Source organism: Pan troglodytes, chromosome 7 (genome assembly GCF_028858775.2).
Source record: "Pan troglodytes isolate AG18354 chromosome 7, NHGRI_mPanTro3-v2.0_pri, whole genome shotgun sequence".
Classification (NCBI taxonomy): domain Eukaryota; kingdom Metazoa; phylum Chordata; class Mammalia; order Primates; family Hominidae; genus Pan; species Pan troglodytes.
In genome coordinates, this window is record NC_072405.2 from 75,209,115 (window position 1) to 75,281,203 (window position 72,089).

At 37.7% G+C, this 72,089-nt stretch overlaps 1 protein-coding gene across 4 annotated transcripts; it reads right to left on the bottom strand.

Annotated features, from left to right (window-relative positions):
• Positions 1-6,567: 6,567 nt before the first annotated feature.
• On the bottom strand, positions 6,568-57,622 carry MYBL1 (MYB proto-oncogene like 1). Of its 4 annotated transcripts, none has more exons than XM_001158417.6 (16): positions 57,223-57,622; positions 46,834-46,939; positions 46,113-46,184; positions 43,481-43,573; positions 41,781-42,001; positions 40,034-40,208; positions 37,569-37,643; positions 36,889-36,993; positions 24,586-24,819; positions 20,460-20,828; positions 17,779-17,921; positions 16,897-17,011; positions 11,267-11,383; positions 11,075-11,179; positions 10,458-10,637; positions 6,568-9,217 (listed from the first exon to the last, which is right to left on the bottom strand). In XM_001158417.6, the coding sequence occupies exons 1-16, from the start codon at positions 57,240-57,242 to the stop codon at positions 9,089-9,091; spliced, it is 2,259 nt and encodes a 752-aa protein (XP_001158417.2). In that variant the 5' UTR covers positions 57,243-57,622; the 3' UTR covers positions 6,568-9,088. The 4 variants fall into 4 exon arrangements, with proteins under 4 accessions (XP_001158417.2, XP_016815029.1, XP_003311789.1 ...); XM_016959539.4 differs by having other exon boundaries at positions 8,625-9,217; positions 24,586-24,816; positions 57,223-57,386; XM_016959540.4 differs by lacking the exon at positions 10,458-10,637 and having other exon boundaries at positions 24,586-24,816.
• Positions 57,623-72,089: the final 14,467 nt, after the last annotated feature.

The window sequence follows — 72,089 nt, forward strand, 5'->3', positions numbered from 1 at the left end:
TAGCAATTTATGGCTAAAATGGCAATTAAGTAAAGCAACTCTTTATCTGAGTGCTATCCCTTGGTTATTTCTTCAGAAAACAATGCCTAATAACATCTGATTTTGGAGGAAATGGATTAAAGCAACTAGGAAAGAGGTTAGAGGACTCAAGAGATCCAACGGCTCTGGCCTGTGAGCAGACGGGCCATTCATAACTTTCTAGTTTCTCATTCAGAGCAGCCTCCGATGAATCTCCTGCCCAAGCTGGTCTGCTTATGGAACAAAAGGCTGGCAACGTGTGTGTTTCACGCCTCACTGCTCAGGGCTGGCCTCTCTGGTGGCCTGCAGTCATCAGAGGGACTTGCCGCCCTCAATTATTTGGCTTTTACAAATCACTACAGGGAAATCCAGCCTAGGCAACACATAAACGCTTTCCTTCATACCACCGGGAAGCTGCCACAATCCTTTTATTGTTTAAGTAACTGACAAAGGTTTCTATTGACTATTTCCTGTTACGGCTTCCTCACCAAGGAAAGGCACCCTTTCCTGCAGTGACTTTTCAAAATGCTGTGGAAACCCTGAGAGTGATCATTGAAAGTTGTCCCTAAGTCATTATTCCATGGTTTACAACACAATTCCCTCAAAGGACGATTTGCAGGTGGCTGCATTTTACCTGATATTCTCCCAGCTCTGAAAAATAATACACAACCTTGGAAAAGGTGATAATACCCCAACAGGCGAGAGATGCCAACTTGTCTCCTTCCATTTTAAACAATTGTGAAAGAAATGCTTCTGCAATTACAACTACTCCCACCTCAGCTGAGAGCTACCTCACTTTATATAATACTGGAAGAAGGAAAGGGTGGAGAGAACTGCAATGTGGGCAGAAATGGAGGCTTGACACCATCTCATAAGCAGATCTGGGCCTAGGGGACAGGAAAATGGGCCATATATTAACCTGGGAGTACTGGAAAGAGGAAATAAGTTACCAATTAGCTAATTTTATTTATTTATTCATATTTTTACTTTTATTTTTATTATTTTTTTGAGACAGGGTCTCACTCTGTTGCCCAGGCTGGAGTGCAGTGGTGCTCACTGCAACTTCTGCCTCCCAGGTTCAAGTGATTCTCGTGGCCCAGCCTCCCCAGTAGCTGGGACTACAGGCACGCACCACCATGCCCAGCTACCAATTAGCTAATTTTAAAGAGTAAGAAGAAGCTGTTGTTGTTTTTGTTAAGAAGCAGCTGTTACTTCCCAAGATTTCTCTAAATTTTAATTTTCTTTCACATATAAAAGAGTGTATGTTTAAAATACATGGAGATACTTCAATACGTATAAGCAAATTTCCTTAAATATTATATGTCTAGCAATTACGCATTCTGTAAGAGATAGAATTGACCTCAAATTTTCAATTAAATTTATTAAAATAGAAAAAAAATTAGCCAGGCATGGTGGCGAGCACCTGTAGTCTCAGCTACTTGTAGTGGCTGAGGTGGAAGGATTGCTTGAGCCCAGGAGGTTGAGGCTGCAATGAGTCGAGATTATGCCACTGCACTCCAATCTGGGTGACAAAGTGAGACCCTGTCTCAAAAAAAAAATTATAAAAATAGAAAAAAAAATACTTGCTTTACCAACTTTTGGTTCTATGGCAAACCTCTCAATATAATATGGTCCACCTATTTATTCCACAGTCCAAAGGCATGAGAAATTTACACTAATACCTATAATTGTTCTTCCTAAAGATTCAACCCAGGTTTCTTCTTTATATCTTTAATTTTGGCTTCCATATTCTTCAAACATTAAGCTAAATTGATTTTTTTTTTTGGTAGTATCAGTATAGCTTTATGCATGGTGATTTCTAATAAGAAGAGTGTGCCCAGCCCAACCAAATTCAAAGTTAAAAGTGTCTAAGGGAAATCAATAAACACAATCCAATGTATTTTATTACATTGTTTTTAAAGAAAGAATTTACCCGTTTACTTATTGAGTTCACTGTTATCATTAAGTCCTAAAATAGTATTTAAAAAAAAACAAAACTTGAAATGATTTGAAAAGCACATAATGAGAGTTATTGGGTAAATGTTAGTTAATATGAACTCTAAATAAACAATTAAACAAAATTTATTAAAATAGAAAAAAATTAGCCAGGCATGGTGGCGAGCACCTGTAGTCTCAGCTACTTGTAGGGGCTGAGGTGGAAGGATTGCTTGAGCCCAGGAGGTCAATATGTTGACAATTATAATAATGGCCCTGACTGTATACTGGGTTTGATTTTAACATTTACTTAAAGGACTCTAGAGTTTATTGAAGTAGTATTTGATTTTTCTAGATTCAATATAGTTATAGAAACAGATTATAGATGTGTATAGAGGAAGTGAATTAATTCACAATTATTTTGGTTCTATGGCAAACCTCATGATCCCACCTCTCAATATAATATGGCCCACCTATTTATTCCACAGTCCAAAGGCATGAGAAATTTACACTAATACCTATAATTATTCTTCCCAAAGATTCAACCCAGGTTTCTTCTTTATATCTCTTATAAAGAAGTGCAGTTGATAAGGTACAAAGTAACTAGTGGACCACATTAGACAGATGACTATCTCGTGACAAGTGATTTGGTGAATATGGATATTTTGGTGGGGGCGGGAGTGAAAGTATGAACTTTGAGGCGGAGATTCAGAGATGGGTAATTGTGAATATTTATGGAGAACTGCGAGTATGTAGCTTGGCTTGAGTAAAGGATTCATGTAATGAGGTAGAGTTAGCACTTACAGGCCAGGCGCGTGGCTCATGTCTGTAATCCCAGCACTTTGGGAGGCTGAGGTGGGTGGATCACTTGAGCTTAGGAGTTCAAGACCAGCCTGGGCAACATGCTGAAACTCTGCCTCTACCAAAAATACAAAAATTAGCCAGGCATGATGACTCGGGCCTGTAGTCCCAGCTACCCAGGAGGCTGAGGTAGGAGGATCACTTGAGCCCAGGAAGCAGAGGTTGCAGTGAGTTGAAATCTCACCACTGCACTTCAGCCTGGGCAACAGAGCGAGAGCCCATCTCCAAAAAACAAACAAACAAAAAACCAAGGAAATAAAAAGAGTTTGGTCATACACATAAAAATTTAGTACACGTAGCTCAAGGAAATAATTATTTCATGTAAAAATTTAGTATAAATTTATTTTACCAGGAGAAATGGGCCTAACACTTGCTGGAGAATAATGAAAAGTTCTGAGTGCTAGCTTTGTAGACTCTTACAAGTAAGCATATAAATGGAAGAATATAGAAAATGATTCATTGGCCAGGCGTGGTGGCTTATGCCTGTAATCCCAACACTTTGGGAGGCCAAGGCGGGTGGATCACAAGGTGGCGCACACCTGTAGTCCCAGCTGCTTGGGAGGCTGAGGCAGGAGAATCGCTTGAACCCAGGAGGCGGAGGTTGCAGTGAGCCAAGATCGCGCCACTGCACTCCAGCCTGGGTGACAGAGCGAGACTCTGTATCAAAAAAAAGAAAAGAAAAGAAAATGATTCATTATATTTTGTTCTGGCTGAGCACTTTTATTTTCCTGTTATAACCTAGCTTTCATTTTTTAAACTTGTTATTAAGGCATAATGTAGATAAAGTACACATACCATTAATAGTAGAGCTTGATTTTTACAAACTGTGAACACATCCATGAAATCAGTACCTGGTGCAAGAAGTGGAGTATTGCACACTCAGAACTGCCCCGTGCTCCTTCCAACCTTCCCGCCCAGGACCACCAGGACCATCACTATCCTGACTTCTAACAACATGCATTAGCTCTGCCTGTTTTTGTACTTTTATATAAAGGGAATCATACACTATGTAATCTTTCATGCCCTATGCTTAAAGAATCAAACTAAACCTTGGATGATTGAATCCCAGCTCAGTATTTCATTGTGAGCTTGGAAAGCCTCTTAACCCTGTTTCCACATCCAGAGAAGTGGATTATAACAGTGTTTGCCTCATAGGGGTATTATGAGGATTAAGTGAGATAATGTATGTAAAGGTTTTAGCACAGTGGGTGGAGTGTGGCTGCAGCTGCCACACTGTACTCAAACTTATAGTCTGTGAACTTCCCGGGTAATGCAAGACTCCAGTCAATTCTGAATATGAGAGAGGGAAAAAATCCATGTCATCTGGGCAGAGTCCAACTATTCCTTTATTCACAAATGAGCATCTACACATACAATAGGGAACTTGGCTATTTGATCCATCTCACTTTTGGCCAAAGGAGAAAAGACATTTCTGTTACATACTTATTCATCTCCCCTTCTAGAATATCAGCTTCCTTAAGGGAAAGGTCATGCACTGTTTACCATAGTATATGCAGTGCCTAGCACAGGGCATCGTAAGCACTTAGCTAAACTGAATAAATAGTTAAGTACTAACAATATTAGGGCTTAGGACATTATGTTCAAATCTGCTCAAAACTTCTGAGCTTTGTTTGTCAAAATCACAGTAGTTAAATCAGAGTAAAGTGAATCTCCTGCCTTCTTTCCCTGTGCTGGCCAGGAAAATCCAATCAAACCTAGCACATTCTGTACTTGGAACTTGAGTTAAGCATACTAGGTCTGAAAACTTCAGAAATAAGGGCAGTACACACTACTACTTTTAATACTATTTGCTCCAAACTCAACAGCTTTTGACGTACTTAGACCAACACACTAAAATATTTTCAAAAACACTCTCTTCCTAGCACATCAGTCACAAGTATTTTCCAAGTGCACTTTATCTTGATTTTCTACTGATATATTTCACATTATTGACAATATCCATACTCTCTAAAAAAAAAAAAAAAAGGCCAGGGGAAAGTGCAATGTTCCAACAGAATTCTACTTGGTTCAATTTATCTCCTACTACTTAATTAAAAATAAATTTTCACTTCTCACCAAGTAGGAGGCACGTCTTCAAATAATATCATCAGTTTTACATTACAAATTAAAGGTCTGATTGGCTGGCAAGCCTACCACTATAGAACTGGATAAGTCAAGGAGGAAATTATCTCGCTATAAAATGAACTGAAAGATTTTAAGAAAGTAATACAATTTATTGGCTATGAAGCAAAACTAGCTTCATGCAGATAACTATCAAAGCTATTTATAATACATAGTATAAAAAAGTATGGTTAACATTCCGAGTCATGACTAATTTTTTAAATTACTTAAATTTAACACTTGGCGAGATTTTTCTAAGCACCATGCTAGACACAGAAATGAAGGAGTTATAAATAGCAATCCCTACTCTTCAGAAATGCAGTCTGGTGGGAAAGTTTTATGGAAGCACTAGGATCATCAGGAAATGACTCACAGACCCATGCCTTGAAGGCTAAGATTTTAACAGGCTAGGGAGACAAAGAAAAGAAGTCATACAAAGAGGGCCTGGCGCGGTGGCTCACGCCTGTAATCCCAGCACTTTGGGAGGCTGAGGCGGACAGATCAGTTGAGGTCAGGAGTTGGAGACCAGCCTGGCCAACATGGTGAAACCCCATCTACTAAAAATACAAAAATTAGCCGGCATGGAGGTGCACACCTGTAATCCCAGCTACTCCGGAGGCTGAGGTAGAACTGCTTGAACCTGGGAGGTGGAGGTTTCAGTGAGCCAAGACGGTGCCACTGCACTCCAGCCTGGGCAACAGAGTGGGACTCCATCTCAAAAAACAAACAAAAAAAAGTCATGCAAAGAGGGTATTACAAACACGGGCCTGGAGATAGGAGTGTGCACATATGTTCCTGGGAGATCTAAGTCGCCAGTATGACTGAAAAATGAAGTGTGGAAAAGTTGGTCATGTCCAGGTTAGGGAGTGAAGGAGGAGGAGAATTATTATTATTTAGGCAACAGAGAACTATGGAACGTCGTTTTTTATATTTGTTGCTGTTTACATATAAGGAGAAAATGTGCCTAGTCCTCTCAGCAGTTTTATTTCACGCTATAAATTAAGAGACTGGCATTATAATTTCATATATCAGTCATAAACTTGAGGTAAGCCTTCTACTGAGAGGTAAACTCATTTTTAATGAGTTAATTCCCTCAGACTTCGGAGCCTACAAGGCTAAAGATAGAATCTAGATGGTGATGAATTTACCGAGGTAATATAATACCAAACAGCCCTGCCTAGATGACCAGTGTGCCTTTCCCAGATGACACCCTTATGCCACTGCTCAATTTCTTGACATTTCTATAGAATGGAGACAGAGGCCATATGCAGGCTGAGAATTCACAGCTGACTTCAATGTGGAGGTGGGTGATTACTCAGTGGGTAAATGAAGGGAAGGCAATACCACTAAGTGACAGAACAAAGGGCAGGTCAAAGTTGGGAAAAAGAGGAAATCTGCTTTGAACATATGTTTAAGGCGCCAACAGGAAGTGTCATGTGAAAGTATCTGAAAGACAGCTGAAAATCTGGTTTTAAATGAGGCTCTATAAAGGCGCAATGTTGTATTTATTGGTAAAAATCACCGTAAAGAGAGTTCTAAATGAGAAAAAAGGCCTAAGAACAGAATGTTAAGTCTCTAAGGATTCATTCAGTCCTTATAAAGCACAAAACCAAGTGAATGAGCAATGCCAAGTCAGCTTGTACACAGATGCTTTATTTTGGATGTTAATATGTCAACATTGTATGCAAGATTCTCTTACAATGAAGTTTTCCATGTATCACAAAACTCAATTTAGTCAGGGTAATTGCTGTATTAATGTGAAAACCTTACAATAAAATGCAGTATTATGTATGTGTAGTCAGTTTCCATGCAAGTATGGCTGCTACATGTTATGTCTGGCATTTGTATAACATACTGAAAGAAACTCAGAGGAACAAAACAGTATAAAGGTGACTTAAGATGCCTGACATGTTTAAGATAAAAAATCTTGCAAAAAGCAACAAAGCAGTTAACTGAAGGATTCAACCAGTACCAACCCAAATATGTATTATGTCCAATAAGCCCAGACTTATCCACAATATATTACCATTTAGGATAATTTAATGCTCAAGAAAAAATATGCTTTAAAAAATATAGCTCTTACAAGATATTATACTTTGGTGATTGCAGACTATGTATATCCAGGTAAGGGCTACATTAAAAACAACAACAACAAAAAACCATTATGTGCTATTAGTTCAAGGTAACTGAAATGATCCAGTATGAGTTTGCTACAATCATTGGTTTCACTAAGTGAAATTTCTGTGAGAAGTTCATTAATTAGAAAGCAATCAACATACTTAAACATGCTAAGAGGATTCAAATTGGTTTATCTATTTATCAATAAGGCATAATCTTAGTACCATACATTTTCTTCACTTCTCACTATATATATATATAAATATATATATATAAAATATGCAAAAACTAGCAAGTAGATTTAAATAGCTTAAAACCCTTTTAGGTCTACTGTTCAAGAGCTAAGCATTAAAATACTTAGTATTTCCATTTCTATTAACATACAAACAGAGCAGAAAATCTTAACCTGCTTTCATTTTGTTTTATAAGGCATAGTAGTATTTTGGTATTTGTAAGAATTTGCCTGGTAATGGTTGATTCCATTTAGTTAACTTGAGAACTTGCCATCATTTGTTTTTTATCTTTTCACACAGTGCAAGTGGTGGTCGCTCTTTCCTTCTCTCGTAGCAGCAAGCCGATTCTGCTATTTTCTATAGCAGCATACTTCAGGAGTGGAGAGGGAGAGAGTGTGTCAATTATAAATAATTCAAACTACAGTGTACAATTCTATTTACCTGTCAGTGTTTAAGTTGACAGCACACCATTATATGACTGAAAAAAAATTACATATAATCTCTACCACAAAAGCAAATAAAAATTCTTTCAAGAAGAAATAAAATAAGTGCAAACACCTAAAACAGGCAACTGAAGCAACTGTTGTAACCTGTAGAGAAACACAAAACATTTAAAAAAGGACAAAATATTTTTATAAATAAAAGATAATGTTCTCCACTTCTGAAACACTGAGTAAATATAAACTTCTAAGTGCAGACTGTTTTTAGGGACCAAGGTACCATATTATTTTTTAAACAAAATGCAAAAATTTCAAACACATATACAAATCACCAGATTAATGTATATGACCACCCCCGATATAATTTAAAAAGAAAATATTAAATTATTATTTAGTACATTTTTAGAACTACTTTATAACCAGCATGATTTAAAGGGCATAGTGCAACATTTAGGTAGATGTGACATACAGTATAGATATTGTATTCTTTGCAGCTATAACTTACTACTGTTTCATACTTAAAGTCAAAATTATTCTTTACTGTGTTAGCTGTAATAACAGGAAACAACATTGGCTTCTAGGCACCCTGTATACGTATAAATATCTACATTTAAGCTTTAAAAATAAAAATAAATTATAAAAACAGACTTCTTTCCAATTTACAAAGTTCTCCTGCTCCTACATACTGTACAATACATTCAACAAAACTCTCAGTTCCTCTGAGATTAAGAAAATACTATTTACTAATAAAGAAAAAACTCTTTTTTGAATGCTTTTTGTTTTCAGTACTATGCTCAAATAAATACATTTAACACTGTAGTTAATTTTACTGCTTCTGAAAAAAAAAACAAAAAATTAGTAGTGCAACTTTCTATCCTTCCTTTAAATTCCTTTTCAATGTGTTTCTTTGTAAATGGTAGCCTAAGTAAATCAGCACGTGGGCAAAAGTACTTCATAAAATCATGTGTGCTTTCCATACATAGACTAATTTCAGAAATCATATATACTCATACACCTATCTATAACAAAACTGCAGCATCAAGAGAGTAGCAACATATATCTTGTGAAGAAAATATATGAGAATTTACTTTTAGAAATCCATGAACATTCTGTTATTTTCCCATCTTGTTCTTTAAAAACAATTTTTAAAAATCTCATCTCTTAAAAAATAAACTATGAAACTATCTACCCCTTAAGTGACTTACTAGCTTTCTGCCTACTATATAGAATAGAAAAAAGATGCTGTATTAAAAGGGCTATCTTACAACTTTAAAAACAACTAATTGAGAAAAATTTCACTGCAACCTAATTTAGCAGAGATTGCAGTAAGGGAGTGGGGCATTTCATCAATTTTAATAACAATTACAGTATGAGAGCTCTTGAAGTACTACTGGTAGCTGTGTAAGTACTCAGATATCTTCTTGCTTGTTCAGTCATAATAAGTTGGTCTTCTGTCTTCCCATAAACCACTGTTTCCCATTCACAATTTGACTAGAAAGGAAATATTAATAGTGACGTGAAAATTATTAAAATAGCTATCTATATCACAATTAGACTCTTAAAGTCAGTTATTTTAACTGATTAGATATTTTATAAACAATAATTATAAAAATGTTTTAACAATGGCACTGTATTTTTTTAATAATAATGTTTTAAAATATATACTGAAATATTTTTGATCAAATTTTTAAAAAGTCAATTATTTTAGCTATCTATATTGCTTACAGGCCTATGGAGGCAGTTTAAAAGTCTTGTCCCCAATAATTCCCCCCCAAATCAAATGAGTCTTAACATGGAAATAAATGTTAGTCTTTATTGCTTCAAAATTTTGCAAAAGGTTTAAAGAGAGGATGTAATGTCAAAAAATGAGCCAAGAATGCTTTATTTACAAATTAGGAAATATATTCATAACAAAAAATCAAGCTTATGTTTTTTTCCTTCCCTTATTTTAAAGATTACTATGTTATAGACATGATCTTCTATATAATAACTTTACCCAAAAGTTCTATGTTAATTAAACGCCAGGAACTCAAATCACTTTACATGGATTAAGAGAATGTGCTACATGGCTCTTAGAAAGCAGTGGCTGAAAACAGATGTAAGGTGGTCATATGTAATTGCCAAAGATGTTTTCAAGGTATGCTTCAATATCAGGAATACTAGTGCTGCAGTCACTGTGGCATAAAGAAGAAAATTTCCTACTCAATGAACTCTCAAATTCTCTGGGGTAAACTCTTAATGCAGTAAAAATTTTTCCAACCTTCATTTGCAGTTACACACTGGTCGTATCCCAACAGAAAAAAAAAAAGGACTTTGTTTTACAACTTCTGAGCCAAAAAGTTCACTGGAAATCATGGTACCAACAAAATCATGCTGAAACTGCTTCCAACCACTTACCCTTTTTCAGAATAGCAATTAGGGCTATACATATTTGTTACAGGAGAAGAGGTGCCAGAAGTAGATTTATATATCTTTAGTTTAAAAAAGATACAGTGCTTAGGAAATCACCAGACCAGTCTTTGGTTACAGCTTCAATTGTTTAGTTTATATGTGCCCTGATGAATGAGTCGCTCAAACCCAAATGTGAGTGACAAAATAATGGTAAATGTTTAGTTACTGTTACAATCAATTTTGAATTTAAAAGAAAAAGTATAATTTGTGATTGGTAAATCCAAAGTGATCATTGACTAAACAAAAACAAAAATCACTAAAGAAATTTATAAATCCATACCTGAAGATTCTTTTCCAATTTGACAACTTTGGAAGTGTTAGGGTTTGGTTTCTTTTTAGTAAGTGTATATGTTTTGTTGGTTGAATTTATATCTTGTTTTTCAGGAATCAAGTTGCACCTATTGTCATGTATTTCCAATAATGGTATCATTAATAAGGATGTAGTAAATCTATTTTCTGACTAAGAGAGAAAAAAGAAAGAGGAAAATAACTAATTCAAAAATGGAGACAAATGGAGGGACTACTGAGTAAGTGGTAATGGAAGCCCTGTTTATTTCCCTCCAAGAAAGCATTTGGCTCTGATGAAATTTCTAGTAATGTAATATTATTTTGGAAATGAACCAAAGATAAACTTTGATATTTAAAATCTCGAGAACTACGATTTTTTGACATCAGATATAAGGCAGCTAACTCCTCTCATAACAAAAGAAATATAAAAAAAAGTAAATAAAATATTCTCTACAGTGAATAGTTTCTCTGTGAATTAGGCAAAATGATACTAAGATAAAAATTCTCCATGAATTTCTAATGAACTGGCTACACAATGAGTAAGAAATAAGAACCTCTAGGACTTAAAGCAACCATTTAAAATAACAATAATAATAATCCTTTACAAACCTGCATGTCTGAAATGTCTTCAGTCAACAGTTGAATGCCTGATTCTTCTTTTTCCCAATTATCTAAGACTAGTGATTTTCTGACTTTCTTCCCAGAAGCGGTATTCTAGAATGAGTAATTTATGTAGAAGCTTTATGGCAAAGTCTCTTGGATACAATAAGACTTTTATTAACAATAATACTAGAAGATTACCTCTTGTTTGCAGCTTTTGTAAGCAGGTTCATCTTCCTCTTTGAGGAATAGGTCTGTTCCAGTTTCTTCTTTTAAAACTTCCCGAATATCTTCTTCCAAGAAGGCAAGTGGCTGGGACTAAATTGTTTTTTAAAATGTTGTAAAAAGTCATTTATAGCAATTCCTTTTTCTCCCTATATATAGGAAACCCATCTTTTATACTTGTCCATTATTGTCATAATTTTCTCCTAGCCCCTATAGATACATTAATTAAATTAATCCATGTTGTAGCAAAACAATATTATACATTTGCAAGTACTGAGTAAAGAATAGCAATTTCTTCTTTCTAGGCTACTAAACAAAAATCTTCCTTTTGGGGAAACCACTGTAGCTCCTGCTTCAGGTCAGGATCTTCAGAATTAAACAGAAAAGAAAGATGTTATTTCTCAAGTTTTTTTTACATAAAAACAGGAAATATAGAACATATTGGGAATACACTAGCTCTTATTCTACTTTTATTGTACCTATTACATAGTATGTAATTACTAGTTCACATGTTTGTTACCACCAAGATTGTGAGATACTTGAGAGCAATGGTCAGGTCATTTTCATCTTTGTATACCTAGCCTAAGCAAAGAGCTGACACAGTATCCAAGAAGACAGAGAGAGTGAGTGTGTGTGTGTGTGTGTGTGTGTGTGTGTGTGTGTAGTGTGGGAGGGTAGGTTACAGAGAGATAGACACTTGAGTGTCAGCTGAGTGATGAAATAGTCTCAAAATATTATTCATCTAGCTTTCTGTCAAATAGGTAAGCACAACTTATAACCCAGAAAAAATTTAAAAATTATATCTAACTTATACCTTTCATAACCAAGATATACTTGAAAAGGTAATAAAACCTCTACTAAATAAAAGAACTGGCAGCACTTAATAACCAGCAGCTGCTGGGCATGGTGGCTCATGCCTGTAATCCCAGCACTTTGGGAGGCCGAGGCGGGTGGATCATGAAGTCAAGAGATCATGACCATCCTGGCCAACATGGTGAAACCCCATCTCTACTAAAAACACAAAAATTAGCCGGGGGTGGTGGTGTGCACCCCGGGAGGCTGAGGCATGAGAATTGCTTGAACCCAGGAGGCAGAAGTTGCAGTGAGCCAAGATCACGCCACTGGACTCCGGCCTGGGCAACAGAGCCAGACTCCGTCTCAAAAAAAAAAAACCAACAACAACAAAACAAAAAACAAAAAAACACCAGCAGCTTATGTCCCCAGCCAGCAAAGTTAGAGAGAATGGTATTCATATATAAATGAGATTTCACAGCACTTACAAAAACTTTTAAGACGAAAACAAATGTTAAAAGTATTCTCATCTAGACTGAGACATACAGGAATTATGTTAGTGTTTCCGTATACTTCTCAAAGAGCTTATTATTATTATTATTATTATTATTTACTTATTTATTTATTGAGATGGAATCTTGCTCTGTCACCCAGGCTGGAGTGTAGTAGCATAATCTCAGTTCACTGCAACCTCCACAACCCCCACCCTCTGGTTCAACCGATTCTCCTGCCTCAGCCTCCCGAGTAGCTGGGATCAACCGAGTAGCTAGCACAAACTGCCACAACACCTGGCTAATTTTTTGTATTTTTACTAGAGACGGGGTTTCACCATGTTGGCCAAGCTGGTCTCAAACTCCTGACCTCAGGAGGTGATTTGCCCACCTCAGCCTCCCAAAGTGCTGGGATCACAGGTGTGAGCCACTGCTCCCGGTCTCAAAGAGCTTTTTAATGATGGTATTTCACCAAGAACATAAAGTATTCTTTTTTCAAATTAACTTTTAAGTTCAGGGGTCCAAGTGCATGTTTGTTATATAAGTAAACATGGGGGGTTGTTGTATAGGTTATTTCATCACCCAGCCGGGCGCAGTGGCTCACGCCTGTAATCCCAGCACTTTGGGAGACCGAGGCGGGCAGATCACGAGGTCAGGAGTTCAAGACCATCCTGGCTAACATGGTGAAACCCCATCTCTACTAAAAGTACAAAAATTAGCCAGGGTGGTGGTGGGCACCTGTAATCCCAGCTACTTGGGAAGCTGAGGCAGGAGAATCGCTTGAAACTAGAAGGCAGAGGTTGCAGTGAGCCGAGATCGCGCCACTACACTCTAGCCTGGGCAACAAGGGTGAAACTCCGTCTCAAAAAAAGAAAAAAGATTATTTCATCACCCAAGTATTAAGCCTAGTACCCATTAGTTATTTTTCCTGATCCTCTCTCTTCCCACCTTCCACTCTCTGAAAGGCCCCAGTGTGTGCTGTTCCTCTCTATACGTCCACATGTTCCCATCATTTAGCTCCCATTTATAAATGAGAACATGCAGTATTTGGTTTTCTGTTTCTGTGTTGGTTTGCTGAGGATAATGGCTTCCAGCTCTATCCATGTCCTTGCAAAGGACATGACCTCATTCTTTTTTATGGCTGCATAGTATTCTATGGTGTATATGTACCGCATTTTCTTTTTTTTCTTTTCCTTAATTTTTTTTGAGGTGGGGTCTCACTCTGTCACCCAGGCTAGAGTGCAGTGGTATAATATCAGCTCACTGCAACCTCTACCTCCCAGGGTCAAGCGATCCTCCCACTTCAGTCTCCCAAGTAGCTAGAGCCACAGGTGCACACCACCATGCCCAGTTCATTTTTTGTATTTTCAGTAGGGATGGGGTTTCACCATGTTGCCCAGGCTGGTCTTGAATTCCTGAGCTCAAATGATCTGCCTGTCTTGATCTCCCAAAGTGCTGAGATTACAGGCATGAGCCACTGCATCCAGCCCACATTTTCTTGATCTAGTCTAGTATTCTTAAAAAGATCTGGAGGTTTTTCTCCCTTTAAGAATACAAATGTCCTAGAATAGGGCTAAGACAGATTAATTCATTCACTAGCAAGAATTATTCTCTTAATTGTTCTAATGTGTCAAAAGCAAAGAACTCCTGCATTTAATACTTTTCAGGTTTGATACTACCAAACTTAATATTTCTACAGTTTTTAGCCTTTTGAGTAATTTATAGTAAATATTAAAAGAATCGGTTTATTAAAAGGGCAAAAGATATTTAAGATATACCTGATTAAAATTCCAAAGCCAATCTCCAAGAAGTGCATTTGACTCATAGTAAGATACAAAAGAAAGCTAAGTGGTTAGCATATAGTAGATGCTCAGTAAATAACTGGAGGAGGAGCAGGAGAAATGAAAAGTCAGCTTACCGCAAAGAGATGTATGAGCCTATAGATATTCTAGGAATTTTAATTTATAAATCATTGCCTTCCTTTTATCTTAAATTGCTGATGCAAGTAATCTATTTTGGCAATGGTCAAATTCTATCCAAAGAGCTGTGAGTGCTGCTGGTATTAAATTTAAAATGTCAGAAGGCTAGTAAACAAACGGACAAGGACTTTAGGTATTTGAAACCTATTACAAATGATACTTTTGTTTTTGTCTTTTTTTTTTTTTTTCAAACAGAGCTGCACTCTGTCCTTTAGGCTGGAGTGCAGTGGCTTCATCACCACTCACTGTAGCCTCCACTTCCCAGGCTCAAACAAACCTCCAGGGACTACTACAAGAGCATACTACCATACCCAGCTATCAAATTATAATTTTTATTCCACTTATATGTTGACCAAATGACCCTGACTCACTGCAGAATTTTTAAATGCTTTCAAATCATTGTTTACTTGTCTAATCCCCAATTAGTCCACATGCCCCTATGAAGGCAGGAACCATACTTGACTTTTTCAACATTCTTTCCATCCCTAAAGCCTAGTACAGTGCCTGGAACCTATTAGGCACTCAATCAATATTTGCTGAATTAATGATGAATTTTTAAAATAAACAGCAAAACACTGAAACAGCCTAAATCAATCAGGTAATTCCATACAATGGAATATTATGCAAACATTAAAAATTATGGGATAAATATATACGTTTACTTGGTTAAATTAAAAAAGAGTGTTATAAAATAATAAAGTGTGGTCATACTCTTGTTTTATTTATGTATATGCATAAATAAAAACTCTAGGAAGCTCTAAAGGAAATATGATTGTTCACAGCAGTACATGGAGCTAAATGACAAAAAGACTTGATCAACCCTACTACATACCCTTTAACACAGTATTTTGAAAAAGAAAAGACTAGAAGATGTGCGTGTGTAACATGCTTTTGGGCAGAACATTAATTAAATCAAGTAAACTAGAATTTGTTAATGAATCTAACCAAAAAGTGACTAAAAATAGAAGAACATAACTAAAAAACCCTGGAAGTGACCAATATTTTAAAAATCGTATTTCTAAAGAACTTGTCAGAAATCTGTATCTGCCTAAAATGCCCATCACTGTTCCAAGGTATTTCAAAGGCGGTAAGATATATGAAAGCACAGTAACTAGAACACTTCCCAGTCCTTTTCATTCGTGAACTACTACCACAAATACTATTATTAGAATAATAGCAGCAACCAAGCACACACTACTTGAAACTCAGACAAGCCCCTTTAATTACATCATCTCTTTCAGCTTCACAATAACAATTTGGGGTGTGTTTTATGATCTCCTTTGCATAGAAAAGGAAACTGAGCCTTTTCCTAATTAGTTTCCTAAAGAGGCACCCTGATTAGTTTCCTAAATATTATCATGAAAGTGCTTCAGTATATCAAAATATTAAAATTATTTTATTCTAATACATGTAACCATGACTGAAACTACTAAAATGTATATTTCAGTATTAAGAAAAGTGTTCCGACAGGGCGCAGTGGCTCACTCCTGTAAACCCAGCACTTTGGGAGGCCGAAGGTGGGTGGATCACGAGGTCAGGAGATCGAGACCATCCTGGCCAACATGGTGAAACCCCATTTCTACTAAAAATACAAAAATTAGCTGGGCGTGGTGGCGCAAACCTGTAGTCCAAGCTACTCGGGAGGCTGGGGGAGAATCACCTGAACCCAGGAGGCGGAGGTTGCAGTGAGCCAAGAATGAGCCACTGCACTCCATCCTGGTGACAGAGCAAGACTGCATCTCAAAAAAAAAAAAAAGGAAAAAGGAAAAGAGTTCCACTGACACCTGATGTTTTCTCTAGATGCTATAAAGTTAAGAATTCAAAACAAGCCAAGCAAGGGTTTATTTACAAGTTAAAGAAAAAGGTGAACACAAATTCAAACTTGAAAATTAGGCCAGGTGTGGTGGCTCACGCTTGTAATCCTAGCACTTTGGGAGGCCGAGGTGGGGGGGGGGGGGGTGGATCACCTGAGGTCAGGAGTTCAAGACCAGGCTGGCCAATGTGGTGAAACCCCATCTCTACTAAAAATACAAAAATTAGCTGGGTGTGGTGGCGGGCACCTGTAATACCAGCTACTCAGGAGGCTGAGGCATGAGGATCACTTGAACCCAGGGGTGGAGGTTACAGTGAGCTGAGATCACGCCACTTCACTCTAGCCTGGGTGACAAAGTAAGACTCCGTCTCAAAAAAAAAAAAAAAAAAACCTTGAAAATCAAAAGATAAAGCTTTGTATCTGTTTCAGTAAATATCTTTTTTTAAATGTTAAAAATCAAAGTGATAAAAATCATAATTTGTGTTTTATTAAAATTAGGAAAATTATTAAAAATAAAATGAATATACATACCACAATTTTAAGAGGTCCATATTTTTTCTCCTGAGCAGCAAGCGCATTCTTAAAAGGAGTAGGAGTTCTTGGTGTGGTACCCAGTATAGATCTTCTAATAGTAGGTGTTCTAAACCTATCCAGTCATTTAGATATTTATGTTATAGTCACGATCTGATTTCATACAAGTTAATGAAAGCAAAGCAATTTAAGCACACGCTAAATTTTCTTACACATATATATATGCTTCATTTAAACATTCTAAGACTATTTTAAAGTATGCCCACCTATGGTAATTCTGATTTCAATCAATCATCTTAAAATAGAAAAAAAGAATTAATATAGAAAAAAGTACTAGAAATGTTTGAAAAAGTACTAGAAATGATTGAAATCAAAGTTTGACACTATATTTCAGTTGGTTTTCACTGTCCTAAGGAGAAAACATAAGGTTATGATTAAAAAAAAAAATTCTGGCCAGCCACAGTGGCTCACACCTATAATCCCAGCACTTTGGGAGGCTGAGATGGGCAGATCACCTGAGGTCAGAAGTCCAAGACCAGCCTGGCCAACATAGTGAAACCCCATCTCTACTACATACACAATATTAACCAGGCATGGTGGCACATGCCTGTAATCCCAGCTACTCGGGTGGCTGAGGCAGGAGAATCACTTGAACCCGGGAGGCGGAGGTTGCAGTGAGCCGAGATCTCACCATTGCACTCCAGCCTGGGCAACGAGAGCGAAATTCCATCTCAAACAAACAAAACAAAACAAAACAAAACAAATTCTAAGTCCTGTAGGAATAGGAATTATGATACATGCTATTTATATGCACAAAAAGCTAATCTACTTTGACACTGTGCTCCCCATTTTCTCTAACACAATTATTTAATACCTACTTACCCTACATTTTCCTTTTGATCTTTGGGAGTTGTTTCCTTATGAAGAGGAGTTGTAATGAGAGCTTTCTGCCCACAAATAGGGGTTGATGTAAATGAAGGATTTTCTATATTAAGTTGTTCATTACCAGGACATGTGTTGAAAAACTAGAAAGGTAAGAGAGTTTAAAGACGACTTCTAGAACATCAAAATCCCTACACAAATATTAAACTGATAAGATTTTCAAATTATTTCTTCATACCTCTTAAAAAAAGCTTATGAATAATATTACACTTATACTCCATGGAAATTATGCTCCATGAGGGTAGGAATTTTTGTCTGGTTTGTTCATTTTTGTCTCCCCAGCTCTTAGAACAGTGTTTAGCACATATAGGAATTCAAGAAACATTTAACAAATATTCAAAAGTTACAAAAAAAATACTAAAAATTTAAAAAACAGTATATTATCAAATAGAGATCTATAGAAACCATAAACAGCTGCTGTGTTAAATTTAACAGTTTTGTACAACAGTGTGTAACTGAAAAAACAAGTTTTTTAGCTCTTATTAATAAATGACCTTAAGTGGCTTTTTCTATGAGAGCATTTTAATTTAGAATATAATAATAATGCTTTGCTGATAAGAAATACAGCTGTCTGGCAAATTTGCCTATCTAGAACACAGAACAGAACCTCTAAGCAGTCAAAACTGGCATAACAGAGTCCATTTTCTAAATTATATAATTTACAATTGTGAAATACTAATTGTATTCACAATACAATTGTGAAATACTAATTTATTTTTGTAGTCAAAAGATTAGAAACAGTGATATGAAGCCACAGAAATGGCTTCAAAGCTACTTATAACTAGAATGAAGTCTAGCTCTGTCACTTCTGGCTCTGAATACTTGAATTTATTTTACCCTAAGATTAGTAATCAAACCCTCTTTTACATGATAAAATCCAAGCAGTTTTCCATGGGAAATAAGCATCTTTCAGCCACTTCTACCTTAGAATTCACACTTCAACAAAAATTGCTAGCATGCAAAACTCCAGAATAGAAAACTGCTAGTATGCCCAAGCCTACTTCACTTTCTCCAGTGCTTTTTAACTCTGAGAGCAGGGCTGGGAGTGAACAGACTATTCACATTGTAGTCTACAGAAATGGCATCCCCTGAAGCATGGGTGCACAATTTTTAGAGATCTGTGTTCTGCCAGATCCTACTTATCTCCCCAGCCTCAAAATATACCTCCAATAATATCCCAGCATTCTCCATGTTTGTTTGACCATTAAACTCCCTTCTTCCTCCTTAAACTTTGTAGCCTCTGCCAAACACTTTCAGAAAACATCAGCTCCATCTCTTACTAACTGTTGCCTTTGACAAGTGGCTCAACTTCAGAATTTTATTCCACCTAACTCCTTTTGAAAGAGCATTAACTGAGATGCTATAAGAAAAGTGTTTGGAGGTTGGGAGCAGTGGCTCACGCCTGTAATCCCAGCACTTTGGGAGGCTGAGGCGGGCAGATCACCTAAGGTTGGGAGTTCAAGACCAGCCTGACCAACATGGAGAAACTCTGTCTTTACTAAAAATACAAAATTAGCCGGGCGTGGTGGCGCATGCCTGTAATCCCAGCTACTCGGGAGGCTGAGCCAGGAGAATCACTTGAACCCAGGAGGCGGAGGTTGCGGTGAGCCGAGATGGTGCCATTGCACCCCAGCCTGGGCAACAAGAGCAAAACTCCATCTCAAAAAAAAAAAAAAAGTGTTTGGCAAACAGCCTGGAGCATAGCAAGTATTCAATAGGAAACTGTCCTAACATAAACATCTACTGTCCAGGGATATTACGAGAGGAGAAAGTAAGTAGGTAGTTCTAGACATCCTTAGGAAAATCTCTTGACACATTAAATTCTTACAGTAAGCAATTATCTAAGTTTCTTCCAAAGAACATTAAAAGGAAAAACTCAGTGGGCAAACTAAATAAATTACTCTAAATAGGTAAGGCCACTTTAAACTTTATCAGGTATATCTATCGAACAGTAGTCAGTCAGGAAACCGGATCTTAGTCTCAGCCTTGCATTAGATAACTTTCGGCAAATCAATGTTACCTTTCTGGGCTTGTTTTCTGATGAGTTCTATAAAGATATGGGACTACAAGATAAAGAAAATGTCCCTCTAAAAACTGTAGTATAATATCATGCAGAACCGGGAGCAGTGGCTCACGCCTGTAATCCCAACACTTTGGGAGCCAAGACAGGTGGATTACTTGAGCTCAGGAGTTCAAGACCAGCTTGGGCAACATGGTAAAACCCCATCTCTACAAAAAATACAAAAATTAGCTAGGTGTGGTGGCACGCATCTATAGTCCAGGCTACTTGGGGGGCTGAGGCGGGAAGATCACTTGAGCCTGGGTGGTTGAGGTTGCGGTGAGCCATGTTTGTGCCACTGCACTCCAACCTGGGCAACAAAGTGAGACCCTGTCTCCAAAATATAAATAAATAAATAAATAAATAAATAAATAAATATTTGCAGCTACTACATTTTGTGAGATAATTTCTATTCTCTCAGAGTTCAGTATTCTCAAGGATACATTTAAACACATTATTTTTATATGTTATCAAAGCTACCAACGGCTAGTAAGGATGTTAAAGATCTAATTTAATGTAACTCATTGACATTTAGAAACATAAACAAAATGAACACCACTACCTGTGAAGGAGAAAATGGTAGTGTTTTCAGTGGTGTATGTTTTAGCGCCATATTACCACCATCGTTCAATGAGCCATCCCTAAGTTCGCTGCCTGGGGAATGACCCACTCGCATTTTTCTCTTCTTTCTGAGGATGGCTGGTGGAGTGCTAAACTTGGCTATATTTGGGGATGTTAAAGGAACAGCTTCACTGTTGCCACCATTACAAGTGTTTTTTTTCCCTTCAAGTACAAGACTGACGTTAAATTGGCATTCCATGGCTCCTTCATTGTGCTGAATTCTCATTAATTTAACTGGGGTGGATTTGATAGGAGAAGCAGCAGCATCAGAAATATCAAAACTGGTAACGTCACTCCATGCTACAGGATCCTGCAATAAATTAAACTGTTAATAAAGTTAATGCTGTAACCTAGTTAAATCTGCTCTTGAACACAGGATGATGATTTCCACAGAGTTAATTAACAACTCATTTTATCAGTAAAAATGCTTTCCTTGGACATTTTTTTTAAGCAAGACCATTTAAGAGGAACAGATTATGGCTTTCCTATGATTCCAAAATACATAATAGTTCATCTAATTCAGTAGTTGAAGCTTACTGTCAAAGTACTTTAAGAACAAATGATAAGTTATTATCAAAAATTAAGTTATTATCAAAAAGTATATTTTGTCATAAAACTTCACACTCTACTGCACATCAGGAAGACACCATCAAATTCTGCATAATCATTTGGTAATGAGTATGGAACGTGTTAAAAATGGTGATACACTTTGATCCAGAAATTCAATTTAACCTAAAGACATAATCATGATTTTGCACAAAGCTTTATATGTTATTTGTAGTACTGAAAAAGTAGACACTAAGCTTATCCACCATGATCAAGCGGGCTTCATCCCTGGGATGCAAGGCTGGTTCAATATACGCAAATCAATAAATGTAATCCAGCATATAAACAAAACCAAAGACAAAAACCACATGATTATCTCAATAGATGCAGAAAAGGCCTTTGACAAAATTCAACAACCCTTCATGCTAAAAACTCTCAATAAATTAGGTATTGATGGGACGTATCTCAAAATAATAAGAGCTAACTATGACAAACCACAGCCAATATCATACTGAATGGGCAAAAACTGGAAGCATTCCCTTTGAAAACTGGCACAACACAGAGATGCCCTCTCTCACCACTCCTATTCAACATAGTGTTGGAAGTTCTGGCCAGGGCAATCAGGCAGGAGAAGGAAATAAAGGGTATTCAATTAGGAAAAGAGGAAGTCAAATTGTCCCTGTTTGCAGATGACATGATTGTATATCTAGAAAACCCCATTGTCTCAGCCCAAAATCTCCTTAAGCTGATAAGCAACTTCAGCAAAGTCTCAGGATACAAAATCAATGTACAAAAACCACAAGCATTCTTATACACCAATAACAGACAAACAGAGAGCCAAATCATGAGTGAACTCCCATTCAAAATTGCTTCAAAGAGAATAAAATACTTAGGAATCCAGCTTACAAGAGACGTGAAGGACCTCTTCAAGGAGAACTACAAACCACTGCTCAATGAAATAAAAGAGGATACAAACAAATGGAAGAACATTCCATGCTCATGGGTAGGAAGAATCAATATCGTGAAAATGGCCATACTGCCCAAGGTAATTTATAGATTCAGTGCCATCCCCATCAAGCTACCAATGACTTTCTTCACAGAATTGGAAAAAACTATTTTAAAGTTCATATGGAACCAAAAAAGAGCCCACATCACCAAGTCAATCCTAAGCCAAAAGAACAAAGCTGGAGGCATCACGCTACCTGACTTCAAACTATACTACAAGGCTACAGTAACCAAAACAGCATGGTACTGGTACCAAAACAGAGATATAGATCAATGGAACAGAACAGAGCCCTCAGAAATAATGCTGCGTTATCTACAACTATCTGATCTTTGACAAACCTGAGAAAAACAAGCAATGGGGAAAGGATTCCCTATTTAATAAATGGTGCTGGGAAAACTGGCTAGCCATATGTAGAAAGCTGAAACTGGATCCCTTCCTTACACCTTATACAAAAATTAATTCAAGATGGATTAAAGACTTAAACATTAGACCTAAAACCATAAAAACCCTAGAAGAAAACCTAGGCATTACCATTCAGGACATAGGCATGGACAAGGACTTCATGTTTAAAACACCAAAAGCAATGGCAACAAAAGCCAAAATTGACAAATGGGATCTAATTAAACTAAAGAGCTTCTGCACAGCAAAAGAAACCACCATCAGAGTGAACAGGCAACCTACAAAATGGGAGAAAATTTTCGCAACCCACTCATCTGACAAAGGGCTAATATCCAGAATCTACAATGAACTCAAACAAATTTACAAGAAAAAAACAAACAACCCTATCAAAAAGTGGGCAAAGGATATGAACAGACACTTCTCAAAAGAAGACATTTATGCAGCCAAAAGACACTTGAAAAAATGCTCATCATCACTGGCCATCAGAGAAATGCAAATCAAAACCACAATGAAATACCATCTCACACCAGTTAAAATGGCAATCATTAAAAAGTCAGGAAACAACAGGTGCTGGAGAGGATGTGGAGAAATAGGAACACTTTTACACTGTTGGTGGGACTGTAAACTAGTTCAACTATTGCGGAAGTCAGTGTGGCGATTCCTCAGGGATCTAGAACCAGAAATACCATTTGACCCAGCCATCCCATTACTGGCTATATACCCAAAGGACTATAAATCATGCTGCTATAAAGACACATGCACACGTATGTTTATTGAGGCACTATTCACAATAGCAAAGACTTGGAACCAACCCAAATGTCCAACAATGATAGACTGGATTAAGAAAATGTGGCACATATATACCATGGAATACTATGCAGCCATAAAAAAGGATGAGTTCATGTCCTTTGTAGGGACATGGATGAAATTGGAAATCATCATTCTCAGTAAACTATCGCAAGGACAGAAAACCAAACACCACATGTTCTCACTCATAGATGGGAATTGAACAATGAGAACATATGGACACAGGAAGGGGAACATCACACTCTGGGGACTGTTGTGGGGTGGGGGGAGTGGGGAGGGATAGCATTAGGAGATATACCTAATGCTAAATGACGAGTTAATGGGTGCAGCACACCAGCATGGCACACGTATACATATGTAACTAACCTGCATATTGTGCACACATACCCTAAAACTTAAAGTATAATAATAATAAAAAAAATTTTTTTTAAATTTTTTTTAAAAAATGAAAAAGTAGACACTACCTAAATGTCCAATAATAATAGTTGGGTAAATATATTTTCTTATATGCATTTGATGGAATACTACAAAGCCCCTAAAATTCAAATTTAGGCCAGGCACAGTGGCTCATGCCTGTAATCCCAGCACTTTGGGAGGCTGAGGTGGGAGGATCACTTGAGGTCAGGAGTTCAAGACCAGCCTGGCCAACATGATGAAACCCCATCTCCACTAAAAATATAAAAATTAGCTGGGTGTGGTGGCAGGCACCTGTAATCCCAGCTACTCAGAAGGCTGAGGCAGGAGAATCGCTTGAACCCAGGAGGCACAGGTTGCAGTGAACTGAGATTGCACCACTGCACTCCAGCCTGGGCGACAGAGTGAGATTCCATCTTAAAAAAAAAAAAAATCAAGTTTAAAAAAGGAAACAGAAACATGCTCATGACAGGGTGGAAAACAAAAAAAATCCACAAATATAATACAGAAGTGTATTTTTGGGTTTAAAAATATAATGTTTTCTGAGTATAGAACACAGACTGAAAGGAATATATCAAATTATTAACTCTGGGTTTATGAAGGACTTTAATTTTCTATTTTATAGTTTTCCCTAGTTTCCAGCTTTCTCTAATGCACTTGTATAACTTATATAATAAAAAATGAATTAAGTTTTTAATTTTTAAAAATTCCTCACAAGGCACAAACTTGAGAAAAATTTAAACTTTTTTCCCCTAGAAGCCACTGCAAAATATCAGAACAAAATTAAGCATGGCATACAAAACATAAAACTGGTCAATGTCCAAAACTGAGTTTCTGAGCATGAAATCATATAACTAAAATTGAACTTTTGATAATCTTACAATTTTTTACTTACAGATTCAATAAGTTCTAGAGTCTCTGCAAATTCTGGGATGGTCTGCAAAGAGGATAACACAGCGTTTGCCTCCACGGCCAGGAACTTTGTGGGTGAATTCTGCTGAGCAGACACAGGCTGATTTTCATCCATACTGTAAAACTCACTAGTGTGCTCGTCAAGGCTATTTAGAGTATTAGACATGTTATCATCCATGAGGAAACTACCAGACCAGCTAGAAAAACTTCCAGGCTGCTAAAGGTACAAAAGAAATTTGAATATTATTTGTCATTCTCAATGTAGGCATAAATTCAGATTTCAACACATTTCAATTAGGCTAAAAATATAGTAGCAAATATTTTGTCTTTCCTCAAAATTGGTATACTTTTTTCATTAAACTTCATGCTTTGACTATGTTTCTTTTTTCTAATTAAAATTTTTAATCTATACAATCATGATGAGATAAAACAAGCATTTACATACAACATAAAGTCCAAACTCTTAGAATCTGGCTACTCCCTTCCTTCCAAACTTCATTTCTCAACACTTCTACTCAAGAGCTATATATTTAAACCTTATCATGTGTATCTATTTATTCCTGGTAGTTATCAGGAATATCCAACTATAGCACTTGCAATTCCCCAGTGAATTATATACTCTTTTGACCTGGAGTGCCTTTGCACATATTGCTGCTCCCTCTATCTATTAATAAAATGCTCTGTAACCTACTGCCCAGGGAAGCTCTTCTTTTTTTTTTTTTTTTTTTCTGAGATTGGAGTTTTCACTCAGTTGCCCAGGCTGGGGTACAGCGGTGCTATCTCGGCTCACTGCAACCTCCACCTCCTGGGTTCAAGCAATTCTCCTGCCTCAGCCTCCCGGGTAGCTGGGCTTACAGGTACCCATCACCACACCCGGTTAATTTTTTGTATTTTTAGTAGAGACAGGGTTTCACCATGTTGGCCAGGCTGGTCTCAAACTCCTGACCTCAGGTGATCCGCCCACCTCAGCCTCCCAAAGGGAAGCTATTCTTAAGACACAGTTCAAATACTGGAAAGTACTTCATCTGATTATACACTTTTATCTGCTTCATTTATAATAATGTCCTAATTCATTTATCTTGCTAATATATAATCATTGTCCTTCAAGGCTGAGTTCAATTAGGACTTCTTCTAGGAACCCTTCCCTGATGACAACAATCTAAATCAAGCACCTCTCCTGTATGTTACCATAAACTTTGTGACTTACAAATTGTCAAAATTCAAAGACAGAATTCTAAAAATAGCAAGAGAGAACAGGTACGGTGGCTCATGCACATAGTCCCAGCACTTTGGGAAGTCAAGGCAGGCAGATTGCTTGAGCCCAGGAGTTTGAGAACAGTTTGGCCAACATAACGAAACCCCATCTCTACAAAAAATACAAAAATTAGCTGGGCATGGTACCACGCGCCTGTAGTCCCAGAACTCGAGAGGCTGAGGTGAGGGCATCACTTGAACCCAGGAAGTCAAGGCTGCAGCAAACTGTGATCACACCACCACACTCCAGCCTGGCTGACAGAGTGAGACCCTTACCAAAAGAAAATTAAAAATAAAAACTGCAAAGTAAAAGTATTACATCCCATATATGGAAATCCTTATTAGATAACAGCAGATTTATCTGAAAAAATCTTCCAGGCCAGAAGAGAATGAAATGATATATTTGAGAAGCACTGAAAAAAGAAAAATGCCTGCCAAGAATACCCAGCAAAGCTATCCTTCAGAAATGAGGGAGAAATAAAGTCTTTCCCAGACTTTTTCTTTTTAAATGGTGGGAATTCATCACCACTAGATCAGCCTTACAAGAAGTGCTCAAAAAAGTCCTATATCTGAAAGCAAAAAGATAACAGACACTATTATGAAAATATGTAAAAGTATAAAATTCACTAGTAGAGCAGGTACACAAAGGAGAAAGATAAAATAATCAAACCACTGTACTATAGAAAACCACCAAACTGCAATAATAAACATTAAGAGAGGAAGAAAGGAACAAAGAATACACAAAACCAGAAAATAATTAACAAAATGAAAAGAGTAAGTCTTCACATATCAGTAATAACCCTGAATGTAAACAGATTAAACTCCACACTTAAAAGACATAGACTAGCTGAATGGATTAAAAACACATGACCCAACTATATGCTGCCTACAAAAACTCATGTCACCTGTAAAGACACATACGGACTGAATGTAAAAGGATGGAAAAAGATATTCTATGGAAACAGAAACTAAAAGCAAGCAGGAATAGCTATACTCATATCAGATAAAGCATAATTTAAATTAAAAACTATAAAAAGAAGCTGGGCATGGTAGCACATGCCTGCAACCACAGCACTTTGGGAGGCCAAGGTGGGCTCAGGAGTTTGAAACCAGCCTCGGCAACATGGCAAAACTCCATCTCTACAAAAAAAAAAAAAAAAAATTAGCTGGACATGGCAGCACATGCCTGTGGTCCCCGCTACTTGGGAGGCTGAGGTGAAAGCATCACCTTAGCCTGGAAGGTCGAGGTTACAGTGAGCCAAGATCACAGCACTGTATTTCAGCCTGGGGGGATGGAGTGAAACCCTGCCTCAAAAAAAAAAAAAAACTATAAAAAAAGACAAAAAAGGTCAATATATAATGATAAAGGGATCAATTCAGCAAAAGAATATAATTGTAAATATATATGCACCAATATCAGAGCACCCAGCTACATCAAGCAAATACTATTTGATCTAAAAGGAGTAATAGATTCCAATAAAAAATAGTTGGAGACTTCAACACCCCATTCTCAGCAATGAAAGATCATCTAGACAGAAAAATCAACAAAGAAACAAACATTGGCTTTAAATTGCACATTTATACTGAATGAGCCTAACAGACATCTACAGAATATTTCATCCAATATCTGCAGAATATACATTCTTTTCATCAGCACATTCTCCAGGACAGACCACGTATTAGGCCACAAAATAAGTCTGAACAAATTTAACAGAATTAAAGACATATCAAATACCTTTTTTGACCACAATGAAATAAAACTAGAAATCAATAACAAAAGGAACTTTTGAAATCATAAACGGAAATTAAACAACATGCTCCTGAACAACCAATAGGTCAATGAAGAAATTAAGAAGGAAACCAAAACATTTCTGGAAACAAATGAAAAGTAGAAACAAACATACCAACACCTATGGGATACAGCAAAAGCAGTATCAAAAGGGAAGTTTATAGAAATAAATACCTACACCAAAAAAGTAGAAACATTTCAAATAAACAATGTAGCTAGAAAAATAAGAACAAACCAAACCCAAAGCTAGCAGAGGAAAATAAATAATAAAAATCAAAGCAGAAATAAACAAAACTGAGACAAATACAAATAATCAATGAAATGAGAAGTTGGCTTTTTAAAGAAATAAACAAAATTGACAAACTGCTGGCCAGACTAACCAAGAAAAAAAAAAGACCCAAATAAATAAAATCAGAAACAAAAAAGGAGACATTACAACTAATACCACAGGAATACAAAGGATCATTAGAGGTTATCATGAATAACTGTGTATCCAATTAGAAAACTTACCAGAAATGGATAAACTTCTGGATAGATATAATCTATCAAGATTGAACCAAGAAGAAACAGAAAACCTGAACAGACCAATTACAAGTAGCAAGACTGAATCTGCAATAAAACATCTCCTATAAAAGTAAAGCCCAGGACCCAATGGCTTCACTGCAGAATTCTACCAAACATATAAAGAAGAACTATCAATTCTTTTCCAATTCTCTCAGAAAACTGAAGAGTAAGGAATTTTTCCAAACTCATTCTACAAGGTCAACATTACCCTGATACCAAAACCAAATAAAGAAAACTGTAAGCCAATATCCCTGATGAACATAGATGCAAAAAGACATTCACCAAGATCAAATGGAATTTATCCCAGGGATGTAAGGATGATTCAACATACATAAATCAATAAATAAAATCAAATATCAATAGAATAAAGATTATCTCAATAGACATGAAAAATCATTTGATAAAATTCAACATCCCTTCACGATAAAAACTCTCAACAAGTTAACTATAGAAAAAACACACAATAAAGGCCATATATGACAAAACCACAGCCAACATCATACTGAACAAGGAAAAGTTGAAAGCTTTTTCTCTAAGATCTCAAATGAGACAAGGATGTCCATTTTCACCACTTCTATTCAACACAGTACTGGAAGTCCTAGCCAAAACAATTAGGCAAGAGAAAAAGAAAAGGCATCCAAAATGGAAAAAAGGAAGTCAAACTGTCCCCATTTGCAGACAACATGAACTTATATATAGAAAACCCTATAACCCTATATAAAGCTCCTCTAAAAAAACTCTTAGAACTGACAAACAAATGGGGTAATGTTGCAGGACAAAACATCAACACACAAAAAATCAGTCGTGTTTTGGCTGGGCACGGTGGCTCACGCCTGTAATATCAGCACTTTGGGAGGACAAGGCAGGAGGATCACTTGAGGTCTGGAGTTCAAGACCAGCCTGGGCAAGATAGCGAGACCCCCATCTCTAAAATTAAAAAATAAAATAAAATAAATCAGTAGTGTTTCTATACACCAACAACAAACTAGCACAAAAAGAAATCAAGAAAGCAATGCCATTTACAATAGCTACAAAAAAATAAAATACATAGGATAAATTAAACCAAGAAGGTAAAAGATTTCTACAAGAAAAACTACAAAACACTGATAAAAAAAATTGAAGAGGACATGAAAAAATACAAAGATCTCCCATGTTCAAGAATTAGAAGAATTAATATTGTGAAAATGACCATATTACCAAAAGTAATCTACGGTTCAGTGCAATCTTTATCAAAATACCAATGACATTCTCCCCAAAAGTAGCAAAAACAATGCTAAAATTCATTTTAAAAACTACAAATAGCTAAAGTAATCCTAAGCAAAAAAACAAACAAACAAACAAAAAAAAAAAACAAAGCTGGAGGCATCACACTAACACGCTTCCAAATATTCTATATAGAGCTGTAGTAACCAAAACAGCATGGTACTGGAACAGAATACATAACCCAGAAATAAATCCACGCATTTACAGACTCTCAACAAAGGCACCAAGAACACTGATGGAAGAAGAGAGAGTCTCTTCAATAAATAATGCTGGGAAAACTGGATATCCATATGCAGAAAAATGAAACTAGCTCCCTATCTCTCACCATATTAAAAAAACCTCCTTTTTTGTGAAAGAAGAAAATCAATTCAAAATGGATGAAAGACTTAAATTTAACACCCAAAATATAAAACTACTAGAAGAAAACATAAAGGCTGGGCACAGTGGCCTCATGCCTGTAATCCCAGCACTTTGGGAGGCCGAGGCAGGCAGATCACTTGAGGTCAGGAGCTCGAGACCAGCCTGGCCAACATGGTGAAACCTCGTCTCTCCTAAAAATACCAAAAAATTAGCTGGGCGTGGTGGCAGGCGCCTGTAATTCCAGCTACTCAGGAGGCTGAGGCAGGAGAACCTCCAAAAGGCGGAGGTTGCAGTGAACCGAGATCGCGCCACTGCCACTGCACTCCAGCCTGGGTGACAAGAATGAAGCTTTGTCTCAAAAAAAGAAAGAAAACATAGGAGAAATGTTTTAGGACATTGTTTGGGCAAAAATTTTATGGGGAAGACCTCAAAAACACAGGCAGTAAAAGCAAAAATAGACAAACGGGATTATATTAAACTAAAAAGCTTCTGCACAGCAAAGGAGGCAATCAACAGAATGAAGAGAGAAATGATGTACAGGATGGGAGAAAATATTTGCAAACTATTAACCAACAAAGGATTAATATCTAGACTAGACAAAAAACTCAACAACAAAAAATACTAATAATAATCTGGTTTGGGTTTTGTTTTTTGGTTTTTTTTTTTTTTTTTTTTTTTTTTGAGATAAGGTCCGGCTCTGTTGCCCAGGCTACACTGCAATGGTGCCATCCCAGCTCACTGCACCCTCCACCTCCCAGGCTCGAGCCATCCTCCCACCTCAGCATTCTGAGTAGCTGGGACTACAGGTGCTCACCACCATGCCTGGCTAAGTTTTGTATTTTTTGTAAAGATGGGGTTTCACCATGTTGCCCAGGCTGGTCTCGAACTCATGAGCTCAAGCAATCTACCCACCTTAGCCTCTCAAAGTGTTGGAATTACAAGCACGAGACAAGGCACCCAGCCAATAATCTGACTTAAAATAGGCAAATGAGCTGAACCAATATTTCTCAAAAGAAAACATACAAATGGACAATGGGTATATTAAAAAATGCTCAATATCACTACTCATCAGGGAAATGCAAATCAAAACCACGATGAGATATCATCTCACCCTTGTCAGAATGACTATTATCAAAAAGACAAAAAATAACAGATGCTGGCAAAGATGTGGAGAAAGGGGAACTCTACTGTTGGAAGGAATGTAAATTAGTACAGCCATTATCAAAAACACTATGGAGGCTCTTCAAAAAACTAAAAATAGACTATGATATGATCCAGTAATCCCACTACTGGGTATGTATCCAAAGGAAAGAAAATCATATATGTACTTCCATGTTTATTACAGCACTATTCACAGATATGCAATCAACCTAATTGCCTATCAACAGATGAATAAAGCAAGAAAATGTGCTATGTCTGTATATTTATACACACACACATACATAGACACATAACCACATAATACTATTTAGCCATAAAAATAACATGAAATTCTATCATTTGTGGCAACACAAATGAAGTTGGAGGACATTATGTTAAATGAAATAAGCCAGGCAGAGAAAGATAAACACTGTAGGTTCTCACTTACATGTGGAAGCTAAAAAAGTAGATCTCATAGAAGTATAGAGAAGAATAGTGGCTACTAGAGGAGAAGAAGGGGAGCCAAGGAAGGGAAGCGGAGAAGGGAGAGTAGCCAAAGGTTGGTTAATGGATATATAAGTACAACTAGAGAGGAGGAGTAAGTTCCAGTGTTCTATAGCACTATAGGGTAACTATAATTAACAGCAACTTGTTGTATATTTTCAAATAGCTATAAAAGCAGGATTTAAATGTTCCCAACACAAAGAAATGATAAATGTTTGAGGTGATGGATATGCTAATTACCAAGACTTGACCAAGACACATTGCATACATGTATCAAAATAGTACACTGTACACCCAGAAAATATGTACAATTATTGTGTCAATTAAAAATAATAATAAAAGCAAAAAAAAACCCTTGTGCCTTATTTTATCATATACTATCCTGTTTCTTGTGTAGGTTCCCACTGCAGAGTAAAACCTGAAGTCAGAGACTATGTCATTTTTCTTTATCTCTTTAGAAATGTACACTAGGCAATTTACTTATCTTGCAAGCCTAGTTTTCTAGTGTTTTATAATTAAAAAATAAGAAAAGAGGCCTTGAAGAGTTATGAATGAGAAACAACATGTGAAGTGTGTAGCATTTTTCACAGGGCCCAGTTATCGCCCTCTTTGTGTGTTGGATCTTTTTCTCACCTGCATACCAACTGAAAGGTATGTGGTTTGGAGGGAACTCCAAACTTTCTGAGATGATGAAAATGTTCTATATTTCCAGCTGCTCAATATGGGAGCCACTAGCCATATAAGCAACTGATACGTGGCTAGTGCAACTAATGAACTGAATTTTAAGTTTTGTTTAAAATTAAATGTGGCTAGTAACTGCCATATGGTAGACAGCACACTGGAAGTCTATAGGAAGCACTGAATAATGGTAACTATTACTACTAAAAGTAAAAATTTTCAGAATGTTCTAGGGATTCACAACAAAATGTTACATTTCAACCTAAATAAGGTAATAAAACACTGTTGCAAAGCAAATTCGATGTGTTTTATAAATAAAAGAAATTAAAGTAATCTTATTTCATTTCATTATTTTCCATTTCATTAGCATAGCCACCTTCTGACTTGACAATCACTTTCAGGAAACAGCATGGTTTTCCTCTCATGCTGGAGGGAACACGTGGTTCCCTCCAAACCACATACCTTTCAGTTGGTATGCAGGTGAGAAAAAGATCCAACACACAAATAGGGCAATAACTGGGCCCAGTGAAAAAACCATAGGTTACAATCAGACAGACCTAAATGTGAATCCCTTTTTTTTTTTTTTTTTTTTTTTTGAGACAGGGTCTCGCTCTGTCGTCCAGGCTGGAATGCACTGGCCCGATCTCAGCTCACTGCAAACTCCATCTCCCAGGCTCAAGTGATCCTCCCACCTCACCTTCCCAAGTAGCTGGGACTACAGGAGCGCACCATCACACCTGGTTAGTTTTTGTATTTTTTGCAGAGACAGGGTTTCGCCATGTTGCCCAGGCTGGTCTCGAACTCCTGGCCTCAAGTGATCTGCCCGCCTCAGCCTCCCAAAGTGTTGGGATTACAGGCGTGAGTCACTACATTCGGCCCTAAATGTGAACTCTCTAATGAAATTCTACCCACTTAACAGAGTTAACATCAGGATTACCAAGCATACATATAAAACATTCACAAGAGTAGAGCTCAATGGATACTCAGTAAAATGGCAGTCAATATTGTCACATAACTGTTTAGGAAAAAAAACTTTAGGGAGGGCACGGTGGCTCATGCCTGTAATCCCAACACTTTGGGAGGCCAAGGCAGGTGGATCACGAGGTCAGGAAATCAAGACCATCCTGGCCAACATGATGAAACCCCGTTTCTACTAATAACACAAAAATTAGCTGGGTGTGGTGGCACATGCCTGTAATCTCAGCTACTCAGGAGGCTGAGGCAGGAGAATCGCTTGAACCAGGGAGTTGGAGGTTGCAGTGAGCCAAGATCACGCCACTGCACTCCAGCCGGGCGACAGTGTAAGACTCCAACACAAAAAGAAATAAAAAAAATGCTTCATATGGGTACGGAGTCTATTCTACTGGCTGCAGCAACTTCCCTCTAGATTTCAGAATATACACTTATTCAACCAAATCTTTATGAGAACAGATTTTAGATAGTTCTAAAAAGAAAATAACTTTCTTCCTTTTTAATGCAAAATATTCATTCTTTTAGTTATATTTTTCCTGTTAAATTAAAAAAGGGTAAGATTCTATTAAAAATCCAAAATGGTTTAAACATGATATAATCATCTACAAATGCTGATTCTCTAACCATAATTCTTTGTGGCTTTTTTTTTTTTTTTTTTGAGACAGGTTCTTGCTCTGTCACCCAGGCTGAAGTGCAGTGATATGATCATAGCTCACTGCAGCCTCAAACCCCTGAGCTTAAACAATCCTCCCCCGCTCAGCCTTTTGAGTAGCTGGGACTACAGGCACGTGCTACCATGCCTGGCTAATTTATTTATTTATTTTTAAGATGGGGTCTTGCTCTGTTGCCCAGGTTGGAGTGCAGGGGTGTGATAACTGCTGACTGCAGCCTCGACCTCCCAGGCTCAAGTGATCCTTCTGCCTCAGCCTCCTGAGTAACTGGAACCACAGGCATGTGCCACCATGCCTATCTATTTCTTTTTAAATTTTTTGTAGAGATGGGGTCTCACTATGTTGCCAAGGCTGGTCTCAAACTCCTGGGCTTAAGTGACCCTCCCACCTCAGCCTCTCAAAGTCCTGAGATTACAGGCATGAGCCACCAAGCCCAGTCTATTTGTAGCTTCTTAACAAAACAAATTAACTTTAAGGTAAGTATATGTCAGGTCTTCCTAGTTGCTCATGGTTTTTGCAGTTTCAAAACAGAAACTGCAACATAGGGAAATCTTGTCTCTACAAAAAGTATTTTTTTTTATTAGCCAAGTGTGGTGGCACACACCTGTGGTCTTAGCTACCCAGGAAGCTGAGGTGGGAGGACTGCTTAAACCTAAGAGGCTGAGGCTGCAGTGAGCCATGATCGTACCACTGCACTCCAGCCTAGGCAACAGACCAAGACCCTGACTCAAAAAACCCCAAAAAAACAAAAAACAGAAATTGCTTTTCTTATGGTATATATCTTGCCTATTATAATCAATAAATATCATTTTTATTAATATCCTCTTAAGTAGTATAAAGACATCACCAGTTGCCTCATAATACTATTTCAAGATCTCAGGTTATCTTCTTAGTAATTTTGCCTGAGTTCCCAGTCACTCTCAATATTCTGTCCTCTCATTCAGTCCCAAACAAAAAATAAACAAACAAACCCTTTTCTAAATGTAAAAAGGGGCAAGGAATGGTGGCTCATGTCTATAATCCCAGTACTTTGGGAGGCCAAGGTGGGCAAATCACTTGAGGTTAGGTGTTCAAGACTAGCCTGGGGAATATGGTGAAATGCCATCTCTACTAAAACAATTTTAAAAATTAGCCGGGCATGTTGGTACATGCCTGTAATCCCAGCTACTCAGGAGGCTGAGGCAGGAGAATCACTTGAACCCAGGAGCCTTCTGGGTAGTTAGGACCACAGGTGTGCACCACCACACTTAGCTAATTAAAAAAAAAAAAAAAACTTTTTGTAGAGCCAAGATTGCACCACTGCACTCCCGCTTGAGTGAGAGAGTGAGACTCTGTCTCAAAAAAAATAATAATAATACTAATAAAAATAATAAGGCTCAAGGCATTATTTTAAATTTTTAAAAGTGTTATTTAAAGGAAGGGTAGGATGAAGGGAGGGACAGGGAAATATATGTTAAAGAATACAAAATCACAGCTAGATAGAAGGAACAAGTTCTAGTGTTCTATATCACTGTAGGATGACTACAGTTAACAATATTAAATAGGTTCAAATAGTTAGAAGCAGGGATATTCAATGTTCCCAAGACAGAGAAATTATAACTAATTTGAGATGATGGATATGCTAATTACCATGATCTGGTCAGTATACATTACATGTACAGAAACATCACTGTGTACCCCACGAATATGTACAATTATTTCCCAATTTAAAAATTTTAATTTGGCTGGGTGCGGTGGCTCACGCCCTAATCCCAGCACTTTGGGAGGCTGAGGCAGGAGGATCACGAGGTCAGGAGATCGAGATCATCCTGGCTAACACGGTGAAACCTAGTCTCTACTAAAAATATAAAAAATTAGCTGGGCGTGGTGGCAGGCGCCTGCAGTCCCAGCTACTCAGAGGCTGAGGCAGGAGAATGGCGTGAACCCGGGAGGCGGAGCTTGCAGTGAGCCAAGATCACGCCACTGCACTCCAGCCTGGGCAACAGAGCAAGACTCTGTCTCAAAAAAAAAAAATTTTTTTTTAATTTAAAAACCTAAGAAAAGTCATTTAAATATAAACTTGTATCTTTCTTTTAACCAATCTAGCATAACCTGCTTAATTCTACTAGAATGATTACCTTTGATCCTAATTTAACACTCCTAGTTAGTCTCATCAGCCAAATCTTACACAATAGTTTTCACATGTGGTAACCAACACCCAACATCTATATAAAATTTCTTCTTTTAGAAGAATTGTTTAGAGAGCATAAAATCTAAATGTTCCTTTTTCCATATATTTTTAGTGTTATTACTTTTTTAAATTTACTGAACTCATATTCTAAATCTAGTAAATAGGAAAAAATTTTCAAAGAGAATAAAAATAATTTTGGAGCTCATAAATCCCTCTACATCTATTCAATTCTATATTTTAAAAAGAATTAAACCCATCATTACATGGAATGTCTAAAATAAAGCCAAAGCCTAATCTAAACACACATAATTTTCACAAATATATATGTGTGTATATTTATATATATATACACACATATATAAGATTTTACTTTACATCTGCTTTGCATTTATGACTCAAGAAGTATCCTAATACAGAACATTGTAAATTATGCTCAAAGAAATGCATATCAAAATCAGGCAACCTTGGGCCAGGCACAGCGGCTCACACCTATAATCCCAGCACTTTGGGAGGCCAAGGCAGGAGAATCACTTGAGCCCAGGAGTTTGAGACCAGCCTGAGCAACACGGTGAAACCCCATCTCTACAAAAATAAAAAAAAATTGTCAGGCATGGTGGCAGGCACCTGTAGTCCCAGCTACTTGAGAGGCTGAGGTGGGGCATCATTTGAGCCCAGGAGGTCAAGGCTTCAGTGAGCAGTGATTACACCACTGCATTTCTGCCTGGGTGACAGAGCAAGACCCTGTCTCAAAAAGAAAAAGAAAAAAACAGGCAACCTCAAAGTTGCAAATTAAAAAAAAAACAAAACTATTTTTACTCCATATTAAAATCTGCAGTCATACTGAGTATGCTTTCTAGCTGATAAAAATGACAAAAAGCATATATGAAAGATTCTAATACAAATAACAAGCTTATTTCTTACTGATGGAATTCGCTTTCTTCTAACTTCATTCTCAGCTGACATAAGAAGCATCTCAAGTTCCTTTATTTTCTTTTCCTTATCAGGATCTTCATCAATGAAGGGTTGCTAAAATAAGTTAAATAAAAGAGAAAACAGGCTGCTTACATAATTGCTTTATTATTAGTATTCTCATTTTTATTTTCTTCTATGCAACATGAAATATATTTTTTCTAATAAAGCTTAATGCTACTAAATACTAACTACTCATTATCACAATCCCTCTGGTATCTAAAGAGGTGCTGGTAAATATTTTCAACTTAACAGATTTGGGAAAATTTTAATGACTTAAAAAATGTTGCATCATCTCTATCAGCTGAAATGTACGTCTGAAATATTTTATATTTTTAAATCATAATACATACATTCTATACAATTTAGCAAAAATATGTCCATTCCCAACTTGAATGCTTTACCTTGAAAGAATGAAAGGACTACCATACTGGTATCATCAATCATCTTTGTACAGTTTATATTTCTTCAAACTCACTTACACACTTTCTTCTTTACAGTTAGAGTACTCCAAGTAGGACAGATCGTATTATTTTTATACTAGTTTAATAGATGAGGAAATAGATACTATTAGGCTTTTAAAAATGTGACTGAACACATTTCCTTTGGTTTTCGTTATAAGTAAAACTTACCTGAATAAAGGCAGAAGTAGGCTGAACATGTTCTATACAATTGCCTTCAGGTGACACATACTGATACCCAGGGATCTAAAAAGTAATTAATGCATTATTATCATACATATAATGCTATAAATGTTTAAAATCTGAAGCAAATGACAAAAACTTTTGACACAGTATCAACATAAAAAACTTAGAAAGTACCTGTATTAATTTTGAAATGTTATACCTATAATACTTTCTTATCTATTAAATAACTACAGCTCCACTCCTAGAATCTATGATTAAAAGTCGTAACACTTAGAAAAGACTTTTTTTCAGATGAAATATGAGAATTACTTAGCCTAGATTTATCAGCCAGTTTATTAAATCTGACATTCACCAAATATATTTAAACATCTACTATTAGAAGGGTTGCTCTATCTCCTAAAGAAAACAAAGTAATTGTGTTCCTATGTGTCCATATGAATGAAGCACTCACAAGGACAGAGACCTGAAGCAAGTTTTTCAATGTTCATATCTCCTACTTTTATCACCACCCCATGCCAAAGTCTTCTTCTATTACTTGTCTTAGAAAAACAATCAGAATCACTCACATACTTTTAATAGATATACTGATGATAGGCTAAGTATCATTCTGCTTCTTTTCTAAAACATCTGTAATAAGAATTTTCAAGATACATATAAATTCAGTAAGCAGTAGTGGAAAGAAATATGAGAGGAGGTGTTTTTAAAAGCCTTAAAATCGGGGCCGGGTACAGTGGCCCACCCCTGTAATTCCAGCACTTTGGGAGGCTGAGGGGGTATGGTCGCTTGAGCCCAGGAGTCCAAGACCAGCCTGGGCAACATGGCAAGACCCTGTCTTTACAAAAAATAAAAAAATTAGCCAGGTGTAGTGGAGCACGCCTGTAGTCCCAGCTACTCAGGAGGCCGAAGCAGGAGGATCACATGAGCCCAGAAGGTTGAGGCTGCAGTGAGCTGTGTGCGCACCACTGCATTCCAGCCTGGTAACAGAAAGAGATTCTGTCTCAAAAAGAAAAAAAAAAAAAGCCTTAAAATCAAAAACTATAAATATGAAATTGTCTGCTTTCCGTAATGGTCTACCTAAAACACTATATAATGCAGAATCATTATGTATAACTTCTAACATAGAACTTAACTTTTAGAATACTCGATTAGTACCACTTATCGCTCGACTTGGTAACTCTAATGAATTAGAAACGTATCTTTCCCAAACTTTTCATGAAAATCTGTGACAGTATTTTAAACCCATCTATTCTTTTATCAAGTCACACATATAATAAAATTATTTTATTAGTTTAAATTAATTGAATAATGAATATATCTAAATTAAAAAGGAAACAATTCTTACAGTATAAGAAATATCCTCATCTTTCCAACATATTTAGATTAAGACTGTTAAATACTCTGTTGGCCCCATGTATTATCTTTCTACGAGTTAAAAAAATAAATTTAAATGATAAACTTTCTAAGACAGAAGCAGAATGTTTCAGTTTATGCTGCTGAAATCTAGACTCTAAAGAAAAATGTGAAGAAACATAATAAAAACCTTGAGGTATTGAGTATCAGCAGATAATTATACTGTCTTCACATGTTTTCCTATTGTTAATGAAAATGTCATTACTCTAAGTGGTTCTTTTAAAATGATGCTTAAAAAACTTAACAATGTCCACAAAACGTCAAAAATCAAATCTGAGGCATAGTAAGCACAGATTTTTAATATCTTGCCCAATTTTATCTTTTGGTAGACAACTACTAAGTCCTGACTTAATCTTTACAATTTATGTGACAAGAACCAAGAATTGCTCATTGTGAAAAATGGCATAACAGGTAGACAGGGAAATGTAAAACAAATCTCATGAAGACTCCTACACTAATTTCTTCCAAGTAGAAAAATGCACTGTAAGGGACAACATAGAGCTTGCCCCATTTTGAGCTCGTATAATACCTACTTTAATGAATCATCTAAACAAAGACTAAAATTACCCAAGTGATTAGTTATTAGGGGGAAAAGCAAAGTTGAATGCCAGCAAAGTCCAATTAATTACCACACCCCCAAAACAATTACTTATTTTTGCTACTTTCTCTTTTAAGCCATTTTATATATACCTACCTCTTAGAGATAAGCAATACTATAATTACGCCAAAATTTTTTAAATGGAAAGTACAATAGAATGTTAAAGCACAGATGACCATTAGCTTTGAATCATAAATGAAGATTCAAAGAATCAGAGTATTAGGAAATGTACATAGTTTCTTAATGTAAAAATTACATATAAAAGGAAACATTTTAATAAATTTGTTCCCAAAATATTTATAAATCAAAGTTACACATTGTTTTCAGTTTGTCTATTTACCCCTTAATATGCATTGTATTTGTCCTATTAAGAAACCAAACATCTTCCCATATAGCAACTTAAGAAAATTTTTTAAATAATAAAGGTATTAAAAGTATGTGCCTGAACAGGTATGTAAAACTGATTCTGGGTTTGCATATGATCCATAGCTGCACAAGGTTTGTGTTGAAGTTTAGATGAAGGTCGTTCTGATTTTATTCCGTCTTGTAAATAGCCCTCCTGTTCCACTTTTCTTCGCATAGTAGAATTCCAATGATTTTTGATAGAATTATCAGTCCTAAGAAAGGAAAGGTATGATTTAAAAAGAAAAAAGGATTCCACAGATTTCAACACTGTGTTAACTTGTACAAAGTGCTTAAAACAAATTTTTACACTGATGAAATTAGATACTTTTTTCTTAATTTTTCTTTTGGAGTTTCTACTCAGGAAGATAGGTATTTTTTAAAAATTCAAAAGATAAACTGTATGTGCATATGTCAGGCATAGTTCTAAGCACCAGAAATATTGCAGTGAATAAGGCAAAGTAGGTCACTGCTCTCGTGGAGCTTACACTCTCCTTGGAAGTGTGGGAGTGGGAAGGAAGGAAGAATAGAAAAACAAATAAATGAATAAAAAATTCACTACAATGCAAATAAAGTAGGATAAGAAAAGTGGGTAACGGAGTAATTTTGGTTTGGTTAGAACAAACCAGCTATACAAGAACAGAAAGAAAAAAAGAGCATTCCAGATAAAGAGTATAGCAAGGGCCAAGGTCTTAAGCCAGGAACAAACATGATCATGAAAAGCAAATCACAAACTAAAGAATCCCAGTATTCTTTTTCACTTCTTAGAACAAAATATTTATGGTAAGAAAGAATTCATTGGCTCCCTTCTTATCTAAGGTTCCCTTTATAAAAATGAAAATCTTCAACCTATGGTTACTTGCAAATTTCATCCCTCATAAAATATACACACATAAAGCAGGTTTTCAGTAAATGTTAAGGCACTAAGCTAGGTTCTATGGAAAGTAAGAAGACGTATAAGAGATTAAAAGCATCTAGACCTGGTTTAATAACTTGAATAAAAAATTTAACACTATGCCTTAATATCTTATCTATAAAACAAAGATAGCAATGTTTGCTCTGTATACTTTCCAAGTCTATAAAAATTAAGAATACATGTAAAAGCACTTAATGCTATAAAGTACTATACAGATAGAGATTACAGCAACAAAAGACAAATGCGTATCTTCTAAGTTATGAATTTTCACAAGGTTGTTCGTCTGCTGTACTAAACGCTATTAGAAAACATATGAACCAGTACAATGTAGAGTGTACTTAGCACATCACTGCCTCTGAGGAAAATTTGGTATTTTAGCCACATGGATATATATACTACTTCCATGGTTTGGATCATACCATAATTAATTAAGATTGAATTTTCCCCAACACACTTTCATAGCAGTTTACTACAGCTAGCATATCATTCCCTGGTCTTACACATAGAACGCAATATGAAAGAAATCTTAGATTTAGATTCTTTTCCAACAGAGTTTATACAAAGGGGGTCTCACTTGATTGACACTGATATGTCAACATGATTTTAGGAGTGTACTAAATGTTTATATAATCTAAAATCTATCATTTTATTGTACAAATTATTGCCATAAAATAATTCATTAAAAAAGTAATCATACCCTTTACCACAGAATTTAGTACAAATGGTCCCAAAAGGTTGCTTATGTTATATAGTCTACATTTTAATTACAAATTTTAAAAAAAGTCATCGGGGACTTGCAAATACATTTAACAGTAAGGTAATAAAGGTCATGTTTAAGTACAGAAAAATATATATACATTTATATAAGCACCTTCCTGGAAGTAGTTTGGCAATTTCTGCCCAACGATTTCCCAACCGCTTATGTGCTTCATAGATGATCCTGTCCTCCTCTTCTGTCCAGGAAGATTTCTTTACCTCAGGATTCAGATGATTATGCCATCTTTCTCTACACTGCTTGCCTATTCTTCCTTTTAAATGTTTTGCAATTAAAGACCATCTTTTTGGCCCATATTTCTGAACTAATTCAATAACCTAGGAAACAGAAAAAGTTTAAAAAAGCATTACCTTCAAAGAATTTTAAAACATAAGAATACCATTTTAAATAAATGCATTAAATCCAAGCCACAACTACAATTTGTTAAAAAAAAAAAATTACCAATAAATACCCCTTTAGCATTTGCCAGCTTCAAAAATTGATTCCAAACTCATCTAAAAATCCAAGGGTCTAATTAAAGACTCTTGAAATTCAATTGCTTTCACACACTATTAATTTGAAATAACTGTAAACATGCTGAAACTTGTACATTTTCTACTCCTACATCTAAAAAAAAAAAAAAAAAACTCTTCAGCCAAAAGCAAAAAACAAAAATACAATTAGGAAGCAGAAAGATTCTACCAAGTTATTGGTTGTCATTTCTTCCTTTCTCAAACTGAAAGGACACAGATTACATATTCTTTTTTCCACATTTTACAGTTGTTTTTATTTCACCTAAAATTGCAAGAATAGTTACTCCAGCCCACTTTATCTCACTGCCCTATGTCAAATATCATCTCATAAACATTTTATATTGGTAGACTAAGTTTAATATATGTTGATATTTTCACTATATATATTTACTATCTTTAAAAACTACAATTTCAGGCTTTGGTAAATGCATTTTTAAACAAGATCACACATTTTAAAACTTAGGAGTAGCCATCAAGTAAATCAGAGCAGTCTAGGTGAAGTAACTTTAAAGTTTGTTCTGGCTGGGCATGATGGCTCAGCCTCTAATCCCAGCATTTTGAGTGGCCAAGATGGGCAGATTGCTTGAGCCCAGGAGTTCAAGACCAGCCTGGGCAACATAGCGAGATTCCATCTCTACTTATTTAAAAAATTTTTTAAATAAGAATAACAAATAAAGTTTGTTTTGAGCAGGAGTAAGGATGCTCTAATTCCTCAACTGCATTAGCAACTTTAATGACTTAAAGGGCATTAACTAAAGAGTGCAGAAACACTTCTATTCATCTCCAACTTTATAGCACAAACAATGACCTTGGTTTTTAAATCACAAAACCTTTGGAAACATGATGCTCTGACATCTGTCTAATCCTGGGACTCATTATAGGTTAAGAGAAAAAGTTAAGAATGACTTCCGTGCATATCAAGTTATTAGATGTAAAAATAAAATGAAAATCTGTTTTAAAATGTTAATTAGATTTTTGACAAAAAACTATACCCTAATAGTTGTGAAACTGAGCTCAAAACAAGGTAACTAACCTTACAGCAAGTATTTTTCCTTCTGCAAACCAAACTCTCAGAAAGAAAGGGCTGTATGTTATACTTGGTTTGACTCAATTTTCTAAAAACCCAACATTTCCAGACACTTAACATTCAATTCTTATGCAAGTAGCCTCCGGAGAACAAAATCAAAGTGACTTAAACATGTACTTCATATGTCAAAACAACACATTAAAAAGAAAAAAGCTAGTCTACCTACATAGTGAATATAAAGAATATGAACACATTACCCTCTGATCTTCTTCTTTAGTCCAAGGACCCTTTATCAATTCAGGATTTAAAACTTTCTGCCATCGATGCTGGCACTGAAAATCAGAGCGATTCTGAAAAAATTTAGATTTTGTTATTAAACAACTGTCTTCCAGAAAGCAAGTCAGCCCGAATTTATGTCTCACATCCTTAGAACAAAGACTTCAAGAATAGTGTATTCAATAGCATTCTTTAAACATGTAACATTTATGTTACATATCTCTGTCCCAATTATGTTTTTTCTTAATTATAGTAGTCAACAGGGCTTAGACTACAAATAAAAACAATTTATTTAAAACTAAAGTGTGTATCTTTACACTACACCTTATAATACAGAAGCAGCAAAGATAAAACACAGATAACTGAAATAAAGAAACGGATTTAATACTGAGGAATAAAAAGCAGTGGACAGAAAACTACACAAAGCTGACATAAGAACTCAAATAGTGCCAGGCGCAGTGGCTCATGCCTGTAATCCCAACACTTTCGGAGGCCGAGGTGGGTGGATCACCTGAGGTCTGGAGTTCGAGACCAGCCTGACCAACATGGAGAAACCCTGTCTCTACTAAAAATACAAAATTAGCCGGATGTGGTGGTGCGTGCCTGTAATCCCAGCTACTCATAAGGCTGAGGCAGAAGAATTGCTTGAACCCAGGAGGCGGAGGTTGCAGTGAGCCGAGATTGCACCATTGCATTCCAACCTAGGCAACAAGAGCGAAACTCTCATCTCAAAAAAAAAGAAGAAAAAGAACTCAAATAGCCTATCAGTCTGGATTCACGTAGTTCAGCAGTACCTAACTATACAGTTTTAAAGAAATGTAAAGGCATTGCTATACTACTGCATAGGATCAAAAGGATGTTATAAATTATGATTCCAAGTTATTAAGAAAACATTACATAGTCTACATAGAAGATGAATGTTACATTTCAATTAAATTGGTTAAGTGTTGACACTTAAAAAGAAAATGAATTCACTGAATTGGTTAAGTGTTGACACTTAAAAAGAAAATGAATTCACCAGAATAAGAAATCCTACGCAGTATCTGGGTAGAAACATCTCAAACTCCAAAAATAATAAATGAAGCCTTATTTTAGTCAGTCCAGAACCTGGTAACTCCTATACATTACAAGGATAATGACACCTAACACTTTATTAGTGATTCACAGTTTACAAAATTGTTACTTCATAAGCAAGATTACAGAAAATCTAGAGACATATAAAGGGACAGATAAAAATGTTTTGTCTACCAATGGCTCTTTTGCCCAATGTACTTAAAATTATTTTTATTCAAACTCAGCTTCATTTATGGCTTCTGTACACCAACGCTAATCCATTTTAAGGCTGACACTTTCTTCAAAATAATCAGGTTGCTCCTGTATGTCCTTGTAGCATTTCTGTTAATGCTAATGTAAATAACTTTTCTAACCTAGCTTCCATTTATTGAACACCTGCTAAATATTAAGAATTGTGCCAAACATCCTATATGTTATTTCTAGTTCTACACAACCATACTACAGAAACAAGTATGATTATCTAGACATTATAGATAAGGAAGGTGACAATCAAAGAGGCTAAGTAATTTTTCCACGCTCATGGAGCTGACATTTGAACATAATTCAAACTGACTCCAAAATTTATGCTCTTTCCATTACTTGATCTCAATTTTTGGGTTATGTTGAAAGTCATATGACAATATAGAAAAAACATAGTTAACATGGTTTCTGAAACCCAAAGTAGTCAATATTTAAATTCAAATATGTATATTTTCCCTCACTACTCACAGTGTATTAAGGATACAAATAAGAGCATATGTGAGGACCAGGCGCAGTGACTCACGCCTGTAATCCCAGCACTCTGGGAGGCCGAGGCAGTTAGATCACCTGAGGTCGGGAGTTCGAGACCAGCCTGACCAACATGGAGAAACCCCGTCTCTACTAAAAAAAAAAATACAAAAAGTTAGACGGATGTGGTGGTTCATGCCTGTAATCCCAGCTACTCGGGAGGCTGAGGCAGGAGAATCGCTTGAATCTGGGAGGCAGAGGTTGCAGTGAGCCGAGATCGCGCCATTGCTCTCCAGACTGGGCAACAAGAGCGAAACTCCGTCTCAAAAAAAAAAAAAGAGTACGTGTGAAAATACTTCATAAATTATAAAGTTATATAACGAACAGCAGGTGAATAGTAGTATGGTAAACAATAGGCATAATAGTTTTTAAAATCAACATTTTAAAAGATAAGCCTCAGATGATAAGCTTTTTTTAATAGGGCTTTTCTGGATTTTTTGGTTAGCTATCAAATATCTCAATATATTTCTCACAGAATGTTTTAACATGTATTAGCAAATATTTATAAGGTCCCACATACATTTATTATCATTTTTGTTTTAAGTTAATAATCTTTTTAGGCCCCTGGATAAACGCATTACTAGAAAACCAGACTCTAAACCAGACTCTCTAAGCCATTAGCAACCAACTAGAGGCAGACCAAACAAACAGGGATGTTTTTAGGAAGGAAACCTAAAATTAAAATATGTAGACACATTTTTGAAAAATAGCAAATTTAACCCAATGCCTTAAACCAGCCATGTTAGAAATATAATTTAATATTTCACTTACTTGAAGATGACTAGCAATTAGAGTCCAATCATCAGTTCCATGTTGTTCGACCAACTTCTTTAATTTATCATCCTATTAAAACAGTACGAAAATTAGAAAGCTTTCCCCCCGTCCTTTTCCTCTACCCCTAAATATAGATAACTCTCCAATTCTATTAAGGAATATCTGGTAACCATAGAATAACTAAAGCCACCCACTATAATACAAATTCTTCCATTTATTATACTGTTTCTGTAAGTTCCAATGTCATCAGTTATTCATGTCTCTGGTTGAAGAAAAAGAACGTACAGTTAATTTGATGCATATCTTGTCTCATATTTTGTTTTTAAATATCTTTCATAACTATAGCAGCATTTTTTTTTTGTTTTTGAGATGGAGTCTCGCTCTGTCACCCAGGCTGGAGTGCAGTGGTGCAATCTCGGCTCACTGCAACCCTCTGCCTCCCAGGTTCAAGTGATCCTCCTGCCTCAGCCTCCCAAGTAGGATTAGGATTACAGACATGCGCCACCATACCAGGCTAATTTTTGTATTTTTAGTAGAGACGGGGTTTCATCATGTTGGCCAGGCTGGTCTTGAACTCCTAACCTCAAGTGATCCGCCCATCTCGGCCTCCCAAAGGGCTGGGATTACAGGCGTGAGCCACCACACCCGGCCGTATAACTATAGCAGTATTAACCAATAAATACATGTAAGAAACTATGAAACCTTGTCAGATAATTACCTCGTCCCTTGTCCATTTTACTCTGTTCCAGAGTTTCTTCAGTCCTTTTTGTTGTGGTACTTCATAATCATGATCGGCATACTGAAGGTCATCATCCTCATCCTCACTACAAAAAAAACACAATTTGTGATATCAAGAATTTTATTTAAATTTGTAAATTCAAACACTGAACTTCTGTGTGCAGGTATGACTGAAGAAATCATACAGACTACAAGTCATATTCACAATGAAATTATTCAAAGTATAAAAAATTAAGAGTCAGACAACGGGGTGGGGTGGAGCCATATATATATATATATATATATATATATATATATATATATTTTTTTTTTTTTCTGAGACGGAGTCTTGCTCTGTCGCCCAGGCTGGAGTGCAGTGGCATGATCTCGGCTCACTCCAAGCTCCGCCTCCCAGGTTCACGCCATTCTCCTGCCTCAGCCTCTCGAGTAGCTGGGACTACGGGCGCCCACCACTACGCCCAGCTAATTTTTTGTATTTTTAGTAGAGGCAGGGTTTCACCGTGTTAACCAGGATGGTCTCGATCTCCTGACCTTGTGATCTGCCCGCCTCGGCCTCCCAATGTGCTGGGATTACAGGCGTGAGCCACTGCACCTGGCCTGGAGCTATACTTCTCACTGACACCAAACACATGAGGTTGGATATGCCACTACGGGAAAAATCATAACCTTGTACGTCATGTTAAGGAATTTGACCTTTATTCTTTATTTGACCTTTATTCTAAAGAGTTAAATAATTTTAACACAGCAAAAGACAAAAGACAGATATCTTGTGTTTTAGAAAAATCAATGACAAGACTGTGGTGAAACTGAAAAAGAAAAACCAATTAGTAATCTTCACAACAACCGAAGCAAGAAATTATTGGGGCCTGACAAATGGTAATGGTAAAATATAAACCACAGCCAATTAAAAGACATAATAGAAGTGATCCAATTAACAATACCAACAATAAAAAATTTTTAACATACAAGATAAAGGTACAGTAAGTGACAAGACACTATTGTGAGACACAGATGTCTTGAACAAATGGAACATTCTGACTTTTTTTTTTTTTTCCAGACAGGGTCTCAGCTTGCTCTGTCACCCAGGCTGGAGTGCAGTGGCACAATCACAGCTCACTGTAGCCTCAAACTCCCAGGCTCAGGCAATCCTCCCACCTCAGTCTCCCGAGTAGCTGGGACTACAGGCATGCACCATCATGCCCAGCTAATTTTTTCTATTTTTTGTAGAGATGGGGTTTTGCCATGTTGCTCCACCCCCAAGGCTGGTCTTGAACTCCTGAGCTCAAGTGATCCTCCTGCCTCAGCCTCCCAAATCCCACTCTTGAGATTACAGGCATGCATCACCATGCCCAGCCTCCTGACCATATTATTGGATAAGAAAACAATATTATAGATATGTCCATTCTCTAATTTAGGGAGATGTCCATTCTCCCTAATTCATAAATTAAATTAAATGAATAAAAATACCAATAGACTTTGGGAGGGAACTAGACAAGCTGAATCTACAATTCATATGAAAAAAAAATCAAGAAGAATGGCAAGAAAAGTTTTAAAAAAGAATAATCAGAGAATTACCACTACCCAATATCAAAATACACTGTAGAGAAATAAAACAGAATGGTACTACCACACGAACACACACATAGATAAATGGAACAGAACATTTAGAAAAGAAAGAAGACCCACATGGAATTTGGTAAATTATAACAGTAACATTTCAAATCAGTGGAGTAAAGGTAGACTTTTCAATAAATGGTGTTAAGACAATGGGTAGCCATTTTTTAAAATTAAGATGGGCTGGGCGTGGACACCTGTAATCTCAGCACTTTGGGAGGCTGAGTCGAGCAGATCATTTGAGGTCAGGAGTTCGAGACCAGCCTGACCAACATGGCAAAACCCTGTCTCTACTAAAATTGCAAAAATTATCTGGGTGTGGTGGTATGTGCCTGTAATCCCAGCTACTTGGGAGGCTGAAGCACGAGAATCGCTTGTACCCAGTGAGCCAAGACTGCACCACTGCACTCCAGCCTGGGCAACCAAGAGAACCTCCATTTAAAAATTAAAAAAAAAAAAAAAGATGGTGTCCTACTTTACAATAAAATAAACTGGAGTGAAGCAATTATTTACATTTTTTACATGAAACCATAATAGTACTATAAGAAAACAGAAAAGAAGTCTACTTTTCATATCCTTGAGTAAAAGACAGGTAAATGTGACAAAAATCTGGAAGTGATAAAATAGATCAACCAAGGTAATGATACTAGGAATTGAAAGAAATATATTAAACTGAGAGATATTTAAAAAGTAGAAAAGAAAGGATTTTGCAACTGATAGATGAGGGACATGGAAGAAGGAGGAATTAAGGATGACTCCAAAGTTTCTGGCTTTGAAAACATAAGTAGAGCTATTTACTATGGAAAATGATAGAAGGAGAAACAGAACTTTGGGAGAGAGAAGAAAATGGGGAGAGAATGTATAGTTTGGGACTAGCTGTTTTCAAGGTACTTGAAAAATACACAGGTGGATGTCTGGAACAGCACTTCCCAACAGATATAATACAAGCCACATATGTAATTTTCTAGTAGCCACATTTTTTTAAAAAAGAGAAATAAGTGAAATGTACTTCAATAGTCAATATTCCTTAGCTTAATATATCAAAAATATAATCATTTCAACATGTAATCAACATAAAAAAGTATAAATGAAACGTTTTACATATTTTTTTCTTACTAAAGTCTTCAAAATCTGGTGTGTGTTTTGTAGTTAGAGTTCATTACAATTCAGACTAGCCACAGTTCAAGAGCTCAATAGCCACATGTGGCTAATGGCTATCCTACAGGGCAGAGCAAATCTAGAAGGCAAATGAGCATGTGGACCTGCTCAAATACAAGGTCTAGGGTAGAGATGCAGTTTTGGCCAGCATACAAAGAATAGCTGAGGGCACAGGATGACCCAAGGAAAATTAATAAAGTGAGGAAGGGGCCAAAGTCAGAACCTGAGTTTTGATGGAGTAAAAAAAGAAAAAGCAATTTTAAAGAATAAAGCCCCATAAAAAAGGGCAAGCCTTAATGATAAACTGAATTACAAGGCCAGGCGCAGTGGCTCCCACCTGTAATCCCAGCACTTTGGGAGGCTGAGGCAGGCGGATCACCTGAGGTCAGGAGTTCAAGACCAGCCTGGCCAACATGGTGAAACCCCTACTAAAAATACAAAAATTAGCGGGGCATGATGGTGGTTGCCTGTAATGCCAGCTACTCGGGAGGCTGAGGCAGGAGAATCACTTGAACCCGGGAGGTAGAGGTTACAGTGAGCCGAGATTGCACCATTGCACTCCAGCCCAGGTGACAGAGCGAGACTCCGTCTCAATAAATAAATAAGTAAACTGAATTAGAGGATTCTGAGTAGGCAGTGGACTGAATAAAGTCATGGCATCTGAAAATAACACAGTCTACCATTTATTTAAAACTTTCTAAGTAGTCTATTAAATTTTTCTCTTAAAGCCTCACAACTGGAAGAGGGGAATATTATCATTATTCCCATTTCACGGAATAGGAAACTTTGACTCAGAAATGTAACCTCTTGCCCACAGTCACTACTTAACCGCTATACTACGACATACTGGAAAAATAGGGGGAAAGTGCTAGGAAGCTGGAAGATACTCAAGACAAACCTCAAGTTCATTTTGGAATCAGAACAAGGTTCTGGTTCTAACTTAATTACTCACTCTGTAACCTTGAACATGTTAACCTCTCAGGGGTTTAGTTTACTTGTTTGTAAAATGATAATAATACCACCTACCTTACAGTGCTGCTTTAAGGATAAAATTAAATGAGAAAACATATATAACACCTCATACAGCACATGGCACAGAAAGGTGCCTCAATATTAGTATTACGTGCATAGGCTGATCACCTAATAGTATTCAAAATTATTTTTGCCTCACTAGATTCAACTCTTTCTCAAAAATTCATTCTGATTTCACACTGCAAAAGTTTGAAGATTTGTTTAACCTTACTCTAATATAGTTAAGCACATGCAAGTAGTTTCTAATATCTATGTAAGTTATGTAATTTTAATCTTACAAAATTGAAAAATGAAGGCCCAGATTTAATATATACTGTCTATAGATCCTTTGTAGGAACGTCTAACTTCCATTGACTTGTCAATTCCATTGGAACAAAATTCTTCATATTTGACCAGGCAAAACACTGAGATTCTCCCATTCCCCTATGATCTGCTTCTACAGTTCGACACACTTCAATAGTCCAGTGTTCTCTCTCCCTGAAGCCACTGTCTATTTCTAACAATAATCCACCAGTCCTCCTTCCATACATGGCTATTTTGTGTTTTTTTTTTTTCTTTTTTGAGATGGAGTCTTGCTCTGCTGCCCAGGCTGGAGTGCAGTGGCGCAATCTCGGCTCACTGCAACCTCCACCTCCCTGGTTCAAGCAATTCTCCTTCCTCAGCCTCCCAGGTAGAAGGAATTACAGGCGTCTGCCATCATGCCTGGCTAATTTTTGAATTTTTTTCGTAGAGACGGGGTTTCAACATGTTAGCCAGGCTGGTCTCAAACTCCTGACCTCAGGTGATCCGCCAACCTTGGCCTCCCAAAGTGCTGGGATTACAGGTTTGAGCCACCACGCCTGGCCCATATATGGTTGTTTTATTAAACTGTGTTAAAACAACAACAACAACAAAAACTCTACAGGCTTGATTAAATATCTGATACATGCAGCCATTTTCAGCTATCAGAAATATCACCTGATAAGCCAATATTAAATTGTTAAATTCGACATGCTTCAGGGTCCAATGACTTCATAAATTTCTAAGAAAGTTACCGAATCAGATAAAACACCACACTGCAGCTTTCTGTCCTATTTGTATGTACTAAGAGCACCTACCTTTCTTCTTTTTAATGTTTATCACATTTGCCAACCTCCACATCCAAAAAGTAAGCTCATGAGTGCAGACCATGTCTACCACGTTCACCTCTCAGGACTAACTAAGCACAGTACCTGCCACTCAAATATTTGTAAAACTAATGAACAATCTTCCCTAATCTTCCAGCTTCACCAAGAGCTCTATATTCCAAAATTATCTCACTCCTTTCCAACCCAACCAAAACTTCCACCTTCTTCAATACATGTGATCTCAAAGTGGATCTGAGAAAGAAAACTTTTTAACAAATGAAAATACCTCTAGGAAGAGGTAAAAGCATTCTTATTTGTTAAAGAAGACTTTCAAAACCCAAAAAAAAAAAAAAACCTCCAAGTGGTAGAATTTTAAGAAGCAGAACCTGCTGAAACAAACATTTTAAATATTCAATACAGAAAAGGTTATTTGAAGGTATCTACTGTATTGTTTAACCTTTCTTAGAAATGCCACCAGCAACATTACCACTTCCTGACACCCCAAATAGCCCTCAGGCATGCTTTTCACAGGGTCTCTTTCTTTTCCTCCCTCTCCTCAGATCCTCAAAGTTTCCATAACAGTATATTTGAGACTGCTTTAAAATACAGGTTATTTCTAAGTCAAAATAATTTTTACCTTGGGAATTTGCCCATATAAATCTTGAGTATTCACAAATCTACATCACATTTAATCATACGAAACCCACTTTAAGGTTCTTACAAAATATTTTAAGGATATGAGTACAAAAACATTATTTTGGTCAAAAAGATGAGTTTTCAAAGAGTAATTTTCCTAAAAATTTGTTCATTTTAACTGTAAAATTTTGCCCCTTACTTTTTACCCACATACTTTATTGTGAGAAATTTCTATTTCTACATGAGGTTTCATTCTCTATTTTGCATTTCAGCATGGTCATCAGTTTCAGACACTGAGTTATATAGCCCATTCAATGTTCAGTAAGCTGGGCTTTTTGAATGGGTAAGTGTGAAGAAGCAAGTAGAATTCTTAGAATTATCTACCACTCGGACTTTCCTAGAGTCTACCTACTTCTTAGTTATAGCATCAAGTTATCTCTACATATATATAAGTGAGTATTGAAAAGACAATGTTAACTTTCCAATACATGAGACCAAAAAAAAGATCCTAGGTATCTATCAACATCACTAGCTACAAAGAAAGATGCCTGAGAATGTGTATAATTTGCAAAGAAAACAGGGAAAGGATAAAACCCCACAAATCACTGCACCAATATCCCACTTTCACCATTTAACAGTGAAAAAGTCCCATCACTGAAAAATGGTTAGATATCATCAAAATGGATCTGCTCTATTTGTCTACTTTCACATAATCTTTTGACATTTCTGTATTATAACAATCAATGCTGGTAATATGTAATAATTTAATAAAATTGGCTTCCTACTATGTAGTTAAATAAACCATTCCTAGCCTAGTGTAATTATCTAGAAGACAGCGAAATAAAGTGACATTATTTCTCTAGTCACAAAGCAATAATAGATTAATTTGGTCTTTGACTCTCCAGCCCAGGACTTGGTTTCCAGAATGATTCTGCCAGTTTACCTAAGTCAAAGAAAATATTTATGTGATAAATGTCTAATACATAACCAAACTACTATATTCAAATGGAAACAGTTTCATAGACTGTGAATTAAAGTGATTAGGGTGATTATAAAACAGTCAAAGGAAGCACACAAAAAAATTGTAGAACTCATTAGGCCAGGAAAATAGTTTAAGAGTAACTTTACATTGGGGTACAAGCTAACAGGACATGATAGTCATGACTTTGTCCGTGAAATAACACGCACTTGATGAAATAATTCACATGTGATGTTAAGATAAAACATTTAGAAGTTCAATTTCAGAGGATAACAATTATATCACTTAAACCAGTAAATGAGGTATTCCAAGGAGGAAACTGAAATTTTTTTAAATTTCTTATTCTAAAAGAAAGAGAAATACCGGTTCTATAAATTTGCTCTAGTAAAATCGCATCAAGTTGATAATATTTTTAATCACAAATTAACTCAAGTCCGAAATCTTTATCACAGACAAAAAAAAAATCTTTATTATACAATCTTGAGGACAAGTCCAATCATATTCAAGGTATGAAAATTTACCAGGTTGATTTAATAAAGTGAAATTAGGCCACCCAGTGGTTAATATGATGTACTGCATACATGAATATTTTATTTCCAAATCTGGACTGTGCAAACTAGCAGTATTATAGTAAGACAAACTTTACAAAACCTTTGATCATTATTAACAGCAATATTGAGGAGAGTTCTACCTAGTAATTCCATAAACAAAAACAATGTGAGAAAATTTCTATTTCATTAGTATGTATATACTTTTAAATAAGAAAAGATTACAAAATGTCTTCAAATATATACATTAAAGCTAGGAACTACCTTACAGACCATAAAATCCAAACTCTATATATTAACCAGATGAAAAACTGAGGCAGAGTTTACCTGCTTCCCCAAACAATATTGCCAGTTAATGACAAAACCGATTAAAAGATCAGTTCTCATATTTCAGTATAATTTCACTCCCACCCATTTTGCTGGAAACAACACAGTAAAATTGGTTCCTATACACACACATATACGTAACACTGCAAAAAACATCTATTTCAAGAGCTGGCTTTTATCTTTTCAGGTTAGTGTAGTCATAGGTCATCTCAAGTGTAAATAATCTGTTACTAGTAAACAGGTTTCTAAATGACATTTTTTAAAGCTTACTTTAAAGGATAAAACTGACTTTCAAATCTAAAATTAATTACGCATATATAAATATGCTTAAAAGTCAAATATATGTTAGTAACAGATATATTAATTTTAGTATTGCCTGTAAATTGTCATCGCAATTCCCAGTGGGATGTAAAATTATTTAAAGTCACAATACAAATGAGTCTTCCTTTATGTAAATCTAGAGGACAGATACTACGGCTATCTTAAAGATCAAAACAGCTAACATCCTGCAGTTGTTTCACACTTGAGGTAACACTTAGTTTTCTACTCTTAGGTTTTTTTGGGTTTTTTTTTTCAGTTCACATAGGAAACATATATTACAGGATTTACGCCTATGCTCTTAGGCAAAACTTTTATACAGCAAAGTATAGTTTTCACTTGAACGCTTAAGTGGTTGTATACTGGAGATCTCAAATTACAACTTGAAGTAACTCAATTATTTCTTTTCCCTTTCAACTATAAATTGAGTTCAAATATATTAAGATACTTAGGTAAAAGGCAAGAGAGATTTTTCCCAATGACTACATTATTTTTGCTTCAAAACAATTCACACTCTATCCTCTTTTGTTTTTTGTTGAAGCACAAAAGCAGAGCATCTACTATCTTCTAAGATATGTAAATCATATTTACGTGGGCAAGAAATGTAATTCAGAGTATGAAACACATTCAAGTATGAAGACTTAAGAGATACATCATTCAGAGATGATAATTTCTCCCCACATCCTCTGTATACTCCCAGGGAGAGTATAGCTTCACCCCACCACATTTAATTACTCCAGATTTACGACCCTTTAAATCATTCTATCATGTTTAAATTAACTTACACAACTGTCAAGGGATAAATGTCAAAAGTACAATATTTAGATTTCAAGCTCACAGTATTCTCAATAAAACAACTTATATATGCAAACTAACATTAAGTTGTTTCTCCTTTCTTTGTCCATTATTATGAAACATACACTTCACACATATGAAATGGACAGAAAACCCATGGGGAGGGGAAGGTTCTGACATTTAAACATTCGTGTCTAGCCATAATTTTAATTTAACTAAATGCTGATGACAGAATTAGCCAAGAAACTGTTTCAAATAAGATTAACATCAATACTGATAAGTAGATAATATCACACATTAATAAACTTGTTATTGAGTTAACATATTCAATTGTCATCTTATTTTTAAATTTTTTTATATTTAAAAATTCAAAAAGCCTAAACCAGTACTTCGGCAATCATAATTACAAGAGCTTTAAATATCTATCTTTTCTGAAGATTGATGTTAATTGGGTCCTTGAAGTTCTAGAGGGGTGGTTCTTTCCTGGGTGATTTTGTCCCCCAAAAGATATTTGGCAATGTCTGGAGACATTTTTACTGTCATGACGGAGGGAAGTGGAGTGTTACTATCTCTACTGGGTAGAAGCCAGCGATGCTGCTAAACATCTCCCCATTACAAAGAATTATCTGGTCCAAGATGTCAATAGTGCAAAGGCTGAAAACAGTTTTAGAGGGGTCTGTGTACACATTTATTTCATCTCAAGAGTTTGTTCTATAACTTACTTCAAAACTAATAAGCTTAGAGACTTAAGGATTTCTGCAGAAGCATCCTGCACACAGCAGATGCTTAACAGAAAACTAAGGAAAAAACAATTATGTATAGTTACTGCCAATTTTTAGCAGAACTCTGCAGTGAATGACCCCCATTACTAAATTTCAATTTAGGAAATACATCTCTAGTTAAGATTTTGGGGCTGTGGATCTAGATAAATAAATATTTGGAAATCCTGCCAAACATCTTTTCAGGTTTATTTGATAATGCTGAAAATCGGAAGACATCCTATATTTTTGTTATCTAAGCAATTACTCCACATAATTTATGAGTAGCTGCTGTAATGGCATGTAAACAAAAATTAGATACATAAATTCATCCTAGCACATTTTCCAGGCAAAGGTGGAAAAAAGTGCCTTACCTCTGTGGAACACTTAGGTACGGTCAGAGCCAAACACAGACACTCAAAATATTAAGTGAATCAAACACATTGTTTTATTTCAAGATCAAGCTACTAGTTGTTACTACTAGTTGTTACTATGTGACATGGTCCCAATAGAGGATATTAAAATATACATATATACATAAAGCTGAGAATATGGGTATAGGATTACAGAAAACATCAAAAAAGTCCTCTCAGCTATTCCCCAGAGGATTTTCCACAACGTTTCAAGATAGCCAAGTTGGCAGAGGGGTGGCCGCCCAGGTTCACCGCGGAGTTCCTATTTTGACTGTACCGTCATTCAGAAAAGAGTCGCCCGAACACCATTTTCAAGTCCTCCCGGCAGGACACAGTCAGTTTTCTCTGCGTAGCGGACTCCCTAAAAGCGCTCGACTTACCTGGCAAGAAACCTGCCTCGAAGAAGTGGCAGCGTGAGGTCAGGAATCTGGACGCGCATTACGGGGAGAGTCACCGAGAAACCTGGGCATCTCTTACGTCCCGCGCCTCAAACACCCTGGTCCCCAACTCTCCACACGTCGCAGCTGCCCTCCGGTCATCGAGGCCAAGCGGCCGCGGGGACGCGGGAAGAAAAACCTCTGCCCTCGCCAGGGAGGGCCTTATGGCGGGAGGAGGCAGCGGGATAGGAAAGAGAATCTGAGCTGAGACGGCGCCGACAGGCCTGGGCGAAAGGGGTGCCACCCACCTGCGCGACCTCTTCGCCATCCTTCAAGTACCGCATAGGAGCAGGCTGGGCGGGGACGCGGGTCAGCCTCCTCCAGCCTCCGGCGAATGCTCCTTCTCCCCGATCCTCTAGCCGCTTCCCTCGCTCCCTCTGGAGGCGGCCGAGTGCGGAACGCACGTCCTCGACAGGGCAGGACGGACGGACAGCGGGGGCGGACCGCGACCCGCCCCCGACCCCGGCCCGCAGCGCCGCTCTTAGCCCCGGCCCGGCCCGGCCAGGGATACCCCCAACATGTCAGGAGGCGCGATCCCGCCCTCCGCCGGCTTCTCCCGCCGCTTGTCAGCCTCCCCGCCCTGGCCCCAGCCCGGCTCCGCCACAGGCGCCCGACCCCTGCCCTCTCCCCCGCAGCTAGCAGTTCTGCAGGGCTCGCAGTCTCCTGCAGGGTTTTGTCCGCACCGCCGAATCTCGCGCCCAGCCTCCCTCAAGAGCCGCCGTTTGAATCTGCGCACGCGGCCCTGAACCTCATTGGCTGTGGGGGCCGCACGCGAAGAAGCGAGGGCGGGGAGGGGAGAGCGCGCGCGGCTGAGGGCGGGGCTGGGGAGCTGGAAGCTGGGACTGGAACTCGCGGGAGTCGGGGAAGGAGCCGGGAGCCAGGGGGTGGGGCCGCGGGTGGGGCCGTAGGTGGCGCATGCGAGCCGAGCTGTCACAGGACCCGGAACGCGCCGAGAGGCGCACCGCGCGGGGCCTGCTGGGAGAGCGAGTTCCTGCGCTCGCCGAGGAGTGGGTCCGGAAGCGGCGCCGGAGCGGGTCCGGAAGCGGGCGGTGGAGCAGTCCAGTTGCCCCAAAATTCTTAGGGTGAGCGAACCGAGTTTCTGGCGGGGTGGGTGGTCCCGCGGCCCACCAAGGGAACGTCTCCGCAGCCTCGCCTCGGCGACAGCTCCTGGCTCCTTAGGTGTCTTCCGCCTCACTAGTTAGGATGCGCGGTCTTCAGACTTGAGACAAATCTAACCATAAATTTGCGCGGCCGTTATTTTTTAAGCAAAAATGTGAGCTATTTTTACCCAGACATCATAGCTACGAGAGTGACGAAGACTCTGGCAGGAAACCAAATATCACCTGTTTTCCTCAAAAAGCAGCAGAAGAGTGACAAGTGAAAAAAGTTCCTAGCGGGAGACGTGCTTGGAACGGGAGATAATCTGTGTCTACCGCTGGTCCTCAAGGTGCTTAATTTCGTGCCCGCTCTACAGGAAATAACGTGCGCGGCGGAGGAGCCCCGTCCTGGAGAATAACGCGTGAAGAAGACAGTGGACTGGGCATTTCGTCCAGATGAATGAGCATGGTAGTTAAGTGTAGAAGGTGACCTTCTTCCCTCTGGAGAGAGCAGGGACGGGGGAACCACCGGAGGAGTTTCTAGCGGTTGCAGCTACTTGAGGTTCCAGTCTAATAACTACGAACTGTTCATTTCAAGTAGCATTAAAGTAGATTTGCTACAGTAACAATTACACTTGGCTAAGGAAAATTTGCAAGGCAACATGGTCTATTGCATAGAGCACTGAGCCACGTGTTAACACTGTAACAAACACTTGCTATTTTGAAATTTTACGCTTCATCTTTTGCAAATCAGATGCAGGTGCAGAGTGAATTAAGAGGAGCTGAATTAAGAGAGAAGCTTGCATGCACTGCTGTCAAAACCTAAACACACTGGCTTTTTTTTTTTTTTTTTTTTTAACAGTTCCTTTTTTCAAGGTATAGATTCTGGGAAGGTAAGGGAAGATAAAACAGCTTTTCTTTTTCTCTGTTTTTTTTGTTGTTGTTGTTGTTTTTGTTTTTTTTTGAGACTAGGTCTCGCTCTATTCCCCATGCTGGAGTGCAGTGGCACAATCATAGCTTACAGTAGCCTCGAACAGCGATCCTCTTGCCTCAGCCTCCAAAGTAGCTGGGACTACAGGCGCGCGCCACAACACCTGGCCAAGCGTTTCTTCCAGATCATTCCTTACTGGGTTGCTGGTTCAGTAAAAATAAAAAATAAAAAATAATTTAGAAATGAGTTCCCAAATTTCATTGTTCCCAATGTCATTTGGAATCACTGTTTCACTGTTTTCTTATTTACCCCTGGGTCGTACATTACTTCACTTATTTATATCTAACAGGAAGCAGAGCTTCTGCTATATTTTAGGCTGTATTCAGTTTTATACAGAATACCTTTTTTAGAGCTTGAAGACAAATGTTTTAGATTTTGACAGTAAAACAAATTTCCCTCATTTTTACATATAGAGAAAAGCAATTCCCAGAAAGATAACATTGTGAAATTACTGAAATCAGTTATAAAACTCAGGGCAAAGTGTGGAATTAAAGTGGTTCACAGTCATTTGAATACACATACTCAGATGTATTCTAAACTAAGAGGGGTTTTTTTTTAAGCAAACGTTTAGAGATTTTATTCAGAGTATATAAAGAACTCTCAAAACTCAGTGAGAAAAAAAACATTTAAAAAATGGGCAAAAGATTTAAACAGATTTCACCAAACGAGATATATATATACATACACACACACACACACACACACACACACACATACATGACAGACATATTAAATGATGTTCCACCTCATTAGTCATTAGAGAAATGCAAATTAAACCACAATGAGATACTAGACTACACTTCTGTTAGAATGAGCGGGGAAAATGACTGACTATACAAATGTTGGTGAAGATGAAAATGCTGAGCAAGTACAACTTGCATACATTGCTGTTAGGCATGCAGAATTCAGCCATTTTGCAAAACATTTATAGTGGCTTTGTTTCGTTTGTTTTTTAATTTTTGTGGGTACATAGTAGGTGTATATATTTGTGGGGTACATGAGATGTTTTGATACAGGCATGCAATGTGAAATAATCACATCATGGAGATGGGGTATCCATCCCCTTGAGTATTTATCCTTCGTGTTACTTTTAGTTATTATAAATTTTAGTTATTTTAAAATGTACAATCAAGTTATTGACTCTAGTCAACTTGTGCTATCAAATAGTAGGTCTTTTTTTTTTTTTTTTTTTTTTTTAAGATAGAGTCACTCTGTCACCCAGGCTGGAGTGCATTGGCGTGATCACCACTCACTGCAACCTCCACCTCCCATGTTCAAGCAATTCTTGTGCCTCAGCCTCCCAAGTAGCTGGGATTACAGGCATGTGTCACCCTGCCCGGCTAATTTTTGTGGTTTTTGGTTTTTGAGACAGAGTCTCACTCTGTCACCCAGGCTGGAGTCCAGTGGCATGATCTTGGCTCACTGCAACCTCTACCTCCCGGGTTCAAGAAATTATCCTGCCACCCCAGGCTAATTTTTTGTATTTTTAGTAGAGATGGGGTCTCACCATGTTGACCAGCCTGGTCTGGAACTCCTGACCTCAGGTGATCCTCCCGCCTCGGCCTCCCGAAGTGCTGGGATTACAGGCATGAGCCACCATGCCTGGCCTAATTTTTGTATTTTTAGTAGAGACGGGGTTTTGCCCTGTTGGCCAGGCTGGTCTCAAGCTCCTGACCTCAGGTGATCCGTCCATCTCAGCCTCCCAAAGTGCTGGGATTACAGGCATGAGTCACTGACCCTGGCCTTTTCTTAATGTTTTTAGAGATGGGGTCTAGCTGTGTAGCCCAGGCTGGATTGCAGTGGTGTGATGATAGCTCACTGTAACCTTGAACTCCTGGGCTCAAGCAGTCCTCCTGCTTCACCGTCCTCAAGTGCTGGGATTACAGGCATGAGCCATCTATGCCTAACTAGGGCCATTCTTTAGAGATGCTGGTGTGGTTACTAAAACAATCTTCCTTGGGCTTCTTGCACTCCTATATACATCTTGCTGGGTGTGCCTAGATTGCAAGGCCCTGAGTACTCTTTTACACAGGCCATTTCTAAGGGTTATTTGCAGCTAGTTGCCTTGAGAGATAAGGTAACATCTCAGTCCAAGACAAAAACTAGGTTTACTTACTGCTTACTGTAAAAGCAGTGGATTCCCAAGTTGAGTGTTTCTCAACTGTAGCACAAATCCACTCTATGCATGACATCCATCTGGTACCATTACATTGCCCCATGGGACCTGAAAGCAAGAATAACTGGCACAAATATGTTGATGCTCAAGGTGTTTGCTGTGCTGTAAGTAATACCAACACTTTGTCCCCAACCTTAGAGTCTTGTGTCTTCTGGTAAAAGGATCCATGAGCCAGTAACAGTTTAACTTTAGCTTATAAGTAGGGTAAAATCAAATCCCAGACCTGACAGCTAGAGTGTCATGAATGAAGGGGCACTCACAACCCCTGTCACTCTCCTTATTATATTTTAATCTTCATGAAGTAAATTTTTATTTTTCCAATTCAAATTTTTATTTTAGAATTCCTAAATTCTTCAGCCCAATTTTTACTAGATAAAGTGTACATCTTGGGATTGAAAATAACCATCGGACAGGTGGTTACAGGCTCACGCCTGTAATCCCAGCACTTTGGGAGGCTGAGGCAGATGGATCACCTGAGGTTAGGAGATCGAGACCATCCTGGCCAACATGGTGAAACCCTGTCTCTACTAAAGATAAAAAAATTAGCTGGGCGTGGTGGCGTGTGCCTGTAGTCCCAGCTACTCAGGAGGCTGAGGCAGGAGAATAGCTTGAGCCTGGGAGGCAGAAGTTGTAGTGAGCCAAGATTGCACCACTGTACTCCAGCCTGGGCGGCAGAATGAGACTCCATCTCGAAAAAAAGAAAGTAACCATTGTCAGATACAACAAGAAAAAAAAGACAGATAAGGAAAGAGGGAAGGAGGAAGGGAGGAAGGGATCAGCACCCTTCTCTCACAGCTATAGTTGTGTTGGATGTGAAGCTCCAGAGACATAGAAAGCATTCATAGCTAATGGTGACCCCTTTCTGCTTTGTGAATGGCTGGCTTTTGCTTATTTTGTAAAAGGATAAATCTTTGAAAATGACAATCTCAACATTCTGATTTTTAGTTTTAGAAAAACCTACTTTTAAGAGCTGCAATACTGGACTCAAATACTGAAAAGCTAGTGATACTCTGCTGTTCCTCTTTAGTGAATTACTGATAAATATCACAGTAAACAAATTAGTGCAAAGTTGGTTCACTTGTACATATTCATGTAAATTACCATAAGAGGGAGGTAGTGGTATAATATAAAATTTCTGCACAGAGCACATAGCACCTGGTGCTATAATAAAGATTGAGAATCCCTATTCTTATAAAAGAAATGCTTATTAATCTTATTTATATCTTATTAATATCATTTAATTCAATTTAACGAACAGTTCTTGAACACCTACTCATGCTACACATTAGTACTACAGAGATTAATTTTGCTCTCAAAAGCAGTCTCAAGTATAGCACCTTAATCTGTTACCAGGAAAGTCAAGCATTCTATCTTCTAAATTACTCTTATTTTTCAACTAAGTTAATTTTTTTTAGGTAGAACTAGCTAAAAGAAAGTAACTTAAAGTAATAGCAAAGTCAGATTTGAACATAGATCTCTAAATTGAGAGAACCAACTTAAAAAAAATTTAATATATGAAAATATACTTTAAAATCATGTACATACAAATAAAGGACATACTCATTATTGTTTTAATAATACCTGCAAAGTATGTTTTAGATTAGCTATAATTTGGTAAATTCTCAATATTAAAATGAATAATCTTTTCCTCTACTATATAAATCTACAAGTCTTCTCCCAATTATCCTTCCTTCCTTTCTTTCTTTTTTTTTTTTTTTTTTTTTTTGACAGGGTCTTGCTCTGTTGCCCAGACTGGAGTACTGCATGCAGTGCAGTGACACAAACAGAGCTCACTGCAAACTCCTGGGCTCAAGTGACCCTACCACCTTGGCCTTCCAAAGTGTTGGGATTACAGATGTGAGCCACTGAGCCTGACTCAATTATTTTGAATTCAGATCTATTAGCGAGTTCATATTCTGTTACTCTCTCATACTCTAGTAATATGATCCATTCATTTAAAGTGTACAATTTAGTTTTTAGTATCTTCAAAGAGTTGTGCAACCATCACCACAATCAGTTTTATACCATTTCATCACCTCCCCCCAAAATCTGTACCCATTAGCAGTCATTCCCCATTTTCTCCCGAGGTCCTCAGCCCTAGGCAACAACTACTCTACTTTCTGTCTCTTTGTTTGCTTTTTAAACAGGGTAGAGATAAACAGATTTATGTTTCAAAAGATACCCCAGGTGACCATGTGGAGGATAGATTGGATTGGACATGACTAGAAGCTGGGAGATGAGTTAAAAGATTTGCTGTAACTGGGTGAGAGACAGGAGCTTAAACTGATGCATTGGCAGTGGTGATGGAGAAGACAGGATAATGGAGAGAGAAAAAGGTGAATCCAAACTCTCAGGTTCTTATTTGAAAGACTGGCTGACTGGTGGTGCTACTAATTTGGAATAGGATACAGGAGTAATTATAGATTGGTGGGTAGGAAGTGAGTTCCATTTTGGAACATGTTGAATTTTGGGTATTTGGTGCTTCCAGATGGAGAGAGATATAGTTCATGAGTGGGGTTGGGATTGAAAATAAAGATTTGTGAATCACAGGATGTGACTGAAGTCACGGGAGTAGATGAGATTGCCTAGGAAAAGAGTGTAGAGGGAGAAACAGGGCTAAAAGTGAAGTAATGGGAAATGTCAACAAGGAACAGGCAGAAGAGCAAGGCTTGCAAAGGAGTTTAAGGGATAGAAATCATGGAGGTGATATAAATCAAGGAATGAAAGTTTCAAATAAAAGGAAGAAATGAGCTCAAATGCTGTAGAAAGTAAATTGGGACTGATTTCTTTCTACAGGTATATATTGGATTTAACAGGGTTTGGTGACTTTGTGGCCACAGTTTCAATGGCATGGTGGTAGTAAAAGTCAGATTTCAAGAGGACTGACAACTGATTAGGTAGTGAAGTCAAGGCACTCTTTGAAGATATTTGAGAGAGAAGGGAAGGCAAGGCAGTGATACATGGCTATGGAGGGAGGGAGGGAGGAATGGATGGATGGATGGAGGGATGGATGGATGGATGGATGGATACATTTAAAGCAATGATTTCAACCCTACTGGAGCCAATATCCCCTTTTTATAACAGCATTTTCTATTCCCTGTACCATACTAAAATGAAATTCATAGATAACTTACACATTACTTTTTTAAAAATTGTTTTACTGCTCTACCTACAATATAGAGGACAGACAAGAAATTTATAATAAAATCTCTCTCAGGCACAACTAATACAGCCAATATATATAGGTAGAGTCACTATGAACACAATATCTACAAATACGGACATCCATACATGGGCTGTATTAGTGTCTTAAAACTTTGAGCTGGGTTGCCTTCAGTAATGTGATTTTCTAAAATGGGGAGACAACTCTTGGTTCAGCCTGAACAAAATAAAATACAATATTTCCTTGGTTTACATGGTAGTTGCATTTCTGGAAATACTCAATTATTTTAAAATAGTACAAAAAACAGTTGTGCACTTCTGTATAAAAGGAAGTCTGGTTCTAGCTTACATAATTATAATCAGGTGTTTCACTTACATGACTGGTTGAAAGATGAATGGAATGCAGGATACTTCTTCCTCGTGCAGGACTGTCTCACACATTGCAAGAGCAATGTGTTCCCAGTCCCAGCACACTAAATGCCAGTAACCACCATGAAGAAGCACAGATTCCCCCTAAACTTTCAAAAATTCACTGTGCCCATTAGTAATGCCTGGACATGCCAGGCCAGTAGAGAAGGAGAGGCTGGAAAAAGACAAGATAGATTATTATCTCTGTTAAAGTAGAAGGTGATAACATTTAGAGCGGAGGTAGAAAGATCAGAATTTAAGAGAAGCACACATATTCATATCTTGGTGGATGTCATGTTTCCCACCAATTAGTAATAACCCTGCTTTGAGGATTTTGTGGCATGCTGGTAAGTTATCATTTTAATGCCCTGAATACCCTCTTCCCTAACTTGGAGTTCCTGTCCTTCATTTTGAACCCTCAGTTAGTAGGCTTATTTGTTGTAAATGAGGACTAGAATTTGAACATTATGGAAAATTACTTTTTGAAGAGAAACATTACTTTTATTATTACAGGCCAAAAATGTTGAAAATTTCAGCAAAGGTATATCAGTTTCCTATTGCTGCTGTAACAAATTACCACAAAGGTAATGGCTTAAAACAATACAAACATGGCCGGGCGTGGTGGCTCACGCGTATAATCCCAGCACTTTGGGAGGCTGAGGCGGGCGGATCATGAGGTCAGGAGATCAAGACCATCCTGGCTAACAACGATGAAACCCTGTCTCTACTAAAAATACAAAAAATTAGCCGGGTGTGGTGGCACATGCCTATAGTCCCATCTACTCGGGAGGCTGAGGCAGGAGAATCGCTTGAACCTGGGAGGCAGAGGTTGCAGTGAGCTGAGAGCATGTCACTGCACTCGCTCTGTGCGACACAACGAGACTCCATCTCAAAAAAAAAGAAAGAAATACAAACATTACCCTAAGGTTCTGGAGGCCAGAAGTGCAAAAAGATTTCACTGGGCTAAAATCAAGGTGTCAGGAGGGCTGTGTTCGTTTTCTGGAAACTCTAGAGGAGAATTTGTTTCCTTGTTTTTGCCAGCTCCTAAAGGCAGTGTGCATTCCTTGGCTCACAGCCCCTTCCTCTATTTTCAAAGCCAGTGGTGTAGCACCTTCAAATCTTTCTCTGACTCTCCTGTCTGCCTCTTCCATTCTTAAGTATTCTTGTGATTATACTGGGCCCACCTGGCTAATCCAGGTTAATCCCTCATGTCAAGATCCTTAAGTTAATCACATCTGTAAAGTCCCTTTTGCCATGGAAGGTAATATATTCACAGGTTCTGGGTATTAGGACATGGATACTTGAGAAATCATTCTCTCTACCACAAAAGTATAGAGCAAGGAGTCTTGGGTTTAAATAGGGACACTAAAACTTTTCTTTCTCTTTACAATTTTTCTTCCCATGCAGTTCAAGTGCTCTTATTTTTAACTTTAAAAGCCAAACTAAAAATTCTATAACTGCTTATGTTAGACAGTGTGATTTCTATTCATAATTTCCATCAAATTTAAAATAGCACCCTAAATGTAGACTGAAGATTAGCAAAAATATTGGTGGTGAGGGGACAGAGAATGGAGCAAACATTTCTCTATCCAAGATAGAGTTCTGAACCTGAGTTTTGTTTTCAGATTGAATACATGGTTTCATCATTTCTGTCCAGGTACTTTTATTTTTTGGAGCTATTTCCTTCTAGGATTGATTGATTGACTGATTGATTGATTGATTGATTTTTTTGTAGACAGAGCTCGCTCTGTCGCCCAGGCTGGAGTGCAGTGGTGCGATCTTGGCTGACTGAAACCTCTGCCTCCTGGATTCAAGTGATTCTCCTGCCTCAGCCTCCGGAGTAGCTGGAATTACAGGTCTGCGCCACCACGCCTGGCTAATTTTTTGTTTTGTTTTGTTTTGGTATTTTTACATGTTGTCCAGGCTGGTCTGAAGCTCCTAGCTCAGGCAATCCGCTTGCCTGGGCCTCCCAAAGTGCTGGGATTACAGGTGTGAGCCACCGTGCCTGCTCATTCTAGGATAAAAAAAAAAAAAAAATAGCTGGACCTGGTGGCACCCCTCTAGTTCTAGCTACTGGGGAGGCTGAGGTGGAAGGATCCCTTGAACCCAGGAGTTTGAGGCTGCAGTGAGCTATAATCACACCACTGCACTCCAGCCTGGCTGACAGAGTAAGATCCCATCTCTTTAAAAAAAAAAAAAAAAAAAAAAAGTATAGTGTTCTAGGTACTAGATTAAACAGGGCTTTTCACACCAGCATAAGCAAATCCTGGGAGTATTGCCCTTTCGTTACAGGAGGATGGGAAGCAATAGGTACAGCTATACAGGTGGTGCATATTCCTGGGGAAGCAATTTAAAGATTTAGAGTAGAAAATGAATTAGGCATTTTTATTATTTACATAATAAAACACAAATATATTTATCATATTTACAAACTGAATTTGTAGAGTTAGAACAATTTTCAAAGAAAATGCCAAAAATTAGCCAGGTGTGGTGGCACATGCCTATAATCCCAGCTACTTGGAGGCTGAGGCAGGGAGAATTGCTTGAATTTGGGAAGCAGAGGTTGCAGTGAGCTGAGATTGCGCCACTGCACTCCAGCCTGGGCGACTGAGCGAGACTCCGTCTCAAAAAAAAAAAAAAAAAAAGAGTGAATAGTGGGACATAAAACAAGATAGCTGAAGTGTCTATTAATCTTGTCCACAATCTATTCCTACTTTCTTCTTGGGGAATAACTGCTAGTGAATTTATACCCAGGCAAAAACAAGAGGCTTGTTCTCCAAATAAATTAAATTACAATGACCGCCTTGATTTCACTGAGTGAAAAAATAGGTGAAAAAACAATTACAACATTTGCCTTGAAAACACTCCAACTTCTAATTAGTGTCCCAGAGAAAAAAAAAACCTTTTCATTTTATTTTTATTTTTTTAATTATTCTAGGGAAAGTGAAATCTTTTTCATTTTAACATTTGGGACCACCTTGGCTATTTATTAGTTTAATTAAACTATAGATTTTTTAAAAGGCACTTATGGCTAAAAGAACATGACTTGAATCCCATCAACCTTGACAATGTAAAAGTAATAAATAGGATAGCTGATAAAAAATTAGGAAGTAGAATGAGAAGATAAGGGATTTCAGAAAGTGTAAAAATGCTAATTGCCTCATTTTTCATAGGGAGAGTCAAGAGATAATGTTTGAAATTGGTGGATTAATAAACAGAGACCTAACTATATTATTTAAAGTTATAGAGAAAACTAAAAAGGGCAAGGGAACTAATATTTTTCACAACGGAGGAATAAAATACCGTCTGAAGTCGACAAATCAAGAGATTATACCTATGATATCTTATTTAAGTTGTAGTAACCACTGAAGATAAAACGGTTGATTTAGTGATTGGGATGGGAGAAGTGGGTGCCTTCTATAGTTTTGAATTATTTTAGACATGTACATGTATTGCTTTGAGGATAATTTTTTTTGTTTGTTTTGTTTTTGAGACGGAGTCTCGCTCTGTCGCCCAGGATGGAGTGCAGTGGCTCGATCTCGGCTCACTGCAAGCTCCGCCTCCCGGGTTCACGCCATTCTCCTGCCTCAGCCTCCCGAGTAGCTGGGACTACAGGCGCCCACCACCACACTCGACTAATTTTTTGTATTTTTAGTAGAGACGGGGTTTCACCGTGTTAGCCAGGATGGTCTCGATCTCCTGACCTCATGATCCGCCTGCCTCTGCCTCCCAAAGTGCTGGGATTACGGGCTTGAGCCACCGCGCCCGGCCGAGAATAAGTTTTAAATGGGAAAAAATTAAGGCCTATTTGAATGAGAACTTTTCCAGATAGTAATTGTTCTAATTGCCCCATGTACCAAAAATAAATTTAATAACATTGTAACATTTACAAAACAGCCAAATCACCTGCCATAAGAAAGATCACATAATGATAATCTTAAATTGAAATGGAATACTGTAAGCACAATTTAAGATAGGCATTTGATTACTAGCCACTTAGGCAGTACCACTGCTTAACGGAAACAGAGGTGACAGATACTGGTATAGGCTGGGAGAAGCTATAGGAAGAAATGAAACTAATCTTTCTAGGTCGGGCACCATGGTTTGTGCCTGTAATCCCAGCCCTTTGGGAGCCGAGGAGGGTGGATTGCTTGAGTTCAGGAGTTCAAGACCAGCCTGGGCAACATGGAGAAACCCCATCTCTACAAAAAATACAAAAATTAGCCAAGAGTGGGGCATACGACTGTAGTCCCAGCTACTTGAGAGGTTGAGGCACAAGAATCGCTTGAACCGGTGAACAAAGATCATCCGCTGCACTCCAGCTTGGGCAACAGAGCCAGACTGTCCAAAAAAAATAAAAATGCCAGGCGCAGTGGCTCACGCCTGTAATCCCAGCACTTTGGGAGGCCGAGGCGGGCGGATCACGAGGTCAGGAGATCGAGACCATCCTGGCTAACACGGTGAAACCCTGTCTCTAATAAAAAATACAAAAAATTAGCCGGGTGTGGTGGCGGGCATCTGTAGTCCCAGCTACTCGGGAGGCTTAGGCAGGAGAATGGCGTGAACTCGGGGGGTGGAACTTGCAGTGAGCCGAGATCGCGCCACTGCACTCCAGCCTGGGAGACAGAGCAAGACTCCGTCACAGAAAAAAAAAAAAAAAAAAAAGAGGCTGGGTGCTGTGGCTCATGCCTGTAATCCCAGCACTTTGGGAGGCCGAGGCGGGCAGATCACTTGAGGTCAGGAGTTTGAGACCAGCCTGGGCAACATGGTGAAACCCTGTCTCCACTAAAAATACAAAAATTAGCCGGGCGTGGTGGCGTTTGCCTGTAGTCCCAGCTACTTGGGAGGCTGAGGCACGAGAATCACTTGAACTAGGGAGGCAGAGGTTGCGGTGAGCCGAGAACGCACCACTGCACCCCAACCTGGGCAATAGGGCAAGACTCAGCCTCAAAAAAAATAAAATAAAGAAACTAGTCTTTCTATAGTCCTGGTCATGTTGAAAGAAATCAGAATAACTGAGGGCTTCTAACCCTCTAATTTGATTCTGGCTTTACTGTTTTGCTTACATTTGTGTTATTCATCTATGTATCTAATTTACATTGGTCATATTACAAAGACACCTTTTCATTTCAAAGGAGAAGCTTATGTATCTGGTTACTTTTGTATACTCAGTGCAGAATCTCATTCCTTGCTAAAGTTTTTTCTTTTTCTCTAGCAACCCTATTTTCAACAGTTTTCTCAAAGTTCCTCATCCTTCTCTATTCAGCTGGCTCACTGCCCCCTTAAAGGATCTGGAGTCTAAAGTACGGCAAACATAAGCATCCCATTTAATTTTGTTTGATGAACTGACCTAGTTAGTAAATTATTTTTGGAGATACTGAGTCTTGCCAATTTATTTTTTAAGAGACAGGGACTCACTCTGTTGCCCAGGCTGAGTGCCGTGACACAATCATAGCTCACTTATAAACTTCCCCAGCTTCCTGAGTAGCTGGGACTATAGGCATGCACCACCACACCCAGCTAATTTTTTTCCAATAGTGTTGGGGTCTCGCTATGTTGCCCAGGCTGGTCTTGAATTCCTGGCCTTAAGTGATCCTCCCATCTCTGCCTCCCCATGCACTGGGCACTATCCTCCATCCCTGGCCAATTAGATTTTTTTTTTTTTTTTTTTTTTTTGAGACGGAGTCTTGCTCTGTTGCCAAGGCTAGAGTGCAGTGGTGCCATCTTGGCTCACCACAACTTCCGCCTTCCGGGTTCAAGCAATTCTCCGGTCTCAGCCTCCCAAGTAGCTGGGAGTACAGGTGCACGCCACCATGCCTGGCAAATTTTTGTATTTTTAGTAGAGACAGAGTTTCACTATGTTGACCAGGCTGGTCTCGAACTCCTGATCTCGTGATCTGCTGGCCTCAGCCTCCCAAAGTGCTGGGATTACAGACATGAGCCACCGCACCTGGCTGGCCAATTTGATTTTTAAGTATCCTATCAATTATTTAGGTCTCAGATGGTACATCACCTCTCAGGAAGCATTCCCTAACCATTTAGCAGGTCAGGTTAGTTCCTCTTGCAGCATAATCCCACACCACCCAATGCTTCCCCAATATGTGCAGTTACTTGCTTATTTAAATGTATCTCTCTCTCACTAAAAATGTAAATGTAATGAAGGCAGGAAGTGTCTTTCTCAGTTTATTATTCCTTCTGTTGAGCAAAGTACCTGACACATGATTCCATAGAAATAAATTTTCTAGTTGAGATGCATATAGCCCATGAACTATTTTTTGAGAAACATCACCTTTGGGAAACCTCCCCTCCAAAGCAGCAGACCCACTTAGTAAACAAGAATTATTTTAGGTCCTTGAAAAACTGGACTTTAACCAGTGATTCTCAAATGTACCCAGGTTAGTCATCTAAGAAATTCTGAAACTCTTCCTTAAAGCACCTCCAAATTTAGAGGAGGCAAGAAAACAAATCCAAGGAAGGAAGAACTTGAGATGGAGGACTAGGGTTCAGGAAGGGAACTAGTAGGAAGTGAAATTAAAGCTGTTGCTCATGCCTGTAATCCCAGCACTTCTGGGACTTGAGACTAGCCTGAGCAACATAGGGAGACCCCATCTCTACAAAAAATAAATTAGCCAGGTGAGGTGACACACATCTGTAGTCCCAGCTATTTGGAAGGCTGAGGCAGCAGGATCACTTGAGCCCAGGAGTTTGAGATTGCAGTGAGCTATGATGGCACCACTGGGCACTCCAGCCTGCACAGCAGAGAGACGATCTGTATTAAAAAAAAAAAAAAAGCCAGATACTCTATACACTGAAATCAATTAAAACCATGTTGGTGTATCTAAAAACAAGCTAGATTTAACAATAAATGTTTGTAAAGACTTATGTGACCACCAAATTTTATTCCTTTGCTAAATTACAAATGTAGCATTAAAGTTAACAGCATAGACTATGGAGTCTTAAACATCTGGATTTAAATCTCAACTCTGCCACCTAACTCCAGGACTTCAGGTAAACCAACTAATCTATATCAACTTGTTTCCTAAAAGATGATAATGATAGTACCCAACCACAAAGGCTTTTGACGGTTAATTATTGCATGTAGTGTTCAGCCTATTGCCCAGATACAAGGAAAAGAGTCACTAAATGTTAGCTATTACCAATGTGTTTTGTGCTCATCTCCACCATTGGGATGTAAGCTCTAAGGACGCATGGAATTTCTCTCATTTGGAACTGTTTCCCAAGTTTTTAAAACAGGCATTTGATCAGTACTTGTTTAAAATA

Coding starts and splice junctions, on each gene's coding strand:
- MYBL1 (XM_001158417.6), bottom strand. CDS start 57,242: ATGGCGAAGAGGTCGCGCAG. Junction 40,209..41,780: donor GCCAAACTACTTCCAGGAAG/GTGCTTATATAA, acceptor TTCCTTTCTTAG/GACTGATAATTCTATCAAAA. Junction 24,820..36,888: donor GAAGAAAGCGAATTCCATCA/GTAAGAAATAAG, acceptor TTGTACCTTTAG/CAGCCTGGAAGTTTTTCTAG.